Here is a 72,089-nt window from a genome sequence, read left to right as displayed (position 1 = left end):
AGCCCTAGCCTGACCTTTCCCATCATATCAGTCAATTACGCATTCCACTGCTACTCTGTGTTGACTCGTTCAGTGTTTCAGTCTGAGCTCCTTGGGGAAAAGACCTTGTCATTTCTACTTTCACTTTGCAAGGTACCACGTGTATTCCCAGCACTGTATAAATAATAAGATCAAGTTAAAGGTGATTCTCTATGTGTTCAAGTTACTAAATGAAAAATGGCACTTTCTGTTTCTGATCTTAATGCCCTCACCTACTAACACTCATTTTATTTTCATATTTGGTGAAGAAAAGAAACGTCTTATTTTAATTTAAATTTATGCTAATGATCTTTTGAAATGAGCGAGGGCTACACTTGAGTTTAAATTTAAATACAAGTTCATCATAAAAAATTTCAAAAGCCTATTTATCCCTCCAGTAACAATGTACTTTACACAGTATTTTCTTTACCAACATGTAATATGCATGCCTGCTAAGTTACTTCAGTCGTGTCCCACTCTTTGTGACCCTAGGGACTGTAGCCCACCAAGCTTCTCTGTCCATAGGATTCTCTAGGCAAGAATACTGGAGTGGGTTGTCACGCCTTCCTCCAGGGGAACTTTCCAACCCAAGGATCGAACCTGAGTCTCCCGTGTCTCCTGCATTGGCAGTTCGGTTCCTTATCACTAGTGCCACCTGGGAAGTCCAACATGTAATATAAATCTGATAAGATGTTTGTTGGACAAAAAAAACAAATGAGATTCAATGAAACTCACAAGATTAGGAGATAAGTTGGGTTGGTGATAATTTTCCCATCTTACCCATCTTACTACCAAAGAATTAGAAGTCTTAAAACTGGTAAGTATCACATTCATGATCTGAATCCAGGTCTCATGACTCTTAAGTCTTAGCCAGATTTATTTGATGATCATTTCTCTACATTATCATTTCTTAAGCTATAGTAATTTGCATATCACCAAGATTTTGCCATATCTACATACCATTTACTTTACATTTTTCCTTAAATTATTTCATTTTGATGTATATTACACAACTATATTTTTTAGTATTCACCCATGCATATGTTATATCAGTAGATAAATGTTGACACAGGGCCCCTGCCTAGCTCAGAACTTCCACCACTTCCTTCTACTCCACAAACACCAACTCCTCCAACATATTCATAACCTTCAGATTTAAAAGTGACAATATAAAGAACAGGTTTCCCTGGTGGCTCAGTGGTAAAGAATCTGCCTGCCAATGCAAGAGCCACGGGTTTGATTCCTAGGTCAGGAAGATTCCCTGAAGAAGGAAAATGCAACCCACTTCAGTACTCTTGCCTGAAGAATTGCATGGACAGAGGAACCTGGCAGGCTACAGTCCATGGGGTCGTAAAAGAGTTGGATACAACTTAACAACCAAACAACAACAACAATACAAGGAACAATTCTCTTTCATGCTGCCAAACAAGCACTGACTTCAGGTTCCCCTCATCGACTGAAATAAGGTAAAGTACAGCTTATATCCTCTATCACTGAATTTACCCAATTCACTTTTAATTATGATAATTTCAGATTTCGCTCAATTTTAACATGGATACTTTTCTAGAGAAACAGAAACAGCAAACTCTATCTATCTATCCATTCATCTAAATATCCATCTATCTATAAGAACTGGCTTATGAGATTGTGGCAGCTGGCAAGAGTGAAATTTGCAGTACTTATTAGTAGACTGGAAATTCTAGCAGGAGTCAGTGTTGTCTTGAACCTGATGGCAGTGTAGTGGTTGAATTCATTCTTCTTTGAGTGAACTCAGTCTTTGTTCTTAAGGTCTTCAACTAATAGGCTGAAATGCATCTACATTATGGAGAGAAATCTGCTTTACTCAAGTCTACTAAATGCAAATATTAATCACATATAAAAAATACAAGCAACATCTAGACTGGTGTTTGATCAAACAACCATAGCTTAGCCAAGTAATAGATAAAATTGGCCATTGCACCTTTATAAATGTATATAAATACAATTGTTTATAGTTAGGTAGATATAGATACGTATATAAATAAATGGATATGTTATATATAATGCCTTTCTGTTTAATTCTTCCAATTTCATTTTTAAATTTAAAGGCAGCATGACTTCAAGATCCCAAGAATTTAAGGAATGATTAGGATACTGAATTTGACTCCTTCTACTTGCTTCCAATCTGAGTTAACTTGGCCTGTCTAGACTCTATGAATATATAATTGATATGATAATGTGGTAAGTACAATAGTGGTCCCCAAAGATGTCCACATCCTAATCCTGAAACCTGTGAATATGTTACCTTACATGCAAAGGGGGAATTAAGGTTGCAGATGGAATTAAGGTTGTCTAAGTGAAGAGGAACCTAAAAGCCTCTTGATGAAAGTGAAAGTCGAGAGTGAAAAAGTTGGCCTAAAGCTCAACATTCAGAAAACGAAGATCATGGCATCCGGTCCCATCACTTCATGGGAAATAGATGGGCAAACAGTGGAAACAGTGTCAGACTTTATTTTTTTGGGCTCCAAAATCACTGCAGATGGTGATTGCAGCCATGAAATTAAAAGACGCTTACTCCTTGGAAGAAAAGTTATGAGCAACCTAGATAGTATATTCAAAAGCAGAAACATTACTTTGCTGACTAAGGTCCATCTAGTCAAGGCTATGGTTTTTCCTGTGGTCATGTACGGATGTGAGAGTTGGACTGTGAAGAAGGCTGAGCACCAAAGAATTGATGCTTTTGAACTGTGGTGTTGGAGAAGACTCTTGAGAGTCCCCTGGACTGCAAAGAGATCCAGCCAGTCCATTCTGAAGGAGATCAACCCTGGGATTTCTTTGGAAGGCATGATGCTAAAGCTGAAGCTCCAGTACTTTGGCCACCTCATGCGAAGAGCTGACTCATTGGAAAAGACTCTGATGCTGGGAGGGATTGAGGGCAGGAGGAGAAGGGGACGACAGAGGATGAGATGGCTGGATGGCATCACTGACTCGATGGACGTGAGTCTGAGTGAACTCCAGGAGTTGGCGATGGACAGGGAGGCCTGGCGTGCTGCAATTCATGGGGTTGCAAAGAGTCGGACACGACTGAGCGACTGAACTGAACTGAACTAATCAAGTGACCTTAAAATAAGGAGATTATCAGAAATCCAAGTGTGTCCACTGTAATCATATGGCCCTTAAATGTGGAAAAGAAGACAAAAGAGGAGGTCAGAGTGATGATGTACTGTGGACTGAATCACATACTCCAAAAATTCATGCTGACGTCCTAATCCCTAACATGATGGCATTTGGTGATAGGGTCTTTGGGAGGTAATTAGGTTTAGATGAGGTCATGAGGGTAGGCTTCCCCATAATGGAATTAGTGTCCTTATTTCTTATTAGAGACACCAGAGAGCTTGCTCTCCCTATCATATAACAGCACAGCAAGAACGTGGCCATCTGCAAAATCAAGAAAAGAGCTTTCACTTATCTGTGCTTGCACCCTAATCTTGGAATTTCCATCCTCCAGAACTGTTGAAAAATAAACGTGTGCTGTTTAAGCAACCCATCCTATAGTATTTTACTGTAGCAACCTGAGCTGACTAAGATGGGATGTGAGAGGGACTTGGTCCAACATTGCTGGCTTTGAAGACAAAGGAAGGGGATGGTGATTCAAGAAAAGCGGGTGGCCTCTAGAAACTGCAAAACGCAAGGAAACACATTCTCCACATATCCTACAGAAAGGAACTCAGCCTCCATAACACCTTGACTTTAGGCCTGTGATCTAGATCAGACCTCTGATCTATAGATGTGTAAGCTACTACATTTGTGTTGTTTTCAGCCACAAAGTTTGTTGTAATTTGACAAGACCAGGTATATTCAGAATGGTATGGCCATAGACTGTTTGTAGTAATTTGATACAGCAGCAAGAGAAAACTAATACAGATACTAAGAATCAGATGGGCAAGACTGAGCATGTAACATCTCAACAAATTTAAATATGTCATAGTACACTTGTTTCATGTCAATGTACGGCAAAAACTGCTACAATATTGTAAAGTAATTAGCCTCCAATTAAAATTAATTAATTAATTTAAAAAGTAAATGTGTCATAGTTCAGACTACAGTTATTAAAACTAGAGACAAAGATGCTTCAAAAAATCTGCTAGCACATGTCTTATACAAAGCATAAAGGACTCTAGTGATTTTGCTCTGTTGTTTGTATCACTTAAGGGCATATATTTCAAATATTATTAAGAGAATTTAATTGGTGCCTGTATTTTAGTATTATTAAATAATTTGTAAGGTTTACATCAAGATTTTATTTGCAACTAATTTCTACAGATTTCAAAGCAGTAAGCTGACTGCTGGGATATTGATATAATTAACTTTTAAAAGTCTTATCTCAGCCATAGCTCCTAAAAACAGAAAAAAAAAAATGATTGTATAAAATTCAATATTTGGTAAATTGTAATAGCCATGCTTACTTTATGCTAAGAACATATTTTTTTAGGAACATATCATTCTACTATAGTACCTGAAACTGACTAAAACAGACCTAAACTAGGAATTGGCAAACTTTTTTGTGAAGGGCCAGACAGTAAATATTTTAGGCTCTGTGGGCCACTGCTCACCAGTACATTGTAGCACAAAAGTAATCATGGCATTCTAATGAAATTTTATTTATAAGATTTAAATTGTATATAATTTCATCTATCAAACAATATTCTTCTTTTGATTTTTTTCAACCATTTAAAAATGTTTTAAAAAATCATTTTTAGCTCACAGGCAGCAGGCTAGATTTGTCCCAAGGGACAGTTCGCAGATGTCTTCCAAATTCAACAGATCTTGAGAATGATAAAGAAAAAAATGGTGAGCTATGTTCAGCAAAAGATATTCACCTTGTAAGTACAGAAATAGCAATTCTATGATAATGCATTCAGATTGTTTGAATTGTAGAAAAACTGGCTCTACGGAGTCAGATATATGCCAATATTTAAGTCACAAATTGAAAGTACTTCATTCATTCACCCATTCACTCATTTCTTCAACAAATATTTATTTAATGTCCACATGGTCCCAGACACTATACAATGTAAGTTGGATAAAAGAAAAAACATTCTATAAATTCATTCGCAGAACATTTTGTAAAAATTACTTCATAATATTGCTTTAACCTGCTTGGGATTTTAAATTTTTTAATTAAACTTTTTTAATTTACAGAAATATTTGTCTTTTATTTTTATTCATCCAGCTCAAGCTATGCAGAACTGCAGTCAATGGTTAACAAGAAGAGATGGTGTCAGCTCAAGTCAAAGGTATTATTGACTTAAGTAAAACAAAGAGCTGCTAAAATGAGTGACAATGAAACTTCATATTCAAATGAGATGAGAAGCCAGTACATGTCTTATCATGTGCATCAGTGATGGTTTAATTAGAAATAACTATAATAGTTTCAGCTGAGGAAAGGATACTTTATTTTACCTTCTCATCTCTAATAGTATGAAATTAATTTTTTGATATGGTGATTAAGTATAAGTTGCCATCTTTCAGGAAAATAATGGTCACAATGAAGTAATCTTTTGCAAATGCAAAAGAAACTAGACCATTGCAGTGACAGCCTAATTATCAAAGTGTATTTACTGACTGCCTCTTAATCAACTGACTAAGAAAACACTCAGAGTGATTTTGAATACATTTGTAAGCTTAGATATGACTTGACATCCTTCATCTTTAATTGTAATGAATTAGAAATAGCTTAAATGTCCATCAGGAAATGAATATATTTATGAAACAATGGAATATATACATATATACAGTGGAATACATATACAATGGAATATGACATACAAAAGATTATTCTAAATTAACAGTTTTTGTTGGAAAAGATGTCTACACTCTATTAAAGAGGTTTTGTTTTTTTTTTGAGGCAGTTTATAAACCAGCATTTATAGTTTGTTCTCATTTATTCAGGGTCATACAAATTAGGATACCAACCAAAATTTTTTGAATGACTATTTCTGGACAACCACAGTTTGAGTCATTTGATTTTTTGCTGTCTTTTCATTTAATCTATTGCTTGAATTTTTTTTTTTTTTTACAGTGGGAAAGTATTGGGTATTTGTTTGTGTGTTAGTGTGCATGCTAAGTTGCTCAGTCATGTCCAACTCTTTGCAACTTCATGTACTGTAGCCCACCAGGCTCGTCTGTCCATAGGATTCTCTAGGCAAGAATACTGGAGTGGGTTGCCATTTTCTTCCCCAGAGGGTCTTCCCAACCCAGGGATCGAACCTGTGTCTTTTCTATCTCCTGCATTGGCAAATGGGTTCTTTACCACTGCTGCTGCTGCTGCTGCTAAGTTGCTACAGTCATGTCTGACTCTGTGCAACCCCATAGACAGCAGCCCACCAGGCTCCCCCGTCCCTGGGATTCTCTAGGCAAGAACACTGGAGTGGGTTGCCATTTCCTTCTCACTAGCACCACCTGAAATAAATAAACAATAAAAATGAGCAAAAATATTATGATTAATGAATGATTTATGATATATAACTGATGATTTCTGTAGAAAAATTAATAACAAGTACATAGAACTTGTCTATGTTCTATGGATAGGAAGCTTTTACTCACACAGTGTGGATTAATTACAGCTATTGAAATTTACTGGTAACATGAACTTTCTGAGAATGCCAACCCATTCCCATTATCCTGCTTTCAGCAACACTCTTTCACTTGAAACCTTCGAAGAATATTATGAGCCTTGCCTTCCTTTCTATGCCTATTGCTTTCTAGAAGCTTGACATCCCAGTACTGGGAAATTTAGGGATGAAGTCCAGCTCACTCATCCTACAAATAAATGAAGGAACTAAGATAGGGAGGTGAAATGTCCTGCCCAATGCCCTACAACTAAATCTTGCCAACAGTATCTTGTCAGTCACAGAAAGTTGTGTACATTAAATATGTACAGCTTTTAAAAATATGCAATTATACACCAAGAAAGTGGTTAAAAAATAAACAAAGTCATCTTACTCCATCATCAAACTTCTTTGGTCTCCTGGAATTCCCACATGAACCCAAACTAAGCATGATCTGGGATGTGTTAGTGTCCTGCATGTATTCCTAGAGCTCTGGAGTGTTCAAGGCTATAGGGTCAGGAAATGGGAAGACCCAAGCAAGCAGCTATGATGATGATCTGGCAAAAGGAGTTGTGTTAACATGAGGACTCTTAGAGGGCAGAAAGTTTTAGGAGAAAGAAGTATTATGTGTTATCAGATACCCAGGCCTAGAAAACCTTGACAATTCTTACATTGTGCAGTCCAAGAAAGATTCAGGTATGACATTTGTAGCCTCCTATCACTGTATATGTCCTTTTCATTATAGGGGTCAGTTCAGTTCAGTCGCTCAGTCATGTCCGACTCTTTGCGACCCCACGAATCGCAGTACGCCAGGCCTCTCTGTCCATCGCCAACTCCCGGAGTTCACTCAGACTCACGGCCATCGAGTCGGTGATGCCATCCAGCCATCTCATCCTCTGTCGTCCCCTTCTCCTCCTGCCCCCAATTCCTCCCAGCATCAGAGTCTTTTCCAATGAGTCAACTCTTCCCATGAGGTGGACAAAATACTGGAGCTTCAGCTCTAGCATCATGCCTTCCAAAGAAATCCCAGGGTTGATCTCCTTCAGAATGGACTGATTGGATCTCCTTGCAGTCCAAGGGACTCTCAAGAGTCTTCTCCAACACCACAGTTCAAAAGCATCAATTCTTTGGCGCTCAGCCTTCTTCACAGTCCAACTCTCACATCCGTACATGACCACAGGAAAAATCATAGCCTTGACTAGACGGACCTTAGTTGGCAAAGTAATGTCTCTGCTTTTGAGTATACTATCTAGGTTGCTCATAACTTTCCTTCCAAGGAGTAAGCGTCTTTTAATTTCATGGCTGCAGTCACCATCTGCAGGGGACTGGAATGCAAAAGTAGGAAGTCAAGAAACACTTGGAGTAACAGGCAAATTTGGCCTTGGAGTACAGAATGAAGCAGGGCAAAGGCTAAAAGAGTTCTGCCAAGAGAATGCACTGGTCATAGCAAACACCCTCTTCCAACAACACAAGAGAAGACTCTACACATGGACATCACCAGATGGTCAACACCAAAATCAGATTGATTATATTCTTTGCAGCCAAAGATGGAGAAGCTCTATACAGTCAATAAAAAGACCAGGAGGTGACTGTGGCTCTGATTAAGAACTCCTTATTGCCAAATTCAGACTTAAATTGAAGAAAGTAGGGAAAACCACTAGACCGTTCAGGTATGATCTACATCAAATCCCTAATGATTATACAGTGGAAGTGAGAAATAGATTTAAGGGACTAGATCTGATAGTCCCATCAGAGTGCCTGATGAACTATGTATAGAGGTTTGTGACATTGTACAGGAGACAGGGAGCAAGACCATCCCCAAGAAAAAGAAATACAAAAAATAAAAATGGCTGTCTGAAGAGGCTTTACAAATAGCCGTGAAAAGAAGAGAAGCAAAGAGCAAAGGAGAAAGGGAAAGATATACCCATTTGATGGCAGAGTTCCAAAGAATAGCAAGGAGAGATAAGAAAGCCTTCTTCTGTGATCAATGCAAAGAAATAGAGGAAAACAATAGAATGGGAAAGACCAGAGACCTCTTCAAGAAAATTAGAGATATCAAGCAAACATTTCATGCAAAGATGGACTCAACAAAGGACAGAAATGGTATGGACATAACAGAAGCAGAAGATCTGAAGAAGAGGTGGCAAGAATACACAGAAGAACTGTACAGAAAAGATCTTCATGACCCAGATAACCATGATAGTGTGATTACTCACCTAGAGCCAGACATCCTGGAATGTGAAGTCAACTAGGCCTTAGGAAGCATCACTAGAAACAAAGCTAGTGGAGGTGATGGAATTCCAAGTTATTTCAAATCCTAAAAGATGCTGCTGTTAAAGTGCTGCACTCAATATGCTAGCAAATTTGGAAAACTCAACAGTGGCCACAGGACTCAAAAAGGTCAGTTTTCATTCCAATCCCTAAGAAAGGCAGTGCCAAAGATTGTTCAAACTACCACACAATTGCACTCATCTCACACACTAGTCAAGTAATGCTCAAAATTATCCAAGCCAGACTTCAACAATACATAAACTGTAAAATTCCAGATGTTCAAGGTGGTTTTAGAAAAGGCAGAGAAACCAGAGATCAAATTGCCAACATCCGATGGATCATTGAAAAAGCAAGAGAGTTCCAGAAAAACATCTATTTCTGCTTTATTGACTATTTCTGCCTTTGACTGGATCACAATAAACTGTGGAAAATTCTTCAAGAGATGGGAATATCAGACCATCTGACCTGCCTTTGGATAAACCTGTGTATGCAGGTCAGGAAGCAGTTAGAACAGTTAGAACTGGACATGGAACAACAGACTGGTTCCAAATAGGAAAAGGAGTATGTCAAGGCTGTATATTGTCACCCTGCTTATTTAACTTATATGCAGAGTACATCATGAGAAATGCTGGGCTGGAAGAAGCACAAGCTGGAATCAAGATTGCCAGGAGAAATATCAATAACCTCAGATATGCAGATGACACCACTCTTATGGCAGAAGGTGAAGAAGAACTAGAGCCTCTTGATAAAAGTGAAAGAGGAGAGTGAAAAAGTTGGCTTAAAACTCAGCATTCAGAAAACAAAGATCATGGCATCCAGTCCCATCATTTCATGGCAAATAGATGGGGAAACAATGGAAACAGTGTCAGACTTTATTTTGGGGGGCTCCAAAATCACTGCAGATAGTGATTGCAGCCATGAAATTAAAAGATGCTTACTCCTTGGAAGAGAAGTTATGACCAACCTAGAGAGCATAATTAAAAGCAAAGACATTACTTTGCCAACAAACGTCCATCTAGTCAAGGCTATGGTTTTTCCAGTAGTCATGTATGGATGTGAGAGTTGGACTATAAAGAAAGCTGAGCGCCAAAGAATTGATGCTTTTGAACTGTGGTGTTGGAGAAGACTCTTGAGAGTCCCTTGGACTGCAAGGAGATCAAACCAGTCTGTCCTGAAGGAAATTAGTTCTGAATGTTCACTGGAAGAACTGATGTTGAAGCTCAAACTCCAGTACTCTGGCCACTGGATGCGACAGCTGACTCATTGGAAAAGACCCTGATGCTGGGAAAGATTGAGGGTGGGAGGAGAAGGGGATGACAGAGGAAGAGATTGTTGGATGGCATCACTGACCTAATGGACATGATTCTGAGTGAACTCCGGGAGTTGGTGATGGACAGGGAGACCTGGCGTGCTGCTGTCGAAGGGGTTGCAAAGAGTCGGACACAACTGAGTGACTGAACTGAACTGAACTGATCACTGTAGAGGTTATGTTGGAAAATAAAGGTCTGAATTGAATTCCATACTGTATGATGAGGAAAGAACATAAACTTACAGAATGGGTAAAGGAAAACACTCAGTAAAAAGTAATTTAACAAACACTAATACTTATAATCTATTGAGAAGCTACCATGTACTTTACATAAACTATCACCCCAAACTTTCATAACAACCCACAACCTCAGCACTTCAGTTGATACTACACTGCCTCCCTGACAAGCCAGGTCGGAGCAGTAAGAGGAGGGCTTTGGGAATCACATCACAGAAGGTGATGGAAAAGAAAATAATAAAGGGCAACTTATTCCTGTCAAGTGGTGCTCTGGAGTTTAGGGGGATGAAGACTATGAAAAGCCACTGGACACGGTGTTTAAGGGATTCCCTCATGACTCAGTGGCAAAATATTTGCCTGCAGTGCAGGAGACACAGGAGATGCAGGTTCAACCCCTGGTAGGGAAAATTCCCTGGAAGAGGAAATGGCAACCCACTTCAGTATTCTTGCTGGAAATCATCCCAGTTCATGGGGTCAATAAGAGTCGGAACTGAGCAACCAAACACACATATACGGTGTTTAAAACGTTCTCAAAATCCTTTCAGAGTTGTATGCTCCCTCCTGTCATGCTACTGTAAAATCTGTACCCTACTTGGTTAACTGAATTTAATTACTAGGACTAAACTGAGTCTACAGTAACTGTACTATTTTCTGGAAGTAAATGATTCAGCTCTATGAGGTATAGGAAATTTTCCAGGAAGATGAGTTGCTACTTAACAAATGCCTGCAGCTTATCAGAGCAGTGATAATCATTTATTGACACATATTAACTCATACTGCAATGAGCCCAATTTATAAAGTATATAAATAAGCTTCATAAGCCATCCCTCATTCTTTTCCTCTCTCCCATCCCTACCCTCTTGCTTGAAGCTATTACAGAAAGCTATTAAGGTAGTCTACAGAAAGGTACAGGTAAAATAATCAACCACTGCAAACGGGATGTGATTCTGGCATGTTTCCCTGAAGTTAGACTAGCTCTGAACTGCTTTATGTCTTAAGGAAGTCTGTATTCGTGTACTTGTAAACCTGGTATTATTATTTACCTTCAAGGGTTTTGTTTTTGTTGTTGTTTAGTCGCTAAGTTATGTTCAACTCTTTTTGTGATCCCAGGTACTGTAGCTCATCAGGCTCCTCTATCCATGGGATTTCTCAGACAAGAATACTGGAGCAGGTTGCCATTTCCTTCTCCAGGGGATTTTCCCAACCCAGGGACTGAACCCATGTCTCCTTCTTGGCAGGCGAATTCTTTACCACTGAGCTACCTGGGAAGCGTTCCCATTTTCCTTCTTTTCTCTTGTCTATAATATATCTAAATTTCTGATGACACTCATTTTATTAGATGATTCTTAAAACTGTAACATCTTCCACATCTGTGTATAAGTTAATTACCACACTTTTTCTCAAAGTGTAATTCACTGACATTGTGTTCTAGATCAGCACTGGCCAATAGAAATAAAATGCAAACCACATATGCAATTTAAAATTTTCTAGTTACTGCACTAAAATGAAAAGAAAAAAGTAAAATAAATTTTCATAGTATATTTTATTTACCCACTATATCTAAAATACTGTCACTTTAACATTGAATCAATCTTTTTTGTAATGCTAAGGGAATATTTTATATTTCAAGTACTAAGTTTTCAAAATCCAGTGTGTATTTTATACTTAGAACATATTTTGTGAGGTCTATAGCCGCATGTGGCTAGAAGCCACCATATTGGGGAGCACAGCTCTAGATCCTGAATGAAGCTATTAAATGAGATGAGACTTTTAGCTGAGTCTTCTGTTAAGGTCCTCTCCCTCCTCTTTATCTCCTCACCACCACCACCACCCAATTTAGAAATACAGTTCTTTCTCAGGCCAATATTCCCAACTGATTAGGAGCTATGTCTTAAACACGTCTGCAATCTCTCTCCCACCTTCTACTCTCCATTATCTCGAAATCCTTCATTTCATACATGGGAAATGATGCCCAAGGAGGCTGTCAATTGGTTAAAGATCAAATGGTGGGTAGGATCAAATTCAGCATTATTGATGACAAGACTAGAGCTCTTCTGACTTCCTTAAGCATCCAACCATTTCCCTTCCCCTTATTTCTACTTTAGAACTCAGTCACTCTTCTTTTTAGACTCACCTAGAGAAGAGTTGATCTTACTTACCCTTCTTTTCAGACATTAAATTTAGAGACCAAAACTAAACTGATCCTTCAAGAACAACAGATGGATTTAGAGATTTCCCACTGGTACCTGAGAACTGGCAATTTCTGTTTCAGGTTCCTTAAACACAAACTCAATAAACTTTCCATCAAGGAAGGGAGGAATTGTTATTCACTAGCTAACTTTCTGACTAAGCATTCTACTACATGCATTCATTTTCACTCAGAAGACTAGATTAGATTCCAAAATGCTATTATGGTACTTCTCCCGGTGCCACTAGAAAATTGTTAATGTTGTTTATTTGTGGTTTGAGATTTTTCTGCAATGAATACATGCATTATTTTGTGTAAGCAAATGATATATGTTAATAACAGATGAATATCCCTAGTACCTTTTATAAAGAAATGGTCTGATCATGCAGTCTTGGTTTAATTTTCCCAGATCTATAAACAGAAGCTTTAAAAAAAAATCATTTTAGATTTCAGATAATCATCTAAATACTTTCCAAGGATATAAATGGAGACAGAATGCAGTTTGAGGCCCTACTGTATAAAAATCACTCATCAGTATAAAATGACTTAATATCCACTTAGATGTCTATCAGTGTAGAACATGACAACACTTGATCCCTTCAGCAATGCTCAGGGTAACCATTTTGTTGGCATCTCCTTCTCTCAGCCAACAAAAACAAAGAAAAAGCAAAACAAGATAGGTTACAGTCAACTCCTAATATAATATGGCCAAAAAATTGAAAAACAGCACATTTTATGCACTTTAAAAAAATATATTATTTTGTCTTAGGTAATTTTATTTTATTTTTTATTTTTTAAATCACCAACCCAAAGGCTGTATTTACTTTATTTTATTATTATATTTTTTACTTTATTTTTTAATATTTATTTATTTGGCTACACTGGGTCTTAGCAGCAGCATATGGGATCTAGTTCCCTGACCAGGAATTGAACCTGGACCCCTGCACTGAGAGCATGGAGTCTTAGCCACTGGACCACCAGGGAAGTCCCTGTCTTAGGTAATTTTAAAACCTTTTACTGATCATTTTCAATAGACAAAAATGTAAGATACCCACACATATCAATCTGTCTTGAATGATTTATACTTTTGCTTTCAACATACAGTGTGAAGATGGGGAAAGGAGAAAACCTTATATTTTCCTAAAATCTTCATATTCACATACCATGCTACAAGAAAATAAAGTCTGCATGTTTGTAGATAGTATATATAATTTGTCATTTTTTTGGTTCAGATGCACTGTTTGGTATAAATATGGTACAAAATGCACAGCTACATTATATGCATAGCTATGTTACTGTTTCAATTAAACTAAATTTCATAATATTTTAGGTTCACTGGTGGAGTTTACAATTAAAAGGAATAAAGGAGTAAACGTCTTTGCAAGTCAAGTTAAAAGACCAGGTTTTTAGTTTTGTATATTTAGATGTACATTTTATTTCTCCTACAATAGGGATAGACCTGTAGTTTAGAAGAGGCAAAAAAGATATCAAAAAAATCCTTACTAACAATGGAATCTAATTACCCTAATGGCAGAAAGCAAAGAGAAGCTGAAGAGCCTCTTGATGAGGGTGAAAGAGCAAAGTGAAAAAGCTGGTTTAAAGCTCAACATTCAAAAAACTAAGATCATGGCATCCAGTCCCATCATTTCATGGCAAATAGATAGGGAAAAAGTAGAAACAGTGACAGACTTTATTTTGGGGGTTTCCAAAATCACTGCAGATGGTGACTGCAGCCATGAAATTAAAAGATGCTTACTCCTTGGAAGGAAGGCTATGACCAACCTAGATAGCATATTAAAAAGCAGAGACCTCACTTTGCCAACAAAGGTCTGCATAGTTAAAGCTATGGTTTTTCCAGTGGTCATGTATGGATGTGAGAGTTAGACTATAAAGAAGGCTGAGCACCGATGAATTGATGTTTTCCAATTGTTGTGCTGGAGAAGACTTTTGAGAGTCCCTTGGATAACAAGGAGATCAAACCAGTCAATCCTAAAGGAAATCACCTCTGAATGTTCAATGGAAGGACTGATGCTGAAGCTGAAGCTCCGATACTTTGGCCACCTGATGCAAAGAGCTGACTCATTGGAAAAGACCCTGATACTGGGAAAGATTGAGGGCAGGAGGAAAATGGGGTGACAGAGGATGAGATGGTTTTTTGGTATCACCGACTCAATGGACGTGAGTTTGAGCAAATTCCAAGAGATAGTGAAGGACAGAGAAGCCAGGCATGCTGCAGTCAATGGGGCTGCCAAGAGTGGGACATGACTTAGTGACAGAACAACAATGTAATCAATCCCAGTTCTCAGTAAACTGGTGTTTACAGATACAGATTTTGATCTTTCTTGGGGGCGGAGGAGGGGGCTGGGGGAGCAGTGGAACTGAGGATTTGCAAATAAACTTAAGAAGTAAGTGTTTTTTAAAATAAACCTTGAGATCACCCAGTCCAACCTCCTTCTGGGTTCTTTACCACTAATGCCATCTGGGAAGCCCCCTTCATTCTAGAGGAGACAGTAAGCCTTTTGATTTCAGAGCAGAGTTCTTGCTATACCATACAGTATTCTCCACTTTGCTAAGAGGTGGAATGCCTAGAAGTCAATGTTTTTTGTGGAAACCTGTTAAAATGCTGATATAGTTATGTCTGCCCTGGGAAGCAAAACTTTGTTAGAAATGTAACTGTATTATATTTCTATGTTATATTCAACCTCAACTATGTCCAAGGGGGGAAACGTTAAACTATTGCCTACTCATTTGATTTCCTGCACTCAATGCAGCAAATAAGCAAAGGAAATAGCAACCCACTCCAGTGTTCTTGCCTGGAGAATCCCAGGGACGGGGGAGCCTGGTGGGCTGCCGTCTATGGATCGCACAGAGTTGGACACGACTGAAGCGACTTAGCAGCAGCAGCAACAACAGCAGCAGATGACAAATACTGAAGGAAAATTTAAAGAATATTAAATGCAGAATTCCAAGTTTATTATCCTTTTTTCTATAGCTGAGACCATACAAATATCTAATCACTACATTATGTACCTGAAACTAATATAACATGGCAATTAAATTCAAGTTAAAAAAAGAAGAAAAAGATGAGACCAACATCCTTTCATGTCAGCCATGGTGCATCTATACTCCCTTGGAGCTTATTTCAGTTTTTTGAAATTCTAAGCTGGTTCTTATTTGGTATAGAAGAGATAAAATATTTGAATGATCACTTTTCTTTTGTTTTCAATCCACTGTGTTAAAAGCATGTGGTTACGGTATGTTCCTTTTGTTCTTTAAAAGATTTTACATAAACATGTTTTGTGACTATAAGGAGTCTTTTAAAGTTTGGGGAAAATTACCACAATAAAACTAAATTTGAAAACTCCTCAATTAAAAGACATTTATAGTGGGAAGTGACTATTAAAAAGATTGAGTGAGTAGATCCTTTTGTAGTTCATAAGCGTGATGACTGGGTGTTCACGCTGCTGCGTGACATGTGCCTCCCCGCAAACCTTGTTACCACACTGGCACATTACCCGTCTGATGTTTAAAAAAAAAAAAAAGATTGAGTGGACATACTGACTCCTCTTGATTTCAAAAATATTCTGTATGTATGAGAATTGTCTATGATATAATCCTGAGTAGAAAAAACTGCTGATTTCATTTCACATGTAAAATATTTTTTAAAAAAGAAAGCAGTCTGGAACAAAATAAAAGTTAACACAATTTACTACAGGTGATAAAGAAAGAACTTTCAGTTTTTATTTTCTAGACTTCCATATTATTTAAGCATTTTGTGTGCCATGTAAAGTATAAAAACATTAGTTACAAATAAAAAATTACACCAAATCAGTAGAGTGAATAGTTGAAAAGCTGTTGTTTGGTATTCTACTCTTGGATTACTGTTCTTTCATAATCAAACCTTTGCTTTTTTTTTTTCAGGTTTTAAAACCTTTTATTTGCATATTAAAAAAATTGTGCATTCCAATAATTAAAATCATTTGAACAACAACAAAAAAAAATGGCACTCTGATTAAACTGCATTTTACAGCCCCCAGAACACCTTGGACCAGCTTTTTACTCTAGATTTCACTGTCGTCCCACCCAGCTTCCTCCTTCACCAACATGCAAGTTCTTTGCCTTCCCTGCTGGCCACACAGGCAGATGGGAGAGGCAGGCGCGGCCTACGTTGTCAGTAGTTCTCCATTCTTTGATGTGAAAAGGGGTAGCACAGTCATTTAAATTCGATCCAACCTCTTTGCATCTTAAAAGTTAAACAGCTAAAAGAAATAAAATAAGAAGGCAATGCTTGTGGAATGTACAGTACATACTGGCGGCGCACACTTCATTACGACTCGCCTGCTTGCTTCTCCTGTTCAACCGTTTCTTTCAAAGGCAGTGGATTTTTCTCTTGCGTTTCCATTTTCTTCAATTTCGACTTATCAAACTTGTCAATTTCAGCCATATCGGGTTTGTCAGACATGGTTGCAGAGGGCTTGGAGCGAACTGGGAGAGAGTGAAGTCGGGTCTGCGCTGTGCCCGCCGCCCAGTGCCAAACCTTTGCTTTTCACAGGGTAGATCCTCAGTAAGTACTTTCGAGATTGAACACTGGGTTGTCTTTTTTTTTTTTTTGCCTATAAAAATAGCAGTTTTAGATGGTCAACCTAATTGTAGCTGCTCAGCGAATAAATGGCAATGTTGAAAAGAACAATTTAAAATGTAGGACTCAGATTAGTGATGGCTCTGAATCCTAAAAGCATCACGTAAAATATCGAATGTCATAACTCAAAGTAAGGACAAATTTGTGAACAAGCTAGTGAAAGTGAAAGTGAAGTCTCTCAGTCGTGTCAGACTCTTTGCAACCCTATGGACGGTAGTCTACCAGGCTTCTCCATCCATGGGATTTCCAGGCAAGAGTACTGGAGTGGGTTGCCTTTTCCTTCTCCGGGAAGGAACAAGCTAGAGAGTATCTTAAAACTCCAGAGTATAAATTTCCAGTTGATCTCCTTAGTTTCCAAATTTATAAATGAAGAGATTTTCAAAGTCTCTCTCAGCCAAAGGATTCTAAATCTAGGCCAAAGAACTGATTACAACAAAAAGAGTGCCAGTTAAATACATTTTCTTTCCTTTTTTACTAAACAAGAGAACCTAGATAAATCTGTAATATTATAATTTTTTCAGAATGTGAAACCAATAATGTTCTTAAAGAACAGATATATTTTCAAAGCAAGTTGTGAATTCTCTTCCTTGTAGCCCTTCAGAAAGTAAGACAAAAGTGACTTTGTGTGGCTACATTGTTAGGGGAAGCACACTGATTGAAACCGCCCACCCTGGCCAGGCACCATAGTAACTATTTGCATGAGCTGTTTTATGACAGGAGATCCTGATAAGGAATACGGAACTAATAAGCCACCACCAACCAGAAGAGTTTGGAAAAGGTTGAAAGGAGACACCGCGTGTCGTGTCCGTCCACTTCCCAGAATCCCTCTCGCTAGCATCCATCTTGGCTGAGCGATGCGTGTGCCACCAGGAAAGACTCCGAATTGGAATGATTGGGCAAAGACCACCCGGAAACTAATCCCATCACCATAAAACCCGAGACTTCGAGCCACACGGCAGAGCAGTTTTCCTGGGTTCCCTTACCCTATTACTCTCCACCCGGCTGCCCTTTCCCAATAAAATCTCTTGCTTTGTCAGCACATGTGTCTCCTCAGACAATTCATTTCCTAGTGTTAGACAAAAGCCCAGTTTCGGGCCCTGGAAGGGGCCCGCCTTCCTGCAACAACATGACTTGGGTCCAGTTCTGTTTAGAAGTTAGTGGGAGAGCTAATTTGTACTCTGAGGCAATAGCTGCTTAATGTGCAGTAAGGAAATTCTTATGCATCCATGCTGGTTTTTCCCCTTACAAACCAGCATTTTTAAGTCAGAGTGTAAGGGTCAACTTGAGCCAGGCTACATGCAACCATTTCCATTATTATCAATCAGTTCAGCTCAGTCGCTCAGTCATGTGCAACTCTTTGCGACCCCATGAATCGCAGCATGCCAGGCCTCTCTGTCCATCACCAGCTCCTGGAGTTCACTCAGACTCGCATCCATCGAGTCAGTGATGCCATCCAGCCATCTCATCCTCTGTCATCCCCTTCTTCTCCTGCCCCCAATCCCTCCCAGCATCATAATTAAACTGGAAAGAACATTTCAGTAAAAATCTTTTAAAATAAATTAAAAATAATAAAACTTGGCTAATAAAAAAATGGAAGGAACACTGGAAATGTAACATCTCAAAGGCATTATGCAACTGGGTAGAGTAAAAGGTAAGAAGGGTTCCTTGGGAAACTTAAGAAGTGCTGGACTGGACTTCCCTGGCGGTCCAGTGGTTAAGACACTGTGCTTCCACTGCAGGAGCCATGGTTAGGGAACTAAGATCCCACATGCCACAAGGAGTAGCTAAAAAAAAAGTCCTGGACTTTTCTACCATTTCTGGTGTGTAAATATAGTACTAGGAAGAAGAAATATGAACACATAAGATATTCTAGTCCTGGTTTATTGATATAACAGGTTGACCTCTACAAAAATGTTCATTAGGAATGTCATAATAATAATCATGGACATAATAACTGTTCACAATTATAATTACAGGTTGGACCAATGCAACTTTCAGGCAAATAAAGATTTTGGAGGGGCATGATCCTCTCCACAAAGCTGATAGAATACGTATTTGTGTGTGTTCAATTGTTCAAATGGTTTAGGAACCTTGTTTTCAAAAGGCAATTTCAAGACCTAAAACTTTTACTCCATTAAAAAATATATATATGTTTGAGAGACTAACTAGAGAGTTACCCACTAATTCATGTAGCAAGTATTTCTCTAAGCATTTACTGAGTGCCTGGTACTGGGACAAGCATTGGGGCACAGAAATGGAAAAGCAAACATGGTTTGATGACTATACCAGTTAACATAGAAATATTCATTAATATAACACATTACCTATGGTGGATAAATAACATACTGTCAAAAGTAATTTTCTATAAAAAACAAAAAAAATGATTTTCTGCCTCTGTGTGCAAATGAAAATTCACAGTTCTGCGTGCAAATGAAAATTCACAGTTTCTTCCGTATGAGTGTGGAAATACACATATATTTTGGCCTTTGAGAGAGAGAAGTGTCATCATCATAATTTTTAACTACTGTTTATTGAGTACTATTATTGGACCTGTGTTTAATATTAACTCTGGATCTTCAAAACAACCCTGAAAGTAGGTATTATTTACATTTTATGGATGATTTATGTTGAGAATCCCCTCCCAAGATAAGCCCATGATATTTTGAACAATTTGCAGATCCAAGGCAGCAGCTGCAGCTCATTTAAAAAGATGAAACAACAGTGACCACTTACTGAACATTAACTCTCTCCTTGTACAGTTCCAGGTCCTTCAGATTTATTGGTTCATTTCATTCACAAGAATCCTTCAGGATACATCATAATGTCCCCATTTTATAGATGTAGCAACTGAGGCTCAGAGAGGCTCAGCAATGTGCCCTAAATCATAGAGTCAGCGAATGACCACCCAGCAAGGTTATCAAACCTGGGGCTTCTGACGTTCAAACACTGACTCTCTTCTCTCTAACATACCCCCACGCTCCACTGACATTCACTTCTCCAGGCCTCCTTACATGCTCTGCCCTCTCAGTGAAATGGCCTCCTCTACCTAACTCCCTCTCACTCTCCAAGGTCAAATGCAGACACTACCTTTTCAGTCCCAAACACCCCAGGCAAAATTTGTAATCACAGCACAGGTTTTTGTTACTAGTCTAGCACTTATCACATCTTATTGTAATTATTTGTATTTCTCTCTCAGGGAGGTTAAGAAGACCTTGAGGGCAAAAAATTGTTTATTATTCATTTTTGAGTTCCTAAAACATAGTAATCAGCTTGGCACATAGACTGACACCCTAAATTAATTGGCGGCAGGCCCAATAACTCATTCAAGCACACTGTCAATTAAAAGAACCTCTTAAAAAGTGACAAAAAACAATCCTCCTGTCTTTATAAACTATTTTTTTTTAATGTTTTTATTTGCTTGTTTAAAAGATCCTCAAAGGAGTAAATGCTACCACCTTCCAATCTCTATTTGTGATTCTCCTAACAGGTCATTCTAGCCCATTTCTGCATGTTTCTGTCCTCTGAGAAAATTGTGCCTTCTCCTAGTTCAGAAAATACAAAACAGAATTTTCACAAAATCTGTCTTAATTTTGCCTGTTTCTTGGATAACCAAGCTGTGCATGGCACAGAATTTCTCTCTGGATTCTCATCACAGTGATATGCTTTTTTCTTGCCAATGAGAAATATGATGACCACAAGGGAGTCTCTGGTGCCAGAAGGAAGGAGCACACTGAAAAATGGTGCATGGCTTAGCCCTTTAAACACAGCAAATGCATTTTTATTTACCAATGCTTTATTTCCCTGTAAGGAGAGAGTAAATGCTTTGATTCCTATTTAACAGATTGGAAACAAAGATATAGAAAGAGTAAATTATTTGGCCTAAATCCTATTGTTCTAGAGTTTGGAATTTAATCCAAAAGTTTTCACCTTCCAGCCTGCAATCAAACCCAAAGGGCAAATTTTCAGAAAAAGGATTGTAACTATGTTATTTTCTTTATCAAGACAATCAGGTCATCTCTTTAAATAACTCCTTTCTGCTTTAAAAGTGATATTAATATACAATTATCCTAAAAGCCTATTTGCAAAACAGGCTAACAAAAATATCTGGCTTTTTTAAAAGTCTATACTGAATAGAAATATCACAGATAATTGGCAGTGCTGTCTGGACAGAGAGTTGCAGCTTTGTGGTGTAAAAACATAGGCTGCATGTCTAAATTAGCTCAAGAAATTTCCCATTTCTGAGAGGGAGGGCGGGCTGGCTGCCAGTTCTCTAAAAGAAAAAAACACACCCTCCTAGAACATGAATCATTACATAGCACATAAAGCAAGTGTTCACACACAAATGCATACACACAGAGGCATTTTAGATAATTGTGTAAGACTTTGCCTTCACCACATATATCAACATTTTATCAACCAAGACCAGGTTGTCCTTTGCTCATCCATGCTGTCAGAAAGGGTAGGCTATTTATCAGCAGCGTTGCTACATGAGAAGGCTCAAGATGTGCTGTAAACAGGGGTGCCAAACACACAGGGCAGATGACTCAGAACTGATTTTAGAGTACATGCTGGTAGGTTGAACCTAGTGCTTACAGCTGGTTATTTCTCAACCCTGTTTTATAAACAGATTGGCTGACCTTTGTGCCTAGAACTAGTTACCTTCTAAATCTCATACTTTAAGTGCAACATTCTTAGAGAAAGAGTACCTAATCAGTGTTTTTAGCATAGGTGAACTAAGATTACCATTCTTCTTCAGAAATGTAGATTGAAATTTTGAACAACAACAGAGGTGAGTTCCCCAAGCTGAAACACAACACAAAACCAGAGGCAAAGTGACCTGCCAGAAACGAGAGTGGGCATTTGGATGGCTCCAGTCCATGTCATAAATGAGTACAGTGTGTGTCCTTATTCTTTTTACTGTAAATACTCAAAAGTACTGACACTTTACAATTAGCTGGATAGTTTACAATTGAAATGAGGCCAAAATAGTTCCAAAAATCTAAGACTAAAGAAGCCAGATGTCTCAACATGCATCCCTAAAAAGCAAGTGTAAAGCACATGATCAAATATAGAAGGAAAACTTACAAGAATAATTGTGCTTTTTAACTTCCTTGAGACAACATATTTCTCACAACAATAAGTTCTACATTAGTTGGCAAAAAAGAGTTACTTATTTGGCCCAAAAGTTTTTTTCCCTTCTATCAAAATTTCTAATTTCATCATAAATATTATGGTATCACTATTTAAAGGTCTCAGAACTTAATACATATTTTTAGAAAAATTAATAGAGCAGAATCTCAGCTTTCAAATTTCTTTTCTTTTAGTATTAGAAGAATATTTGTCCATCTTATACTTTTTAAAAACTTTTTTTTAATAAGGCATTTTTGGAAAGAATATTTTACACACTTTTTTCAAGCTAATTCTACTTCTTTGTAATAAAAACAAACCCACAAATGTAAGTGCAAACAAAGAATCAAAAAATAAATATGTTCCCTAAATTAAAAGCAAATTTTTTTCTTGCATGGTGCATCAGTAAGCTCAAAATACACTTAAACTGATAAATAAAATAATCTATAATGTCTTATCTTTAATATTACAAAGTTCTAGGATAAAACAATGAGAATGTCTGACACTAAAAGAGGTATATACTTCCAGCTAAATACACTGCAACAGCCATGAAGGGACAGGTAATGAGAACATTGTTCTTGTAGGATGCTTCTTAGAAGCATCCATAATGCTGCGTTTTTGAAGAGATACAGCAATTTTCTTCTGTGTTTCTGGTTGGTGATAGTGGTGATAGTTGCTTATGAAAGCCATCAAATATGGTTATTTATTAACACAAGAGCCTTTAAAATGTAATGAAGCAAGGAAAGATAAAAAGTCAACTTAAAATTATAATATATAAACTCTTCTATCACTGTCCTAAATAACTGTTGAAAAAGTGAGATTTGACTTTGAAAACAAAAATCCTTTTCTCATTATTTCTATCCTCTCAAAGTTCTCACAAGTTATATGGAAAGTTACACAGAGAAATTAGATTTTTGATAACCTGGAAGAATGTTGAACCTACCACACAATTGCACTCATCTCACACGCTAGCAAAGTAATGCTCAAAATTCTCCAAGCCAGGCTTCAACAGTACCTGAACCGTGAACTTCCAGATGTTCAAGCTGGATTTAGAAAAGGCAGGAGAACCAGAGATCAAATCGCCAACATCTGCTGGATCATCAAAAAAGCAAGAGAGTTCCAGAAAAACATCTACTTTTGCTTTATTGACTACACCAAAGCCTTTGACTGTGTGGATCACAATAAACTGTGGAAAATTCTTCAAAAGAGGAGAATACCAGACCACCTGACCTGCTTCCTGAGAAGTGTATGCATGTCAGGAAGCAACAGTTAGAAGTGGACATGAAACAACAGACAGGTTCCAAATCAGGAAAAGAGTATGTCAAGGCTGTATATTTTCATCCTGCTTATTTAACTTCTATGCAGAGTACATCAGGCAAAATGCCAGGCAGGATGAAGCACAAGCTGGAATCAAGATTGTTGGGAGAAATATCAATAACCTCAGATATACAGATGACACAACCCTTATGGCAGAAAGCAAAGAGGAACTAAAGAGCTCCTTGCTGAAAGTGAAAGAGGAAAGTGAAAAAGTTGGCTTAAAACTCAACATTCAGAAAATTAAGATCATGGCATCCAGTCCAATCACTTCATAGCAAATAGATGGGGAAACAATGGAAACAGTGACAGACTTTATTATCTTGGGATCCAAAATCACTGCCGATGATGACTGCAGCCATGAAATTAAAAGACACTCGCTCCTTGGAAGAAAAGCTATGACCAACCTAGACAGTATATTAAAAAGCAGAGACACTATTTTGCCAACAAAGTTCCATCTAGTCAAAGCTATAGTTTTTCCAGTAGTCATGTACGGATATGAGAGTTGAACTATAAAGAATGCTGAGCAGTGAAGAACTGATGCTTTTGAACTGTGGTGTTTGAGAAGACTCTTGAGAGTCCCTTGGACTGCAAGGAGATCCAACCAGTCCATCCTAAAAGTAATCAGTCCTGAATATTCGTTGGAAGGACTGATGCTGAAGCTGAAACTCCAATATTTAGGCCACCTGATGTGAAGAACTGACTCACTGGAAAAGACTCTGATGCTGGGAAAGATTGAAGGTGGGAAGAGAAGGGGACAACAGAGGATGAGATGATTCGATGGCACCATCGACATGATGGACATGAGTTTGAGTAAGCTCCAGGAGTTGCTGATGGACAGGGAAGCCTGGCGTGCTGAAGTCCATGGGGTCACAGAGAGTTGGACACGACTGAGCGACTGAACTGAACTGAAAATAACTCACTCAAAAATTTAAATTCTTCAAATTAAGTTAACTCAGCCAATAAATGTATTTGGTTATAGTCTGGTGTCCAATCATACAGGTGTTTTTAAAATACAGGAATGTAAATATAATGTGATAGATTTTCTTGGTTGTAAAATTAATAAGCTTACATTTATATATTATTTTTAAATGGAAAATACAAAACAAAAAGCAATATTTTTACAGTTTGTTTTGGTTCCTATTTCTAAATGATTCATTTATTAATTTGGAGATTTTCTTATTAATTTCCTTTAACTGCAGGGAAGATTTTAGCTCACTATAAGACTTCATACCTCTCATTTTTCAGCAATTATATCACTGTTTTTAGTTTCTCTGTTGGATCTCTTAAAATTTCATTTCATTATACTATGAATTCATTTTTACTTAAATATTTCCCCCATTTGGTTTCATGTATGTCACACATTCAGAAAGTATGTAAAGCATCGATGTATTCTGAAGCAAACACCCTCCATACATTTTATGTCATAGCTCACTTCCTTTTCCTTAAATGTAACTCTCTCCTGACTTGCTTTCCTCCTTTACATTTTTGCTAAGAATACATCACTCAATATTACAGTCTAACCTGTTTTTGAATTTTAAGTAAATAAAATCATGCATTATATATTTTTTGCATTAGCCTTTCAAGCTCAATATAATGTTTATAAGATTCATTTATACTGCAGCATTCACTTGTAGTTCAATTTCATTGCTATATAGTATTTTACTGTATACCACCATTTATTAATACATTCTCCTGTTAATGACATTTAGCTTGTTCCTATGTTGAAGCTTATGAATAAAGTTGTTGTAAACTTTCTTATACCTGTCTCCTGGCACAAATGGGCATAGACTTCTGTTGGACATATACACCTAAGAGAGGAATTGCTAGCTCACAAGCTGCTGTGTGCTCAGTTACATCCAGCTCTTTGTGATCCCCTGGACTATACCCCACCTGGCTTCTCTATCCATGGAATTTTCCAGGCAAGAATACTGGAGTGGGTTGCTAGTTGCTCTTTCAGGGGATCTTCCTGACCCATGGATCCAACCCACATCTCCTGTAGCTCCTGCATTGCAGGCTGATTCTTTACCCCTGAGTCATCAGCAAACTGCTTTCCAAATTGGTTAAACTAGTTTCCATTTCCACTGGCAACTGTATGAGAGTTCCAGGTACTCTACTTCCTTGGCAATCCTCATTATTTTGTCTGAATTTCAGCCATTCTGAGGCGTATGTGGGCTTCCCTGGTGGCTCAGATGGTAAAGAATCCACCTGCAGTGAGGGAGACCTGAGTTCAATCCCTGGGTTAGGAAAATCCCCTGGAAAAGGGAACAGCTATCCACTCCAATATTCTGGCCTGGAGAATTCCATGGACAGAGGAGCCTGAAAAGCTATAGTCCATGCGCTTGAAAAGAGTGAGGGACTGAGCAACCTTCACACACACAAATGTATATATATGCAAATGTAGGGGCAGGGACATCTCTTTGCATTTTTAATTTGCATTTCTATTTTGACTAATAAGATTGTCCACCTTATCATATGTTTGTTGACCAACTGGATATTCCTGTTTTAAAATGTTTATTGAGTCTATTTGCCCATTTTTTTATTAAATTGCATTTTCTTACTGAGTTGTATCAGTTCATATATTCTGGATACAGGCCCTTTGTTGAATTTATGTGTTCCAGATATCCTTTAATCTGTAGCTTGTTTTTACATGTCCAACTCTTTGTGACCCTGTGGACTATAACCCATCACACCCTCAGTTCATGGTATTTTCCAGGCAAGAATACCGGAGTGGGTTGCCATCTTCTTCTCCATGGGATCAAATCTGCATCTCCTGTATCTCCAGCATTGGCAGGCAGATTCTTCCCCACTGAGACACCTAAGAAGTCCCTTACTTAACATTCTTACTTTTGCCAAAGTCTTTGACTGTGTGGATCTCAACAAACTGGAAAATTCTTAAAGAGAGGGGAATACCAGAGCACTTTACCTGCCTCCTGAGAAATCTGTATGCAGGTCAAGAAGCAAGTTAGAACCGGACATGGAACAACAGACTGGTTCCAAATCGGGAAAGAAGTACATCAAGGCTGAATATTGTCACCCTGCTTATTTAACTTCTATGCAGAGTACATCATTTGAAATGTCGGGCTGGATGAAGCACAAGCTGGAATCAAGATTGCTGGGAGAAACATCAATAACCTCAGATATACAGACCCTTATGACAGAAAGCAAAGAGGAACTGAGGAACCTTTTAATGAAAGTGAAAGAGGAGAGTGAAAAAGCTGGCCTAAAACTCAACATTCAAAAGACAAAGATCATGGCATCTGGTTCCATCACTTCATGGCAAATAGATGGGGAAACAATGGAAACAGTGACAGACTTTATTTGCTTGAGCCCCAAAATCACTGCAGATGGTGACTGCAGCCATGAAATTAAAAGATGCTTACTCCTTGGAAGAAAAGCTATGACCATCCTAGAAAGCATTTTTAAAAAGCAGAGATATTACTTTGCCAACAAAGGTCCATCTAGTCAAAGCTATGGTTTTTCCAGTAGTCATGTATGGGTGTGGGAGTTGGACCATAAAGAAAGCTGAGCACCAAAGAATTGATGCTTTTGAACTATGGTGTTGGAGAAGACTCCGTGACTGCAAAGAGATCCAACCAGTCCATCCTAAAGGTAATCAGTCCTGAATATTCATTGGAAGGACTGATGCTGAAGTTGGAGCTCTAATATTTTGGCCACCTGATGGGAAGAACTTACTCATTGGAAAAGACCCTGATGCTGGGAAAGATTGAAGGCAGGAGGAGAAGGGGGTGACAGAGGATGAGATGGTTGGATGGTATCACCTATTCGACGGACATGAGTTTGAGTAAGCTCCAGGAGTTGGTGATGGACAGGGAAGCCAGGAGTGCTGCAGTCCATGGGGTCACAAAGAGTTGGACACAACTGAGCGACTGAACTGAACTAGGTTTGTCATAGCTTTTCTTCCAAAGAGCAAAAGTCCTTTAATTTCCTGGATGCAATCACCATCTACAGTGATTTTGGAGTTCAAGCAAATAAAATCTGTCACTGTTTCCACTTTTTCCTCATCTATTTGCCATGAAGTGATGGGACTGGATGCCATGATCTTAGTTTTTGAAATGGTGAGTTTTAAGCCAGCTTTTCCTCTTTCACCTTCATCAAGAGGCTCTTTAGTTCCTCTTTGCTTCCTGCCTGGAGTGGTATCATCTGCATAACTAAGGTTGTTGCTAAGTTTCCAGGCAATCTTAATTTCAGTTTGTGCTTCATCCAGGCCAGCATTTCACATGATGTCCTCTGCATTTAAGTTAAATAAGCAGGGTGACAATATTCAGCCTTGTATTCCTTTCCCAATTTTGAGCCAGTCCATTGTTCCTTGTCCGATTCTAACTATTGCTTCTTGAACTGCATATAAACTTCTCAGGAGACAGGCAAGGTGGTCTAGCATTCTCATCTCTTTAAGAATTTTCCAGCTTGTTGTGATCCACACAGTAAATGGCTCAGTCAATGAAGTAAAAGTAGATGTTTTTCTAGAATTCTCTTACTTTCTCTCTGATCCAAAGGATGTTGGCAATTTCGTCTCTGGGTCCTCTGCCTTTTCTAAATCCCAGCTTGTACATCTGAAAATTCTCAGTTCACATACTGTTAAAGCCTAGCTTGAAGGATTTTGAGCATTACCTTGCTAGCATGTGAAATGAATGAAATTGTAAGGTAGTTTGAACATTCTTTGGCATTGCTTCTTGGGGGGATTGAAATGAAAACTGACTTTTTCCAGTCCTGTGGCCACTGCTGAGATTTCCTAATTTGCTGGCATATTGAGTACAACACTGTAACAGCATCACCTTTTAGGATTTGAAATTGCTCAGCTGGAATTCCATCACCACCATCAGCTTTGTTCATAGTAATGTTTCCTAAGGCCCACTTGACTTCACATTCTTGGATGTCTGACTCTAGGTGAGTGACCACATCATATGATTAACTGGGCCTTTAAGAGCTTTTCTGTACAGTTCTTCTGTATTCATGCCACCTATTCTTAATCCCTTCTGCTTCTGTTAGGTGCTTGCCATTTCTGTCCTTTATTGTGCCCATCTTCGCACAATATTCCCTTGGTACCTCCAATTTTATTGAAGAGATCTCTAGTCTTTCCCATTCTATTGTTTTCCTTTATTTCTTTGCACTGTTCACTTAAGAGTCTCCATTACATAGGACATGATTTACTGACCCCAGGGCCAATTTTAATCCCCAGGCCCTCAAGGTGTGACTTAAAGCCTTGCCCTTAATCACACCTATTATAGTATTATAGTTTGACTGTCCTAAAACCCTCAGGAAGACAATAATACCTCATCAGGCAAGACATCCCAGGAGTTGAGGGATTATCTCCCAAAAGCTGATGGTAAAAGCTAGACCTCTTGTGGGGTAAAGTTAAATTATTTATTAAACAATCCTACATCTTCTCCCTTCTGGATTTTTATCATCTTTTTACTAGAGTACACGCTCAAGTAATGGTTCATAGATGTAAATTCCCACATTAAATCTTTAGTGTTCTGAGATTTCACAATGGTATCTCTAAATACAGGTCCTTTTAAAATTTATGTGATTTGTGTCTTATGAACTGTTTAATGTTTAAAATCTCCTTTTAGCTCTGAAGCAGTTATTTCTTTAGCAATTCCCTCCCTCTATTATGAGTACTTTGTCTTTCCAGAACATCTACTAGTTGGTTATTAGACATCTTGAACTGGTTCCAGTTCTGAGGCCAAAGCTTTGCTAGGGTTCCTCATGGAACTAAGTGACTTCCATCTTTGCAGTCCCCTCTCTCATATTCTAGGGTATTATTTTCTCCTCTTCCTCCTCTCTGCTCTGCCATAAACTTAATAAAGCATGTTTACCCTATCCTCATCTACCCATGACCACTTATATTTCTCTCCATCTTTGTGGACTATATATATTTTTTGTTCTTCTAGTATTATTTTAAGTTCTTTCTTTGAGAGAGGAATAAATAAGTGTGCTTCCTCTGATGTCAACAACCAGAAGCTGCCCTTGTGGACTGAAAAAGTATTTTAAAGACAGGCAGTTTTTATCTTCACAATATGCTTCCTGTGACTACGTCACTGGCAAGACACCCAACAATGAATGCAATCCCCGAACCTCGATTACACAAATTCAGGACAAGAGCATTTTAGGAGAGGTATACACATAGAGCCTTATATAATACTTATTTCTTTATCATATTATACATATAAAATATCATGTTGTATAACATATTAAAAGGAAAATATGACCTAAGTGACTTTATTTTTAAAATAAGATTTTCAAAGCTGGTCCTATCTAAAGAAAAACAACAGAAAAAAGTATAAAACTCTTACTAGGTTTCAGATGCCAGTTGTGGTGTACAAGAAAGAACGCCGGCTTTGGCATCAGAAGACCTGAGTTTGAGGCCTGGCTCTGCTTCTGTTGTCTCTGTAACTTTGATCAAGTTACTAAATTTTTCTGAGTCACAGGGCTTTCATCCAGAAGCAGAATGATAACACATGTGTCTCACCACTGTTATGAGGCTGAAAACAAACAACAGACAAGAAAGAACTTTATAAGGTGAAACATAAATAGAAAATAAAATACATTTGCCAAATTCTCTGGGGGGTTCAGAGAAAAAAAGTCTTCATCTCTCTGAACATCTTTTCTCAGACAAAGGAAAAAAAAAACACAACAGTCACCTGAATTTCCCATGGGTCCCACCAAATAGATAAACACACCCACTGGAAATGATCATAAACATAATTATAGACTCTAAAATGGTATATAAAAACAAGTTCCTAATTCTGAGCCTATTCATTTATCTCTCCTTCAGCAAACATACAATGAATACCAACAATTTTCCAAGCCCTTGAAACATTTTTTTAAAAAACATCAATTAGACAGTACTTTCAGTCATTCAGAAAGCTTCTTGCTTATAGGGGTAGGGTGCTCATGTATGTATCCTTATAGCCACAGTACAGTATTGGGTTTAACAAGTTACACATGCCTGATTCAAACTAATAAGACATGGTACTTGAGTTGAGCCTTAAAAAATTAGTAGGTGATATTTCATTTCCCACTAATGAGAATCACAAAATTCCAAAATGTGACAATAAACATTGCTGTAAACAATGTAGAGAAACACGCTGTCATAAATATTGCTGTTGAGAATGTAAGATGGTACAAACTTTATGGCAAAGAACTTGGCAATACAGACATATCTTTCCCTGTATTGCTGAGACTCAGCAGTCCCACCTCCTGGAATGTATGTAAGATATACCATCAAAAAATGAAAAGACATATGCCCAAGTCTATTCACTGCAGCCTTATGCATAATATCAAAACTGGAAAAAACCCAAAGTCCATCAACAGGAAACATGTTGAATAAAACAGGGTCCACTCAAAAAAAAAAATAGAATATCAGATGATCAATTAAAAGAAAGGGGGTGAGGAGGAAGGTCTCTAGCACATGATCTCCAGAATACATTGTTAAATGACAAAAGCTGGCTGAAGATATGCATTAGTATGTTACCATTTAGGAAAGGAGGTATATAAATTAACAAACATATTTGCTTATTTTTTAATGGAGCAGGAGTAAAAATGAAAGTAAAAGTGTTAGTTGATCAGTCGTGTCCAACTCTTTGTGACTCCACAGACTGTAGCCCACCATGCACGTGTCCCAGGAATTCCCCAGGCAAGAATACTGCAGTGGATTGCATTCCCTTATCCAGAGGAATCTTCCCAACTCAGGGACCAAACCCAGGTCTCCTGCACTGCAGGTGGATTCTTTACAGTCAGAGCTACCAGCGAAGCCTGGAGAAAGAATAGTCTTTTCAATAAATACCACTGGGAAAACTGTATACTTAACATCCAAAAGAATGGAGTTGACCTTTATTACACAATCTAGAAAAATTAAAATGGTTCAAAGACCTAAATATAAGACCTAAAACTACACATGTCTTAGAAGAAAACAGGAGAAAAGCTTCAGGAAAAGAAAAAAAAAAAATTTAAGAAAGAAAGAAAATTTTTTAAAAAAGGAACAGTAGGTTTTCAATTGGCTAAAATAAGTAGAAGACCATTCCAGGAAAAAGGAACTAAGTTCACAATGGTAACAGATATGGGAAAGTAAGGCTTTGTTCTGGGAAGTGAAAAGCCTGGATTACCTGAAGAATGGGTTATGTATAGAGGATATAAAGCATAGGCCGTAAAGGAGAGGGCTTCTTAAAAAAGGCTAATACATGTGGACATTATTCCATAGGCAATAAGAAACTCTGGAAGGTTTTCTTTATCAAAGAGGCATGTAATAAAATAGAACTTAATACCAATAATAGTTTGGTTTTGTATTGACCTTTACTCTTTTTATTTTTCCTTCTTTAAGCTGTGCTGCCTGGCATGTGGGATCATAGTTCCTCAATCAGGGATGAGCCCCATGTCCCCTGTAGTGGAAGTATAGTCTTAGTTAGTGAACCACCAGGGAAGTCTCTTGATCTTTACTCCTTACAAACTGCTTTTGTAGACACGTGATCTCATTTGATCCCTGCCACAACTCTGTGGTAGAGGTTTTGTTACTACTTGTCAGTGGAATAATCTTTAAGACATATCTTTAATAATCTTTAAGACAAATCATAAGACATACACCCACATCTTATGATTTCAAATTCAATCTGCTTCAAATCTACTTCCATTGTAGGAAGATCGAAGTGTTGAAGTTGTGTACAAAATACACTGAAAGGAGAAGACACTGAAGGCAACAGGGCAGCTCCTGAAGAACAAAGTAACTACTGAGACAGAGCTGGCGATTAGGAGCCAGTGTCTAGCCAAGCAATTCAAAACAAATGAGCAGGCCTCTTCTCTTCTAGTAAGTTTGACTCTGTTCTAAAGGTAGCAGGAACAGGATCATGGAGATGATCTCAAATTTCTTTAAAATTCCCCCACTGACCACTGTCCTAGGTATAAAGCATTGCCAAATGGGTGCCTGGAGCATTCATTCCTCTCAATGGGCACTAACATTGCATGCCAAGGACAGGGAGAACCTTGATCGCTACAGGGTTCTGAACTGTACTACATGCTTCCAATTGCTTAGTGAAGACCCAGATCACATCACCCCCACAGAATGAAATTAGATGCCTCTTCCAACGTGACAAAGATGTTTGTTTAAATGACAACTGTAGGATTCCCCCAAGGACATGTGGGCCATGTGAAAACTGGGAGTACAGAGCTCACAGCTGTTCATTTCAACAGTCAACGCTGGACAACTGGTAAGAATCTAAACAATTTTTTATTGTTTTAAGTCTTAGGTGCTGTTGTTTTTCTAATAGCTTCCCTGCTAATGATGCAAATTTGATCTCTCAAAATAAGGATTTTTCAGGAAAAATGTCTGGTGTATGTTAACAATGACTAGTGTTTGACTCAACTTTTCTAACACTGAAATATAAAGTGATTAAGATGAAAATTTCCTAACATCATATTACCTTTAAAGGCTATTCTCTAAGACAGTTAAAAGATTAAAGTCTAGATTTGTTTCAAGACCTCCCTCCCACCAGAGTCTGTGTTCTGAGCTTTCACAAGACTCTAAGCATAGACTCACTCACCTAGTTCAGATCCTTCCTCAGGTTCCTGAGAAATGCTGATAGAAGTGTTAAAGCAAAGGATTGACATCCCTCACCCAAATTCCCTAAAATAGTACTAATAGTTTTCTTTTTTTTCTGCTTTTTGTTTGCTCTGTGTATTTTAGCTCAAGAAACCCTATATTTATAAGGTATCTTTTGTTGAAGTCCACTATGTGCCGTGTGCTGTGCTTAGTTTTTTCAGTCATGTCCAACTCTTTTTGACCCCATGAACTGCATCTCACCAGGTTCCTCTGTCCATGGGATTCTCTGGGCAAGAATACTGGAGTGGGTTGTCATTTCCTTCTCCAGGGGATCTTCCCGACCCAAGGATCAAACCTGTATCTCCTGCATTGCTGGTGGACTCTTTACTACTGAGCCACAGGGGAAGCCCGCTGAAGTCCACTATACAAAACTGCTAAAAGCAGTTGTAGTTGATGGAAATAGGAAAAGAGGTGAGGGAGAAATAGAGAACTGATCATTCATCCTCCCTGTGCCCCAAATCTTTTGCTAGACAGAGTAAAACTGTTGACCTTGAAGATTTCTGAGGTAGCTTAGAATTTGATGCATGATCTTCAAGAGTTAGGAGCATGAAAACACTGAGTTAGACTGACCTCCTGGGTGTGAATAACAGAGCGGTCTACCTGACCTCTTCACTCGTTCATTCTTTCCACAGTTATTTGCTGGATATTTACGAAGTGCCAGACACTGTTCTTGGCACAACGAGTAGAGCAGGAAACAAAAGAGACTATTTTTCTCCTCTCACAGAGCTTACAAGATAGTGGGGGAAGACGTTTAATAAAGACATAAATAAATGTATATATGCTTTATGTGATAGGAAATGGATGTGAAGAAAGGTAAAATAGGGTAAGAGAATAATAGTAAGAGGGTATATATGAATGTGAGCGTGTGTGCTCTCTTATGTGGTAGGCAGGAAAGGATTCCCATGTGAGGGTGACTTTTAAATGGGGAATCAATAAAGTGAAACACTTGGAAAAAGAGCTATTCAGGTGGAAGAAACAGTAAGTAGGAAAGCACTGAAGCAAGAGAGCTTGGCATGTTTGAGGAAGAGTGAGGAAGTCAGAGAGGCAGGAGCCAAATAATGAAGAGTGAGAGAAGTAGATGAGGTCAGGAAGACATCAGCTCTTACGGGGAAGAGGCAAGGTCACCCTTGATGTTGCTCTGAAAGGGGCCAGCTGCAAGTTATGGAGTCCATGGTCAATAAACATGTGTTGAGGAGAATCAGAAAGTCCACTGTTTCAATAAAAAGAACAAGTTAAAGGTAATACATAACTTCTTAGTTCTTCCATGAGCAAGTCTGAGGTGGATATTTTGTAATATATTTGTCTGATTAGAGTTCAGAACATCTTCTCCCTCCCTAGTGACCCCTGTCTTGGGGACAAAGTGCCCTCAGTGTTTTCAGGGCCACAATCTCCCACCAGTCAGTTTCTGATGTTCTTATTGCTCAGATTACATAGGGTGGCATGTTGCAAGGAAAATGATGATTCTTGAAGGATAAACGCCATTAGTAGATTAGATCCCCTGGATGAAAATCACTTCTGTTTTAGATCAGTTGTTGCAAAAATCAATGGCTTTGCACTATAGCCCTGAGCTTTACTGTACTTCTGTCAAGCGTAGTTTTGGTCAACGATGTCACTCCCTCAGTCACTTAGTGCTGCATTAAGCACAATTCCAGAGCTCAACTGACATGAGGCAAAAACAGGTTGACTCTTTTACTTGAATTTCTGGGAACAGGCCACTTTTATCATGATTTCTTAGGTGAGGCAATTTTCAAATGAGGTTTTATGGCAAGCTTTATAAAATCTCACCAAACAAGCATATGTCTTGTGTTTCTTTTTGAAAGGAAAGCCATAGTTTCATTGTTCCCTCTCTTGGCATCCACTATCCAGCAAGAAACAGGAATGACTATTTTTCTGATCCCTTTGGCAATTTGTAAATAAGTTAACAACAAGAAAAGTCATTCTGTTTGTAACTCTAAATATATCAAGACTGCCAGACTATTCAAGAAAAAAAATGCAATCTTTGATTTTTACTTAAAGGGACATTTTATCTTTGTTGTAATGAGATTAATTCCAGATCACACACCCAAAAAAAGCCCTAAATCTGTGCAACATAGATAATGAAGTAACTTAGATTGTTGACTGCAGGTGAAACAAGGAAGAGTAGAATATTTTGTAGGCCTATTATGAGTAGAAACAGGACATTATATTTAAATTGCATGACATTAAAAGTCAAAAAGGATAAGAACTTTTGTAGTCAGAGAGTTTGGTTTGGTTCCTCATCAGCATCCTTTGTGCCCTGATATATCAGAATGCAACTCAAGTGGTAGGCCTCTTACTCTTTTTATCTTTCTCTGCCACACAGGGGGTACCCTACTGACCTGGTGGAGAGGGTAACTCAGCAGCCCTGATCTTACCTTACCATTTATACAGTTGGGTTTACAAAAAGATATTCACTGCTAGAGTTCACGATGAAAGTCCTGCCAAACTCCTTGATGACCATGAGGTAGCTCATTCACCCACCTGCTCCAGGTATGAACTCCCTCAACTTTCCTCACAAAAAATACTACTTAGACTAGAATGACCAACCAGCTAGGACTGCCCATGACTGAGGAACTGACTGAGATCTGGGACTTCCGGTGCTAAAATTGGGAAAGTCTCAGGCAAAGCTGAGGAAATGCTCACTCTAAGCTGGACCACCCGCCCTCCCCGCTGGAAATGTGAAGCAGCTCTTGACTGGGAGCTGTGGACATTGGGCCCTGGTGGGAGTTTTGCTTCTCCCTTTCACCATACTGGGGGTAACACCTCACTGTCCAGGCCTTTGAGAAGTCCTCTCGATTGTCCAGTACCAGGGTAACCTTTGACGATTTCCACACTGGCAAAATGGGGATAATAATTGTGCCTACTTTCTAATTCTTGAGGATTAATTAAGCTAATATTAACACGGATAAAGTGCTTACAGCAAAGCTTGGCACTTGATCAGTGCCTAACAAACATTACCTACTGTCACTATGGTCATTAGTTTCTGGATGGGAGAGGAATGATGCAGGACTTCACATTGTAGTTGACACTGTCCTAATGAACCTTAAGCATGTTATGCATATTATCTTTTCAAAAGTAAGAAAGAAAGAAAGCAGGAAGGGGAAAAAAGAAGGATGGTCAGTAAATCAGTAAGATTTATCTACTTTCTTAAAAAGTGCTCAGGCCCTAGATGTAAGGAATGCTACACTTAGAAGCTGCATAGAGAAGTCAGAACCAGCTAATGAAACTTAGGAGTCATCTTTTTAGGTTGGAAGAAATGATCTAATAAAAATTTCTATTAAGGTCGCAATTTTGGGTGAGATGAATGATATACAAGATATATAAGGGTGGTTCACATTATAATGGGAAACATAATTATGATGTGAATTAAAAAAGGAAATGCTTCTGGAGAGACAGCAGAATTAAAAAACCAAGGGACAGAAGGCTAGAGTTAAATTCCCAGCTCTGACTCTTACTAAATGAATGACATGGGACAGAACACATAATTTGCTCTGAGCTTCAGTCAATTCCCTTGCAAAAGCAGAGATATTAATATTGACCTACCTCAATGGGCTGTTGTGAGAATTTACTGAATCAATGCTCTCAAATATACACTGTAAATGAAAAATATTATACAAGCATAAGGCACTTGCCTTGGCTCTCTGCCTAGAATTTATATTCTTCCAGGACAAGGGCCTACCCTACCCATTTCTCTCTTACCAGGCTTCTGATTGAATTCTGCCTATCTGATGGTATCTACTCACATTCTGTTATCTTTTTATGTGGCCTGATAGCTAGGGCCTTAGAACCAATTGCCACTGCCAGAGCTTTATGCCATTCCAGTTGCTGTGGTGTACTTGCCAAATCACTGACCCCATTCTTGACTATCTTTCTGGCCGACCCAACACCCATAAGTCCAAGTTATGATATGCTCCAATATGTCATTTTAGAACTAGTCCCACATATAACTTACTGAGATTCAAAACATACAACATCCATACCTAGTTTGTTTGTTCAGTCACAAAGATTTATTTATTTATTTATTTTTGCATTCAGTCACAAAGATTTCTTAAAGATCTTGAGACCAAAGTACCTTGTATCTAAAAAAGGTGATATCCACAGCAATAGATATAAATATAAATGCATGTATATTCACCAATTTACTTCACCTTAAGTTTTTATCTCCATAAAAAATAAAGGCTTCTGTTCAATCAAATAGTCATAAAAATTGCTTATGGTTGTCTGAGGAAGCCTTACAAATAGCTGAGAAAAGGCAAAGCTAAAGGCAAAAAAAGAAAAGGAAAGCTATACCGACCGGTTTGAATGCAGAGTTCCAAAGAATAGCAAAGAGATGAGAAAGCCTTCCTAAGTGATCAATGCAAAGAAATAGAGGAAAACAATAAAATGGGAAAGACTAGAGATGTCTTCAACAAAATTAGAGATATTAAGGGAACATGTCATGCAAAGATGGGCACAATAAAGGACAGAAATGGTAGGGACCTAACAGAAACAGAAGATCTGAAGAAGACGTGGCAAGAATACACAGAAGAACTATACAAAAAAGATCTTCATGACCCAGATAACCACGATGGTGTGATCACTCACCTATAGCCAGACATCCTGGAGTCCAAAGTCAAGTGGGCCTTAGGAAACATCGCTATGAACAAAGGTGGTGGAGGTGATAGAATTCCAGTTGAGCTATTTCAAATCCTAAAAGATGATGCTGTGAAAGTGCTGCACTTAATATGCCAGCAAATTTAGAAAAGTTAGCAGTGGCCACAGGACTAGAAATGGTCAATTTTCATTCCAATCCCAAAGAAAAGCAATACCAAACAATGTTCACTCATTGTTGCACTCATCTCACACACTAGCAAAGTAATGTTCCAAATTCTCCAAGCCAGGCTTCAGCGGTATGTGAACCGAGAACTTTCAGATGTTCAAACTGGATTTAGAAAAGGCAGAGGAACCAGAGATCAAATTGCCAACATCTGCTGGATCATGGAAAAAGCAAGAGAGTTCCAGAAAAATATCTACTTTTGCTTTATTGACTAGGCCAAAGCCTTTGACTGTGTAGTTCACAGCCAACTGTGGAAAATGCTTCAAGAGGTGAGAATACCAGAACACCTTCTGTGCTTCCTGAGAAATCTGTATGCAGGTCAAGAAGTAACAGTTAGAACTGGACATGAAACAACAGACTAGCTCCAAATCGGGAAAGGAGTACGTCAAGGCTGAATATTGTCACCCTGCTAATTTAACTTATATGCAGAGTATATCATGTGAAATGCTGGGCTGGATGAAGCACAAGCTGGAATCAAGATTACCGGGAAAAATACCAATAACCTCAGATAGGCAGATGACACCACCATTATGGCAGAAAGCGAAGAGGAACTGAGGAACCCCTTAATAAAAGTGAAAGAGGAGAGTGAAAAAGCTGGCTTAAAACTCAACATTCAGAAAACTAAGCTCATGGCATCCAGTCCCATCACTTCATGGCAAATAGACTGGGAAACAATGGAAACAGCAACAGACTTTATTTGCTTGAGCTCCAAAGTCATTGCACATGGTGACTGCAGCCATGAAATTAAAAGGTACTTACTCCTTGGAAGAAAAGTTATGACCAACCTAGACAGCATATTAAAAAGCAGAGACATTACTTTGCCAACAAAGGTCCATCTGGTCAAAGCTATGGTTTTCCCAGTAGTCATGTATGGATGTGAGAGTTGCACTATAAAGAAAGCTGAGTGCCAAAGAACTGATGCTTTTGAACTGTGGTGTTGGAGAGGACTCTTGAGAGTCCCTTGGACTACAAGGAGATCCAACCAATCCATCCTAAAGGAGATCAGTCCTGACTATTCATTGGAAGGACTGATGCTGAAGCTGAAGCTCCAATTCTTTGGCCACCTGATGGAAAGAACTGACTCACTGGAAAAGACCCTGATGCTGGGAAAGATTGAAGGCAGGAGGAGAAGGGGATGATAGAGGATGAGATGGTTGGATGGCATTACCAACTCAATGGACATGAATTTGAGCAACCTCCAGGAGTTGGTGATGGACAGGGAAGTTTGGTGTGCTACAGTCCACGGGGTCCCAAAGAGCTGGACACGACTGAGTGACTGAACTGAACTGATGTTTACAGTTTCTGGATTGTGTCTAAAAGTCTTCTCTAATTAGATAAGCCATTCATGTTACTTTTTTGAAGATTCTTAGATCGAGTTTTTTTTCATTGTAAATAATTACAGCTTTAAAATTACCAAAAGGTCTATACAATAATTAAATTTCTATCTGCTGGATCATTTTCCTGGGGAAAAATATTCAGTCACTTGTTGAGCTAAGTCTGAAACCAATCCATTGGATTAACTGATATTTTAATTAATATTATAAAAGAGGAAAAATTTTAGTTAAATAACGGTATATTCTCTTAATATTTAATTCACAGCAAATCACTCTAAATACAAAACTAAATCCTTTTATCCTATTTGAGAATAATAAAAATACAATTTTAAAAATAATAAAAGTACAATTGAGTCTTGTTACCTTGATCCTTGAGATTTGGGAAAGGGCAAAGAAAGGAGACAGAAGGATACCATGTGAATATCAAATGACACCTAATGGTTTTTAAAATCCCAGCAAAGACTTTGTGCTTCACCAAGCTCTGCTCAGGCACAGAAGGAAAAAAAAAAAAATGTAATAGCCATGACAGAGTATTACAATTATGCCATAGAAGCAATTCTTATTCCAAAATGGAAAGCTACATATCAAACTAAAATAACTCCAGGTCTTTTACATTTCACACTGGACTAATAATTTTTATTGCTATTTTTAAAGGATGTCAGTTTCTACTTTCTAAAAAACTGAATTTAATTTGCTCTTCTCCAATTATTAATCCTCTTTTGGCTCATCCCTAGATTAGAAAGAAAAATATTAGTGAACTTATAATGACTTCACCTGAATTTTTAAGTAGAATACAAACTGTTTCAACTTTCTCATAGGACATGCCAGTTTGCTATAGGCAACTACATTAAGGAAGTACACCTCGTTCCATTGTGATTGGGGATGACTGGTGATGGGGATGATTGGCAATGGAACTCAGGTCTGGATGAGTTTCAGCATCCATTGTCATGGGTTATATGCTCCCATGTGTGTTAGTCGCTCAGTTGTGTTTGACTCTGTGACGCCATGAACTGTAGCCCACCAGGCTCCTCTGTCCATAGAATTCTCCTGGCAAGAATACTGGAGTGGGTTCCCATGCCCTTCTCTAGTATGCCCCAATAGCTTTCTGTATCTTTCTTTCAAAGAGTTTACCAGTTCATATTTATATGCGGCTGCTGCTAAATCACTTCAGTCATGTCTGACTCTGTGCAACCCATAGACAGCAGCCCACCAGGCTCCCTTGTCCCTGGGATTCTCCAGGCAAGAACACTGGAGTGGGTTACCATTTCCTTCTCCGATGCATGAAAGTGAAAAGTGAAAGTCAAGTTGCTCAGTAGTGTCCCACTCTTAGCAACCCATGGACTGCAGCCCACCAGGCTCCTCCATCCATAGGATTTTCCAGGCAAGAGTAGTGGAGTGGGGTGCCATAGCCTTCTCCTCATATTTATATATTTATGTGATAATATTGCTGATGTCTTTCTCCCTAATATGACAGAAAGATCCAGGACAAAAAGGGTAAGATCAATTTTTCCCACCAACGTATATTCCAGCACCCAGTTCAGTGGGTACCTAGAATGTAGTAAGTGTGCATAACATTTTATGAGAAAAAATGAATACAATATAATTCAGTGTTATTTTCAAGGAATATTTAAGAATGGAGAATTCTAGGGACAGAGGAGCCTGCTGGGCTACAGTCCACAGGGTCGGAGAGTCAGATATGACTGAGCGACTAACATACACACGGTACGAGTCACTTGGTATGTCACATGTAATAAAATTCTGCAAGAGGTATGTTTCAACAATCAATTAATAACACCACAATTAGAGCATGTCCCACTTTCCCTGTAATTTTTTGCAGAGGCTGGTTTCAACCTTCTCTAACAAGCATGGTGACAGCCCTTTTGCACACTATACGAAGAGCATTCTATCATATATTTGGTGTTCTACAGTTTGTCTTTACAGTCCAATAGAAAATTCAGAATTCCAAAAACAAAATACTCCTTAGAAGCATATCCCTTAATCTGTTACACTAGTAATAGTAATATGAGAAAAAAAAATTTTTTTCACTTTTTCCCTTCACGTGGTGTGAACATCTCAGAGATCTCCTATAGTATGGTGGGGTAATTCGTGGTTCTCAAACTTCAGCATGCATCAGAATCATATGGAGAACCTGTTTTAACAGGTTGGACAAAGTGATCTCACTCAGAGTTTGTGATTCCACAGGTCCGGTGTGGGGTCTGAGAAATTTTGTTTCTAACAAGTGCCCAGGTGGTACTGATGCGGCTGATCTGAGGACTATTGCTTTGAGAAGGACTAGTGTAGTTAAAAACTAGGCTCAATTCCAGGTATATTCCTGTTTGAAACAGTCTCATACAGAAAATCATAAATGCTGGTAGAAAAGACAAATTATCAGAGGGTGCTACATAACATATACTACACAATACATTATTAAATAGCCAGCTTGCCTTGGTTGTTTTTTTTTCTTTTTTTCAATAACACATCATCAGAGATTATCTTGTTTCACTTTTTAATAACTAAAATGGGGGAAGGGGGAAATCTCCAAGTTATTTTTGTCCTCAGTAAAAACCACCTCCCTTCAGTGCCTCAAGGGAGTCACTTATCCTCTTTAGGCATTATTCACTTATCTGTAAAAATGGATATATCAGTACCTATCCCAGTGAATTCCTGTAAGGATTAAATGAAATCCTAAATGGAAAATACTTAGCCCCCAAAATGGTCTGTAAATGGTAGCTGCTAAGTCTTTACTAATCTGTCTACTCAAGAAAGTCAATTCCAATGGTCCTGGGACCAGTGTCTGAAACTACTTCTATCTCTAATACATTAATTGCTTACAGCAATAACTTTAAAAGATGGAAGGCAGGAGGAGAAGGGGATGACACAGGATGAAATGGTTGGATGGCATCACCAATGTGATGGACATGAGTTTGAGTAGGTTCCAGGAGTTGGTGACGGACAGGGAAGCCTGGCATGCTGCAGCACATGGGGTCAGAAAGAGTCACGACTGAGCGACTGAACTGAACTGAAAAACTTTAAACTGTAACAAAAAACGTTCAGTTATGTTCTAGGTATTCTGCTTACTTTGGCAGAGAACTGTTTGATTTGGACATTTCAGCACAGGGCAACAAGACAGCATCCTCCCAAATATACAAAATTTAAAGAATCAGCTGGAGCACTACTTAAATATGCAAGTTTCTGAGCTCCACCCCAAACAACCAAAACTATCTACAAGGGAGCGGTGTAGCTAATTATTTAAAAGTAAACAGTTTCCCATTACTTCATGACAAATAGATGGGGAAACAGAGGAAACAGCGGCTGAATTTATTTTTTTGGGCTCCAAAATCACTGCAGATGGTGACTGCAGCCATGAAATTAAAAGACTCTTACTCCTTGGAAGAAAAGTTATGACCAACCTAGATAGCACATTAAAAAGCAGAGACATTACTTTGCCAACAAAGGTCCACTTAGTCAAAGCTTTGGTTTTTCCAATAGTCACCTATGGATGTGAGAGTTGGACTATAAAGAAAGCTGAGCACCAAAGAATTGATGCTTTTGAACTGTGGTGTTGGAGAAGACTCTTGAGAGTCCCTTGGACTGCAAAGAGATACAACCAGTCCATCCTAAAGGAGATCAGTCCTGAATATTCATTGGAAGGACTGATGCTGAAGCTGAAACTCCAATTCCTTGGCCACCTGATGAGAACTGACTCGTTTGAAAAGACCCTGATGCTGAGAATGATTGAAGGCAGGAGGAGAAAGGGACGACATTGGATGAGATGGTTGGATGGCATCACCGACTCAATGGACATGAGTTTGAGTAAGTTCCAGGAGTTGGTGATGGACAGGGAAGCCTGGCATGCTGCAGTCCATGGGGTTGCAAAGAGTTGGAAACGACTGAGAGACTTAACCAATTAATCCAGGTGATTTTTCTGATCAGCAAGCTTGGGAAACAGAAAGGGACCTCCCACTCCCCTCTAATGATGACTATTACACGCCCTAAACATCGTTTCTCGATAAGGCAATGGCACCCGACTCCAGTACTCTTGTCTGGAAAATCCTATGGATGGATGAGCCTGGTAGGCTGTCCATGGGGTCGCCAAGAGTCGGACACGACTGACTTCACTTTCACTTTTTACTTTCATCCATTGGAGAAGGAAATGGCAACCCACTCCAGTGTTCTTGCCTGGAGAATCCCAGGGACAGGGGAGCCTGGTGGGCTGCTGTCTATGGGGACGCACAGAGTCGGACACGACTGAAGCGACTTAGCAGCAGCAGCAGCAGCAGCAAACATCGTTTCTATTTCTTCATTCAGTTCAGCCGCTCAGTCGTGTCCGACTCTTTGCGATCCCACGAACCGCAGCATGCCAGGTCTCCCTGTCCATCACCCAACACCCAGAGTCCACCCAAACCCATGTCCATCGAGTTGGTGATGCCATCCAACCATCTCATCCTCTGTCTTCTCTTTCTCCTCCTGCCCTCAATTTTTCCCAGCATCAGCGTCTTTTCAAATGGGTCAGCTCTTCGCATCAGGTGGCCAAAGTACTGGAGTTTCAGCTTCAACATCAGTCCTTCCAATGAACACCCAGGACTGATCTCCTTTCGGATGGGCTGGTTGCATCTCCTTGCAGTCCAAGGGACTCTCAAGAGTCTTCAACAAACACAGTTCAAAAGCACTGATTCTTCGGTGCTCAGCCTTCTCTATAGTTCAACTCTCACATCCATACATGACTACTGGAAAAACCATAGCGTTGACTAGACGGACCTTTGTTGACAAATTAACGTCTCTGCTTTTTAACATGCTGTCTAGGTTGGTCATAACTTTCCTTCCAAGGAGTAAGCATCTTTTAATTTTATGGCTGCAATCACCATTAGGCTATTGTTTACCAGGAAATTTCATAAGTCCTTTCTGTCTTACTAAGTTTGTTTTTTGAGTTGAACAAAAGTCGCTTGGCGAGGCCAGCTGCAAATGGGGTATTTTTTTTTTGTTGGTGCTTTGAAAAGGTTCTCAGTGTTTTTGGTTAACTCGCCCTTTCAAACTAGTCGGAGCATGTGCCTCATTTCTGAATTGCCCCCTGTTGAACTTCCTCTTACAGCGTCTCCTTATTGATCTCTCCCTCAGGTCTAGCTTGTTTGTCCCTTAGCTTCATTTCTAGAGTAGAACATTTGGTGCTTTCCCAGTTCACGAGGCTTTGCTGGAATAGACGATTTCCAGGGATTTTACATGCTGGCCAAAACAGTTTGTTCAGAACCGTGACGCCAGGGCCGAGGGCTGGCAGCCAGTCCGGCGAGCCTTTCCTGACTCTGCACAACCACCCGTGACCTTGGGCGAGCGAGGAAGCGAGCGAGCGCCGCCTTGCCCCACTCCTTCCCGGTAGCATCAGGGCAATGGTCAGGTTGGACTTTAGAATCGAAAGGGGTGTGAGGGAACTGGACTTGGGAGCTTCATAAACAGGCGGGAAGCCCCAGAAGCAAAGAGCGGTTTATTTTCTCTTCTTGAAGCAAATCCTTCTAACTCGTTCTGGATGGGTGGGTGAGGAGGAAGAATAAGGAAAGGGAAATGTCTGCCAAAGACTCTAGACAAAGCCTAAGAACTCAGAAGGCGAAAAGCGGGCTTGACTGAGAAAATCGGAAGGCGAAAGGCTTAGGGCGGACAATCAGGCTAAAAATAGAAACGCACCCTCCACAAGACTATTTCTTTCCAGCTCCACCCTGGAGCCGGCAGCCGGACCAGTAACGAGGCTGCGCGCAACAGCAGCACGGTCAGGCTCAGCCCCGCCTCCCCGGCCGGGTGACTGAAGGCAGAGGCGCGGCGTCGGGCACGTGACGTCAAGGCGCTCCCCGCCGCCACCGCCGCCGTCGGGGTTTTCGCTGACGCACAGACCCCGCCCCCTCCCTCTTTCCATCGCGGGGCGGAGAGAACGCGTCAGTCGGCCGGAGCGCGGACCTGCCTGCATCACTGTTTGGGGCTCGTCGTTCTGGGAGCTGCACAGCTTCTCCGGCGGTAGCGAAGCAACAGAGAGCGCCATTCGCGGGCCCTTGCGGTCCCCGGGCTTAGCTGCGCGTGCCCCGCTCGTCCTCGGAGTCAGCCAAACTCGCGGCCGGTGGAGGTGTGAGGCGACGACGGGCGAGCGCAGCCAGCACCCTTAGCCGCTGCGGCCTTCTGTTCTACTCCCTCCGCCCCCTCCTCCTCCGCCGCTCCCCCCACCGCTGCCCTCCCCCCACTTCCCGAGCTCCGGCGTGTCCCGGCCACGCTCGGGGCTGCTGCGGGAACAAAGGAGGACCCCGCGGCGGCGGCGGCGCCACCTCCGCCTGCGGCTCCAGCCCGCGGCGGCGGCTCTAGGGCTTCCGGCTCGCCCCTCCCGGAGGGCTCGGCCCGGTCCCCACTTCGCCGGCGTCGTGCGCGAGCCCGGCTCCCGCGGTCGAAGAGTAAGTAGCACGGGGCTAGAGGAAGGCGCCCGGCTGCTCGTGCCGGGCCGCAGGTGGGAGTGGGGGACTAGGCGTCGAGCTGGCGAAGCCCGAGCGGCCCATGGATGGCGGCGTCAGGGGGAAGGGAGCCCGCCTACCAGCTCAGGAAGCACAAAGACGGAGGCGGCATCCTGTCGTCGTGACCGGAGGCCGGTTCCCTGTGCCCCGGACTCGCTCGCACACGCACGGTCGGAGAAAAAATGCCCGGCGTGCGGCTTCGGGCCTCGCTCAAATCCATCCCGGCCGCCTTCCGCGGTGGCGTCCCGCCTGGGCCGCCGAACCGGGAAAGACAAAGAGGCGGTGGCGACGGCCGCGCCCCCAACCCCTTGCCCGCCGCACCCCCCTTCTCCGCCTCCTCCTCCGAGCCTTTCGGGGTGGCGGGTCGGCGAGGGACCGGCAGGGTGAGGGGCCTGCTTGGCCTACGGAACTGCTGTTGTGCATGACTCAGTGGTTTTTGGAGAAGGCCCTGCTGGGCTTTCCTGAACGAAGCCTCTGCTTGGAAGGGCATGGGGGTAAGGGTGGAGGACCAGTGGGATTCGAACTTGTTCTAAAATTTCCTGGAACGGTGGGCGATAGGGACTTACCTGTGGTGGTTCAGTTTTACCGAGGTTGCTGCGTTTCTCGCCGGAGATCCTTTTCATGAAGGAAATGGAGCACCTTCCCCTTTGTTTCGTGCATTTAGGCTGATGAACGTGAAATTTTTTGCTTTCTTTGCACGCACTCCGTGGATCTGTGAAAGACCTGGGTTATCTTTATTGACTAAATGTTTCCTATTAATCTGGTCTAAGAACACAGTAGTAGTATTTAGGTCATAGAGCCGCTGTTGTTTAACTTGGCCTTTGGGTGATTTACAGACTTTTAAAAAATTAAATGGATCTTTATTTTACTCCTTATTTTTAAAGTAGGGATTCAGAACTGAATTGGTGAAAATACTGAAATTTTATTTTTTCAAGTTTTCTTCTAAAACTGTCCCCCTCGAGAGATGTTTTAATCTTCCCTATTTTCTCTCTCTCAGGCTCTGTATTAAGCCTGAAAAGGAGCCTTTAAAATCACAGTAATCTCCATTTGGCAAGAGGGAACGAAGATCTGGAGAGTAAGGGCTTGCCCAAGGTCACTGGCTTAGTTAGAGGTAGATTAGAGACTAGAACTCCAGTCTCAACTCCGGGTAAGGTGACCATTCTTAACGTCTTGTGCACCTGAGATAACTAAATTCACATAGTTGTAAAAGCCTTTTTTATTTATGTTTGAGGCTGGAGAATTTTTCAGTTACATGCTCCTGTCTTTTTGGGTTTTGTTTTTTAGCTATGAATTAGAGGAGGCCGCAAACTGTAAAGTATTTATACACACAGGTACAGTTCATCCTATATTTGATAGAGCTGACAACAATGAATGCTCAAGTTTCTAACAGCTTTATTAAAGATGCTAAGTAATAATGGTATTGTATTTTTTCTAAAATACAAATAGGCAAACTTATACAAATACAAATAGGGCAACTTATTCCCCACACCCACCTCAACATTGCCACTAAACAGGAGGGTTGTTTCTATCTTTGTGCTCTCTTCGTTGTGCTTGGGTTTTATAAAACAACTCTGACCGTTGTGTCTTTGAGTTTTTGGTGATACTTGCATTTCTGATTTGAGATTGTTCTCCTTCCCTACCTCAGAAAAAACTAACAACCTTAATGGCATCTTTTTGTTGTGTTTGCTTATATTAGATATACAAGTGCCGCATTTTTAGTTCTTGGGGTTGTGTAGGAGTTGGCAGCCTCTGAGATATAAATAGAAGCTGATTTCAGAGGCTCCTGTTGACTAGGCTTTATGTGAGAGCCTCCATCCAGCTCAGCCTGTCACATTGCAGCCTTGTGACAGGCTGAAGCGCCCGCCCATGTGATCTAAGCTTCTGAGAAATATTAAGGCAAGCTGTGCACTTGTGATGGCATTTAAAAGCTGCCTTTCTAGGGGGAGAAAAGTCTACAAGATGAGATGCCATGTGTAAGACTAATACCCTGTTATCTCCTGTGTCTCAGTTTGGAGGCTATTTATGGTAAATTGAAGGTAGATGTGTTTTTCTGAAGAAAGTTGGAATACTTTGCATGTGAAATCATTAGGTTAAGATCCCCACCCGCATTTATACAAACAAAAGATTTTTAGAATCAGGTTAATATTAATGTAAGTTGACTTTTAGGCCAGTTTACTCTTTAAGCCACTTGTCAGATGATAGCAAAATGTAGCAGGTAAGCTAAGCATAATTCTTAAGACGACTTCCAGGAGTGGCCCTCCTTTTTGCATAGGGCAAAGATTCACATATTTTGCATGGTGGGCATGCAAATAAATGCACAATGCATTTTTTTTTGCACATTATACTCAAACTCTTAAAACTCAGCTGAAAGTGTTTATCAATAAATTTCCTAAGTAATGTTGAAATGTTTACACTACCCTGCTCCAAAATGAGTCAGCTGAATTCCACTTACTATTTAAAGAGATAGTGTTAACTAAATTAGTACTGTTGTCTGAAGTAAGTTGCAAATATTGGTCAATTTCCATGCAAGCTTCATGGCTTGAAATATTTTCAAGCTTGAAATATATGTCTTTTTGCTAACAAAAGGAAAGATTACTATCATTTAAGTGGCTGGGAGAATAATTGTCAGGATTCAGGCCACATCAAATTTGGTTAGTCCTTTTCCTTTGTGTAATTTTGGTTAGTACTTGTTAATACTTTATAACTCCCTAAAGAGAGTATCCTAGTTTGTGCTGGTTGGAAAAAAGCAACATGAAATTCTAGGAAGTAACAAGCTCTAGTTGGAAGTACTTTCCTATATGCACCTGAAATGTTCATAACTTGTAAGTCACCTCTATTGTCAACATTTAGGTACAGGTAAATGACAATGACCAGAATTATTACACACAATCTCCCTTTGATAAAATGCCCAAATATGCTTTCTGTACATTCATACACAATTTTAGGTGACAAGGAAACCTTCCAGAGTTTTAAATTTTTTTTCTTAAATATTTATGTTCTGTTAACTCAGCAAATTTTACTAAATTTAGCAAAACATTACTGTATTTGTGTTAATTTTAAGAAGGCTTCTGGAATAGCAAGGTTATATGAAGTTCTTTCTGGTAACCTAGCATTGAATATTAACCATTATTAAAGATTGTGTATATTGCTTTACTTTGCTATCTTGAAATTGAGCTTGGAAAAGTTTCATTATTTTCTGGCATGAGGAAGACAAACGCTTGTTACAAGTTTTAATAGAGCTGTTGGTTAAGAAATCTGTGGCTGATAATTTGTGCTTTGCAGGTTTCTAGGCACTGGCTTTAAAGTATACTTAGACCCAGATTTCACATGTCAAATGTAGAACAAAAGAAATTTCCTAAGCAACTGATCTCTGAATTCTTTAAGAGCTTCACTTTTTGGTGCCAGGGCAACAGGAAGAGCTAGATGATCTACCAGCTCTCTTTTCAGTGTCCTATATGCTTCAGGTGTTGAAGCATTTTAAAAGTACCCATGCTCTGCCCTGCAGCAGAATTGAATTAATTACAAGGGCCCAGTATGTATGTTCAGGTGTTTTAAGAAACCTTTAGAGCTGCTTCCATATACTACTAGTTTAAAGAACCACTAGTAGCTATGAAGAGTCAGTTAATTTTGATGATTTGAAATGATCTGCCTGTAGCGTAGAAGAAAAAAAAGTGATACCAGTTAGAAAAATTGATTTTAAACGTAATTTTGTGTTTAAAGAATTAAACAATGGAAGGGTGACCTTTTCAGGAATTAAACAGTGACAGGTGAAATTTTAATGTTTAATGATAGAATTTGTTTGTCCTAAAAATGTCAAGTCATGATAGATGATTGTTTATCAAGCTAAAACCGTTCCTTTCACGTACTTTGTTTTATAAAGGCAACAAAACATTCATAATTTAGCCAATTTTAAAAATTAATAACAATTTAGGCCTTTGTTAGAGACAAATGCAGTGTTTAGAAATGACAAAGATAAATGATGACTATCGTACTAATTTAGTGATTGTGTGGGTTTTCTTTTCCTTTTTTTTTTTTTTTCACTAAATTCTGGTTTATAAAATTTTTATTTTGTTCTGTTTATAGCAGAAAAATGGCTCAGGAGACTAACCAGACCCCAGGGCCCATGCTGTGTAGTACAGGATGTGGCTTTTATGGAAATCCTAGGACAAATGGAATGTGTTCTGTTTGCTACAAAGAACATCTTCAGAGGCAGCAGAATAGTGGCAGAATGAGCCCAATGGGTAAGTTGTTTCCAAGAAATAACACATTTGAAGAACTGGTGGCTGCAAAATATACAACCAAGAATTGGGGCCTCAGACTGAGAATCATTGCTGAAAGTCCAAGGAGAGAAGACCTGAGAAAAGCTTGAAACTTAAAGCAACAACCAAGTACTTGGAATGACTGTATGAGGAATGAGTGACATCTACAAGCATCTTCTAGCTTTTTCTTTTCCCTTTTTGAGGTTTTATTGGCTATAACTTTTTTATTTATATTTTTTGTTGTTTGGATATCACTTAAGTGTAAGATTCTGTGGCACAGAAAAAGTGCTCAAGTCACTAACCTAATTAAATGCAAGTATTTGTTACTTATTAATAGTTTTGATAATGAGTGTTTCTACTGTTGCTTCATTTCTTACCAATCCTTTTTTTAAACAGGGACAGCTAGTGGTTCCAATAGTCCTACCTCAGATTCTGCATCTGTACAAAGAGCAGACGCTAGTTTAAACAACTGTGAAGGTGCTGCTGGCAGCACATCTGAAAAATCAAGGTACGATTAAACATTTCTGAGTATTTATAATAATGTGTGGAGGAAATAAAGATGACTGACATAATTATGAATGTTAATAAATAATAATAGTGTGTTACAACATATATATTACATTATAATAAGGATGTTAATATATTAGATACCTACATGTGTTGCACAATTGGGGATTCCAGTGTCCCTTAATATATGATCTTGTAGGTCATTGAGTAAAGATGTGTATAATAAAGCACTGCTGCTGAGTAGCCTCAAGGATACTGTGTTGAGAATGCTGTGCTTTTTCTTGTAATTGAGGTGTGAAGATTATAGAGAATGAGGCCCTACAGATTATTGTGCTGCTACATAAGGCATTCTGGCAAAGTTGTCCTTTTTGCCCTTAAATTACAGGCACAGCTAAATATTTCTAGTTGGCTCTGGTGGAACACTGTAACCTATACAAATATGCAGGCTTGAATTGATGAGCCATTTATCAGATCGCTCTCCTTATTCTCAGACATTTGTACTGGGCATCCTTTTTAGAGTATTTAGCTCCATTTGATCATGCTAGAAATTATATATATGTTGAACCTGCCAACTTACTATCTCACCAAGAAGTACCCTTAACATCTTAAAAAATGTTTGCTTGAACTCAAATAGAAATATGCCTGTCGCTGCCTTGCCTGTAACTCAGCAGATGACGGAAATGAGCATTTCAAGAGAGGACAAAGTAACCACCCCGAAAACGGAGGTGTCAGAGCCAGGTATGCTTCGTATCTGATTCTTTAACCTCTTCCCTGCCCATCCCCCGTTACCTTTGCACCTGTAAATCAGCAGACTTCATTATGTGAAGGCTGGGAATGTCAAGAATGTAATGAATTTAAAAGGTAGGTTACCACTACATTTTAGAAGTATCTAAACATTAAAGAAGGTATTGTTCGTAAACAGAAGAAATTTGAATTGCAAAGCCATGGAGAAAAAAATAATCAAAAGTGTTAACTCTTTAGTCTTGGATATTGTCAATACTGCAGGAAATACTCAAACGAAAGAACATATTGAACACTGAAGCTTTCAAGTTGAAGTGTGCGATCCCTATGGGAGTTTAAAACTCAGTGTGGAATGGCATTTTGGTTTTCATTAAATAGTGACTGAGTCTATGCTGAACTTAACATTAAAGAAAGCACTTCTGGTTGTGCTCTGTTGTCAGGTCGACTTTTTTTGCTTTTCATTGCTAGACCCTGGAACGGTGATTTGCATACTCTGTGGTGGTGCACACAGTTGATTTGATCAATTTATTATTTCCTGGTGTAGTGTTGACTGGGACACAGTGTTAAAACTTTTAGTGAGAAAATAGCATTGGATATGTAATCTGCTTTGGAAGCTTGTTTTTGCTAATGTTACATAGCCAAGCTTATGTGAACCATATAAGTCTTGATTGATAAAGCTAAGGTGAAAATTTTTATGTTCGGTGGCTGAATCCATATTTGGTATTTAAAGTTCCATCCTTACGATGAAAAACTGACCAAATTAGTGTCGTTCCGTTTCATTTGTTTTTGTTTTTTTAAAAAAAACAAAATCTTAAAACAGTACTCTTTTGGATTAGATCTGTAACTATTTCTGTGCATTTATTATTTCTTCACCTGAATGCACTTTGCTGCTCTGCCTTTTCTGTATCATTTTTCTTTTCTTAACTACTCACACCCCCACCAAAGTCTTGTGTATGTTTTAAGAACCACTGTCCAGTTTTCAGGTGTAGCCAAGGAAATGGCTGTCACCTCCCCTAGACTATTCCACAGACTGTCCTTCCATTATACTATCACAAAAATAAATTAGGGTTGCCATGGTAGATTGTTAGGAATAAGTAATAGCTAGAATATTACCAGTGGTCTAATATGATACTGTTGATTTCACTGGATGTATCACTAATGTAAATGAATTCTAAATTTGGAGAGAATTTCAGTAAGTTGTTATTAAACCAGTTGGTTTGCTATAGAGTTTGGATTTATGCTGATAGTATTAATGCTGGCCTATTCTTTAGGCACTAATTCTAGTATTGTATGCATCAATTTGCTGTCTAGTATTGTATGCATCAATTTGCTGTTCTTGGGATTTGGATTAATATTAATTCTATAAAGGTAGAATTAAATTTTGTTTTAAATAACCTGGAGGTAATATGAACTCACAGTTATCTGCAGTTTTATCTTTATATTGACAAATTCTGTTGGTGTCTTGAGTGAACTTAAAACTTAGATCCCTTTTACCTGGAGAAACGGACTTTTAAAATTAGGTCATATCTTTCATTAAGTATCACAAAGTAAAAGCTATGCTGTAAAAATCCTTGTTTTGCCTATGGAATCCTTAAGCTTCACAAGTATATTGTTCTTTTGCTAATCTTTTTTTTTTCTTTTTTTTTAAAGGCTTCCATGTTTTCTGCATAAAACAATATAAAGCACTTCTTAAAATGATACAGTAATTGTGAAATTTTAGAGTCTGAGTTAGAGGTTAATGATTTGGGTTTTACTTGTCAAAATTTACTGGGTTTATCTACAGTTTTTCTTTTAACTTTTCAGTATAAAAACAAAATGACTTTATAGCTAAGTACCTCAGAAGTTGGCAGCCTTATTTATTGAGTAGTAATGAATTTGAATCTGCCCTAATTAAGAAGATTGCATTTAGGTATTTGCAGTGTGGAAACTTAAGCAGATGACCACATCTCTCAGGTCTTTAAAACCTAGAATTAGCATTTTGTTTCCCAGTCCTAAAGTGAGTTTAATGGAATTTAAGTGGAGTGATAATAAAGTAAAAGATTCTATTTAAAATACATGTTATACACTCTCCGACACAAACTACAGCAGGATCCTCTGATCCACCTCCCAGAATTCTGGAAATAAAAGCAAAAATAAACAAATGGGACCTAGTTAAAATTAAAAGCTTCTGCACAACAAAGGAAAATATAAGCAAAGTGAAAAGATAGCCTTCCGAATGGAAGAAAATAATAGCAAACGAAGCAACTGACAACTAATCTCAAAAATATACAAGCAACTCCTGCAGCTCAATTCCAGAAAAATAAATGACCCAATCAAAAAATGGGCCAAAGAACTAAATAGACATTTCTCCAAAGAAGACATACGAATGGCTAACAAACACATGAAAAGATGCTCAACATCACTCATTATTAGAGAAATGCAAATCAAAACCACAATGAGGTACCACTTCACACCAGTCAGAATGTCTGCGATCCAAAAATTCGCAAGCAATAAATGCTGGAGAGGGTGTGGAGAGAAGGGAACCCTCCTACACTGTTGGTGGGAATGCAAACTAGTACAACCACTGTGGAGAACAGTGTGGAGATTCCTTAAAAAATTGCAAATAGAACTGCCTTATGACCCAGCAATCCCACTTCTGGGCATACACACTGAGGAAACCAGAATTGAAAGAGACACATGTACCCCAATGTTCATCGCAGCACTGTTTATAATAGCCAGGACATGGAAACAACCTAGATATCCATCAGCAGATGAATGGATAAGAAAGCTGTGGTACATATACATGATGGAGTACTACTCAGCTGTTAAAAAGAATACATTTGAATCAGTTCTGATGAGATGGATGAAACTGGAGCCGATTATACAGAGTGAAGTAAGCCAGAAAGAAAAACACCAATACAGTATACTAACACATATATATGGAATTTAGAAAGATGGCAATGATGACCCTGTATGCAGGACAGCAAAAAAGACACAGATGTGTATAGCGGACTTTTGGACTCAGAGGGAGAGGGTGAGATGATTTGGGAGAATGGCATTGAAACATGTATAATATCATGTAAGAATCGAATTGCCAGTGTATGTCCGATGCAGGATATGGCACGCTTGGGGCTGGTAAGCGGGGATGACCCAGAGAGATGCTGTGGGGAGGGTGGTTCATGTTTGGGAACGCATGTACACCCGTGGTGGATTCATATCAATGTATGGCAAAACCAATACAGAATTGTAAAGTAAAATAAAAAATAAATAAATTTTTTTTTTTTTTTTAAAGAAAAACCTTAAAAAAAAATAAAATACATGTTATATGTTTTCTTTCAAGACGGGCTTAAACATTTTCATGAAGAGTCTTACTGTTTAGTTTTTGACTTACTAGATAATTGTCAGCCAAACAGTTGACAAACTTCTAACTTTTACCCTTGTTTTTTCAGTTGTCACTCAGCCCAGTCCTTCAGTTTCTCAGCCCAGTACTTCTCAAAGTGAAGAAAAAGCTCCTGAGTTGCCCAAACCAAAGAAGAACAGGTGTTTCATGTGCAGAAAGAAAGTTGGCCTTACAGGTATTCAAGAGCTTCTGGTTACTCCCTATGGAATTCAGTTCAGTTCAGTCACTCAGTTGTGTCCGACTCTTTGCAACCCCATGAATCACAGCATGCCAGGCCTCCCTGTCCATCACCAACTCCCGGAGTTCACTCAAGACTCACGTCCATCGAGTCAGTGATGCCATCCAGCCATCTCATCCTCTGTCGTCCCCTTCTGCTCCTGCCCCCAATCCCTCCCAGCATCAGAGTCTTTTCCAATGAGTCAACTGTTCACATGAGGTGTCCAAAGTACTGGAGTTTGAGCTTTAGCATCATTCCTTCCAAAGAAATCCCAGGGCTGATCTTCAGAATGGACTGGTTGGATCTCCTTGCAGTCCAAGGGACTCTGAAGAGTCTTCTCCAACACCACAGTTCAAAATTAGTCTTAAACATAAAACACCCAACTTTCAAGAATAGGAAATTTCCACAGTAGACTGGAAAGGGGACAGTGAGAAGAAGTTGAGTTTGCTTTCCATTGGTCTCTAATCCTATGAAACCCTTTGCTGACTTCAGGCCTTCTGAATTATTTTCCTTTATAGGATTAGTAAAAATTTCATTTCTTTGGACTCCTTTGTTCTTCTAGGGGAGAGGTAGTTGAACTAAACAGTAATCACCTACTTTGAGTCAGACACAAAATGTTTTAGATACTTTTTAATTGTTTTCTTTAAATCTCAGAACTGTATGTGGTTTTCTTCTAGTTTTCACATGCAGAAACATTAGTCAGTATACAGTAGGACTAGAATTAAAATCCGATTCAGTCTGACTCCAGAGCTTTGTGATTTTTCTACTGTGTTTGATATCTACCAGAGTTTATGGAAGATGGTTACTTGTATTTCTTACCATGTCAGAAGAGGTTGAAAACACTTTTCACAATTTAAAATGACAATTGGTTTAATATTACAGAGAGTCATGAAAATCTGGTTCCTTTCCTATATTGATTTATGCTTTGTTTCTTCTAATTGCTTTAAGTTCCTAAATGACTCTACTTCCTTTTATATGTACAGGGTTTGACTGCCGATGTGGAAATTTATTTTGTGGACTTCACCGTTACTCTGACAAGCACAACTGTCCATATGATTACAAAGCAGAAGCTGCAGCAAAAATCAGAAAAGAGAATCCAGTTGTTGTGGCTGAAAAAATTCAGAGAATATAAATTACTACTTGTGAAGAGACTGATAATTTGTTTTTATTTTAATATACCGTAGGAAAACATTAAAGAGCAGATGCATGGCCATTTTCCTTTGATGTTCTCCAGAGTTTTACTTTACACTTGTCTGTCTTATAATTGATATTTTAGGATGTTTGGGTGTTTGTTACAGGCAGAATTGGATAGATACAGCCCTACAAAATGTATATGCCCTCCCCTGAATAAAATTGGATGAAAATCTGCACAGCAAATTGAAATACACAGATAATAAGGACAAAATTTAGTTCCTTCGTGCCAAACAAAATAAGTGAAATACCTTTCTGCATGTTTGCAGCATATCTGCCTTTGGAAATGTAATCAAGGTATAATCTTTGGCTAGTGTTATGTGCCTGTATTTTTTTAAAGAAATGGTACACCAGAAAAGGACTGGCAGTCTACTTCTACCATAGTTAAACTTCACCCTGTTAATTTCCACATGTTCCTTGGAAGCAGGAGGAAAGCTATAAAAAGAATCAGACCTTTCCATGAAACCAGTGTTTGGTGCCATATGTAAGCCTGGTTAATTGGTGTTCTAAAAACTGTCAAGACATTCTGTGAAAGGTACACATTGTTTAACTGGTTAAAGAGTAAAATGCATCAAGCCAACAGGGTCTTGAGCTATCTTTGAAGCTTATTACGCTGGCCTGCACCAGACAATGTCTGCATTACTCTCACTGCTAAAAATGTGTAGAACAAAACTGCACTAGGATTAATTTATTTACAAGAAGAAATTAAAACTACGTTTGGTTTTCACATACAGCAGCTCTATGGAGTAACATGCATCTGAATTTTAAGTTTGCAAAGGTATCTGAATAGTTAGTTTTTCATGTGCATATTTTGTTGAATGTTTTGGTTCAAGAAAGAATGTTTAAAGCTTTTTTAAAGACTTCAGTTCTTAATGTAACTGTACCCTTCTGCATGGAAAATCATAACCAACATGGCTGCAGTAGACTTCTTAGTGGTATCCAGCACCACTTGCAGAGGGCTGCTTTATATTAATTGTACTTGGGTGTAGGACTCTAGTGTTCTTGGGTGTATTGCATGGGCTGCATTATCTACAGCATTGTACAATAACAACTAGAAGAGGCAGTATACTTCACTGATGCTTGTCTGGTAATATCACTTCTGTGTTATAATGGAAGGTTTTTTGTGATGTATGAAACTTGTGTTTTTTATATATAAATGAGTATAGTTAGATTAGTGTCGTGGTAATGCCTGTTTTCATCTGTAAATAGTTTAGGTATGTACACGAGGCACTACTTCTGATTTACTGCAGTGTTCAGTCTTAGTTTTTACTTTTATTCTTAAAGCATTCAGTTTTGCTTTCAATTTTATGTACCTTAGTTCTAAAGTTAGATTTGCAGATGTGTACAGATAGTACATATTTATGTATTGCACATAATCATGCTATTCAGCATTGATGCTATATTGTATTATGTAAATAATAAAAGCCATGTACAGAGGGAGACTTTCCACTTGTTTATTGGGTGTTTAAGCCATAGTTAGATATTCTGAAGGGGGATAATTAGAAAATGTTTGATACTGAACTTTAGTCGTGTTTATAGACTTTGCATGGCTATATTATTTTTTTTCATTTCCATTCCTCAACATTCACATGAGAACCATGAGATGAGTGTTAAAGTATTACGAATCAGCACTTTAGGATCAAAACTTTATTCAGGTCAGTTATTCCATCCTATCTCCCTTTTCTCTTTTTTGCTTTATAAATGGCACTTTAGGCATTACAACTGGTTTATAGCAACTGGCATAGTTTTATTTGGGGTTTGATTCTAATGTTAAGATGGTCCCGTGGGCTTGGTCTTTGCAGGTGTCATGTGAGATAATAACGAGCTAACAGTGGCATGTTGACTTGGCCAATGCAATAGCTAAAGCCAAAAAGCAGAACCATTACATCTCGATGGAGTTGGAAATGGAAATAGTACTTCTTACCATGATGATTCGCTACCACCTGTCACAGTTCTTTGCTGCTACTTTTGCTTCAGGTGAGGGGATATGTATACTATTGAAGTATGAGGTAAGGGTAGTGTCTCAAATTATGAAGGATACTGAATCACAGTTGAGCTAAAAGTTGTGTTAGAAGGCAAACAATTTTTATTCAAAGTTTAAGACTTTGTTTTCCTTCAGTGTTACCTGTGTAAACATTTGCTTGATAAGTTTTTAAGTCTTCAGGTTTTGAAACCCAAGAGGGGTATGTTGGGGGCAAAGAAGACAGATGGGAAGATGATGGACTCTTGGGCTTCACTTGTCTGTAATGGTCTTTGAAATAAGTAGCATGAGATTATGTTAATGTTTCCATAATCATTTCTTATGCAAAATATTAATTTAGGACATAACCTGACTTAAGGATTTGTCAGGAGCATCAGTTGGGGAGAAGGGACCAAAGTGTGTAAGGCAACTAGGAAGATTCAAATGTACCAGGACTCCTGTATTCAAACCTGAAAGTTTCTCAGGCAAGATTATATATAAACGGGCTTTTAACTTTGAAATGCACACTAACATAAAGCGTTTCAAGACTAATACCACATTTCTCCTTGGACTTTGTACATCCCTACCTGAGACATGTTTTGACAGTGATGATATGAATTACCTATATGGCCTAGGCATAGTCTCTCTATCATAGCTCTTTTTCAGTGGGCTTTATCTGCAAAACTAAGGCCTATGGTTTGAGCAGAAGTGGTTTTTCCACAGCATGAAATTGCAAAGGAAAAAACTGCAATATAGGTGAAGTGACTTACAAGTTAAGATAATAGACCCTAAAACCAGGTTTCTTCATCTGTAAGTAATGATAAAAAATCCCTGGCACTTGATGTTACGTATTAAATTTTTTAAGGACTTAATTTTAGGTTCACAGCAAAGTTGAGAGAGAAGTGCAGAGATTTCCCATGCACCGTCTTCATCCACACCACATACGTTGCTGTATTACCAACATCGACCGCTAGAGTGATAACATTTTGTTAAAGTTGATGAACCTGTATTAACAAAGTCCATAAATTATAGTCAACCGTTGGTGTTTTCTATGAGTTTGCACAAATCTATAGTGACAAATCCATCATAATATACAACTGCCAACTACTGACCTTTTTACTGCTGCTATAATTTTTCCTTTTCCAAAATGTTACATGTGGAATTTGGCAGTACATATGCAACCTTCTCAGATTGGCTTCTTACACTTAGTAATCACTTAAGTTTTCTTCATGCCTTTTCATGGCTTGACAGCTCATTTTTTTTAGCCTTGAATAATCCATTTTCTGGATGTGCCACAGTTTATTCCATACACCTACTGAAGGATATCTTGGTTGCTTGCAAGTTTGGGTGGTTATGAATAAAGCTGTTAGAAACATTAGCAGATTTGTGTGGAATTAAGTTTTCAACTCTTGGGTAGGTAATAATGTAAGAATATATATTTGGTTTTGTAAGAAATAATCAAATTCATCCAAAATGGTGGTACAATTTTGCATTTTTACAGCATTGAAAGAGTTTCTTTTCCACATCTTCACCAGTATTTGATATCAGTGTTCCGGGTTTTGGCTGTTCAAATAGGCGTGCAGTTAAATCTCATCATGGTAACTTGATGAATACTAATTTGCAATCTGTATATCTTTGATGTGGTGTCTAATAAGCTCTTTGGCCCAGTAGTTTGTTTTCCTACTGAGTTTTATTTTTAAGAGTTCTTTCTGTATCTTGGATAACAATTCTTTATCAGATGTGTCTTGCAATCTGTAGTTTGTTCTCGGGTTATTACTAAGTTTAATATCCTAGCGTAATGATTTCTAGAACTTAGAAAATTTTTTGATAACAGGATTAGTTACAAAGTTGTATAATGAAAAGGTAAAGATCTGTAACTTTCAGTTTTAAGTGATTAGAATCATTCTTTTCAGTTGCATTAAATCAAATTCTTTGCCAAGAGTGGGCAAAAGTCTACTAAGTAATATAACAGCATATTAAGCGTATTAGTTATGATTGTATTTTTTGAATTGGTAATATATTCACAGGGTTTGAACTCATTGATAACACATTGAGAAGCAAAGCAGCTTTCATCTTGTTGCATATGCCCCGTTCCAAAGATAGTTTTACGTAACTGTCATAACTTGGAAAGTTTATCTCCTCTGTGTCATGTAAATGTTTGTGTACAGAGACTTAATTTGATTCATTTGCTTAAACATTTGAATGCAAAGTTACAGTGAATTTTGTTCATAAATTTAGCTTATAATTTTGGAGGGAATGATGGGTGTGGTTTCTGATTAGCAGTAAGATTATATAGCCTTAAACTACATAGAAAGGTTTCCATGGGCAAAGCAGTGTGTTGTTAACAAGTAATTTGAAATTTGATAAAACAGTTTCTTATGTTTGTCCAGTCTGCTTTAAAGAAAATGTGCATGTACAACAATACAGAAGTGCTGTTTAATGCTTATTACTATTTTCACACACAAGCTCTGGTTTTTAATTCATATGAAAGCAAAGAGCATTATTTTGTGTTTTTCCCTAGGGTGCATTTCTGTTCTAGAAGTAAAAGTTAAACCAGTTTGTGGCATTAATGTAAGACTCCATTTTGTTTACAACTAAGTACTCTTTCCTTTCTGGGATAGGTACTGACTTGTGATTGTACTTCACACGTGATACTTAAGTAAGCAGCAAGATGACAGAAGGTATATGTTACTTTCTAGTTTGTTAACAGTCTGTTTTGAGTATATTTTTTGCTGACAGTTTTGACTGAAATAGTCACCACATAACCTCAAATTACATATATCTGAAACCATCAATAACACACCAAGGCTGTTCAGGAATTCAGTTGAGTCGCTCAGTCATGTCCGACTCTTCGCAACACTAGACCACAGCACGCCAGGCCTCCCTGTCCATCCCAACTCCCAGAGTTGACTCAAATTCATCTCCATTGAGTGGGTGATGCCATCCAACCATCTCATCCTCTGTCATCTCCTTCTGCCCTCAAACTTTCCCAACATCAGGGTCTTCTCCGATGAGCCAGTTCTTCGCATCAGGTGTCCAAAGTACTGGAGCTTCAGCATCAGTTCACTTCAGTCACTCAGTCGTGCCCGACTCTGCGACCCCGTGAATCTCAGCACGCCAGGCCTCCCTGTCCATCACAAACTCCCAGAGTCCACCCAAACCCATGTCCGTTGAGTTGGTGATGCCATCCAACCATCTCATCCTCTGTTGTCCCCTTCTGCCTTCAATCTTTTCCAGTGAGTCAGTTCTTCGCATCAAGTGTCCAAAGTATTGGACTTTGAGCTTCAACAGCAGTCTTACCAACGAACACCAGGACTGATCTCCTTTAGGATGGACTGGTTGGATCTCCTTGCAGTCCAAGGGACTCTCAAGAGTCTTCCCCAAAACCACAGTTCAAAAGCATCAATTCTTTGGCGCTCAGCTTTCTTTATAGTCCAACTCTCACATCCATGCATGATGACTGGAAAAGCCAAAGCCTTGACTAGACGGACCTTTGTTAGCAAAGTAATGTCTTTGCTTTTAATTATGCTCTCTAGGTTGGTCATAACTTTCCTTCCAAGGAGTAAGCGTCTTTTAATTTCATGACTGCAGTCACCATCTGCAGCGATTTTGGAGCCCAGAAAAATAAAGTCAGCCAGTTTCCCCATATTTGCCGTGAAGTGATGGGACCAGATGCCATGATCTTAGTTTTCTGAATACTGAGCTTTAAGCCAAATTTTTCACTCTCCTCTTTCACTTTCATCAAGGGGCTCTTCAGTTCTTCACTTTCTGCCGTGAGGTTAGGGTCATCTGCATATCTGAGGTTATTGATATTTCTCCCAGCAATCTTGATTCCAGTTTGTGTTTCCTCCAACCCAGAATTTCTCATGATATATAGTTAAATAAGCTGCATATAAGTTAAATAAGCAGGGTGACAATATACAGCCTTGACATACTCCTTTTCCTATTTGAAACCAGTCTGTTCTTCCATGTCCAGTTCTAACTGTTCTAACTGCTTCCTGACCTGCATACACAGGTTTCTTCAAAGGCAGGTCAGGTGGTCTGGTATTCCCATCTCTTGAAGAATTTTCCACAGTTTATTGTGGTCCACACAGTCAGTGGGGCTTTGGCATAGTCAATAAAGCAGAAATAGATTGTTTTCTGGAACTCTTTTGCTTTTTTGATGATTCAGCAGATGTTGGCAATTTGATCTCTGGTTCCTCTGCCTTTTCTAAAACCAGCTTGAACATCAGGGAGTTCACAGTTCACGTATTGCTGAAGCCTGGCTTGGAGAATTTTGAGCATTACTTTACTAGCATGTGAAATGAGTGCAATTGTGCGGTAGTTTGAGCATTCTTCGGCATTGCCTTTCTTGGAATGAAAACTGATCTTTTCCAGTCCTGTGGCCACTGCTGAGTTTTCCAAATTTGCTGACATACTAAGTGCAGCACTTTCACAGCATCATCTTTAGGATTTGAAATAGCTCAACTGGAATTTCATCACCTCTATCTACTAGCTTTGTTCGTAGTGATGCTTCCTAAGGCCCACTTGATTTTTAACATTCCAAGATGTCTGGCTCTAGGTGAGTGATCACACCATCATGATTATCTGGGTCGTGAGGATCTTTTTTGTATAGTTCTGTGTATTCTTGCCACATCATCTTCAGATCTGTTTCTGTTAAGTCCATACCATTTCTGTCCTTTATCGAGCCCATCTTTGCATGAAATGTGCCTTGATATCTCTAATTTTCTTGAAGAGATCTCTAGTCTTTCCCATTCTGTTGTTTTCCTCTATTTCTTTGCATTGATCGCTGAGGAAGGTTTTCTTATCTCTCCTTGCTATTCTTTGGAACTCTGTATTCAGATGGTTATATCTTCCCTTTTCTCCTTTGCTTTTCGCTTCTCTCCTTTTCACAGCTATTTGTAAGGCCTCCCCAGACAGCCATTTTGCTTTTTTACATTTCTTTTTCTTGGGGATAGTCTTTTGTCTCCTGTACAGTGTCATGAACCTCCGTCCATAGTTCATCAGGCACTCTATCAGATCTAGGCCCTTAAATCTATTTATCACTTCCACTGTATAATCATCGGCCATTTGATGTAGGTCATACCTGAATGATGTAGTGGTTTTCCCTACTTTCTTCAATTTCAGTCTGAATTTGGCAATAAGGAGTTCATGATCTGAGCCACAGTCAGCTCATGATCTTGTTTTTGCTGACTGTATAGAGCTCCATGTTTGTCTGCAAAGAATATAATCAATCTGATTTCGGTATTGACCATCTGGTAATGTCCATGTGTAGTCTTCTCTTGTGTTATTGGAAGAGGGTATGTGGGAATTAGGGTAAAAGTCTACTCAGAAATGAATAAGAAATCTTTCTAACATATTTCTTAAAGTTTAGTTGAATGCAAAAACTGTTTACGAAACAGTAGTTACTTGAGCACTTATTCTTTTGGAGTTAGGAATCAGCCAGAAAAAATATAAACAAACTAGCCTAGATGAACTCACCTTAAACCCCAGCATCTTGAGTAATTTGTGTGTATGGTGATTTAGTCGCTAAGTCAAGTCCGACTCTTGGACTCCATGGATGTAGCCTGGCAGGCTCCTCTGTCCGTGGTATTCTCCAGGCAAGAATAATGGAGTGGGTTGCCATTTCCTTCTCTAGGGGATCTTTCTGACCCAGGAATCGAACCCAGGTCTCCTGAACTGCAGGCAGATTCTTTACTAACTGAGCTATGAAGGAAGCCCTAATTTGTGTGTATAACCCACAGCAAATTAAAAAATAATAGCTAATTTTACTATGTTAAAAGCTTCTGTTCTCTCGTCCCCTCCTCATTACTAAAAAAAAATGCATTCAAACATGCAAATTAGAATACCAATCAAATATGATTTAGAGTTTCTTTAAGCATTTCTTAAAAAAAAACAAAACTAACCCTGATGAGCTAGTTCCATGTCCAAACCTATGAGAAAAGTACTTCCTTACTAGAGTGATGTTTCTTAAGGTATTCCTCCCCTAGACATAGCTCATGTGCTTAGAAATAGCACATGTACTAAAAATAATTGGCTTCTAATATCTTGCACTTAATGCTGTCAATATAATTCTGTAAATTTTAAAATATGAATAGTTAGTATGCTTCCCTACCCATTAGCCTCTAGCATCTGTGTTATTTAAGTGGCCGCTAAAATTATCCATGTTTGAATACTTTTCATTACTAGCTATTCTGTGGTTTATTTGGTTAGCATGAAAATGAGATTGAATATTCAAGATAACCAGTTTTTTCGGTGGCTAGATTATGTATCAGGTAACAGAAACATGAGACTTCTGAAATTTATCAAAGTGATAACACCTGTTAAAATGCAGTCAACAGGCATCAAGATATGCATTCATATTCATGCATGGCCCTTTAGCAGTCAAGAGATGGGCCTGTTGGATTTTTGATTAAAAGAAGGTGAGGCTCTTAAAGTTGATGAAGAGTAGCACTTTTTAGTTGGTTAATAGGAACCAAGAATTTTCTAGACTCTTAAAGATATTTTTAAGGATCCTAGTATTACAGCTAACCAATGATCAAATCTGCCTTGTGATGTACAACCCTTGAAAAGACCCCATACTGTATTGAAAGTAATATTTAGTACTGAATCAAGCATTTCAAACTTGGCAGGAAAGTTACCTTGTTCAGTGTCAGGTATTGTGAAGCTTAAGGACCAATGGCTGCTTTTTTAATGAGCTGGATGTATGACATGTAGTAGAAACCAAATAAAACAGACCTATTAAAATTGTTACAAAAGGGTTCTCATAGGTTTTATCTGGGAAGCTGTGTCATCCTTTACTGAGAACTGAGAGGAGCCAATAAATTATGTTTGACATTGAGCTTCTCCTTATGTCTGAGACATGCTGTGCGAGCAGGAATAGTGAAGTGTACATCGTTTCTGCTTTCAAGAAGCTTATGATGTACTATATCAGGTAAGAATGATCTCAGTTACTGCATTGGCCATGTTGATTCTATAACTGAGAATGTATGCTTGAGTTTTAGAAGGATGAGTGGTTAGAATTAATGTTGGATATCATCCAATATCTGTCATTACTTGAAAATTTGTCACTGTTGTAAGTGGAAAGTAAATTTTTCATTCCAAGGTGGGAAAACTGGAGTAGGTGGTGGTTAGATAATAGCTTTAAAGTTAGTTCAGGTTTGTAACTGAAAAAGTGTGACTCTGGAAAAGTTACTTAATCTTGAGTAACTGAGTACCTTCACCTGTGCTATCTTTAAAGATTAAAATGAGATTGACTGTAACAGTAATGTCAAGTAATGTTAAGCACATTTTAAGTGCTTAATACAGATTCAGTGTTTCATAGCTATACTTACATAGCTATATTTGAGGCCAGATTCTGATCTTTGCAGTGTAACAGTTATTTTGCAATCAACTAAAATTCACTTGGTGGAATGGAAAGAAAACCCCATTGCTAGTTTCTCTCTGTAAGGCTGACATTTCTTAAGCTGGGATACACATGTCCCTGGAACTGCATGCAAAGTCTGGAGTCTGTGTTTCTTGGCAGAATTTTCAAATTGATCCATGACTCAAAGATGACTCAGGATCTAAACAGCTTTCCTAGGAAGAACCTTGGGTATTTTAAGAGGGAGCTAGCTGTTATACAAGCCAGAAATAACAAATCGTTCAGACAATATTAAAAGAAAAGCAGAACCTTTTCTCTTGTTAGAGGCAGTAGCAATGGCTCCATGGGCTAAAGGAGGAAATGAATTCAGTTCAGTCGCTCAGTCAGTATCTGACTCTGCGACCCCATGGACTGCAGCACACCAGACCTCCCTGTCCATTGCCAACTCCCGGAGTTTATTCAAACTCATGTGCATTGAGTCAGTGATGCCATCAAACCATCTCATCCTCTCTCGCCCCCTTCTCCTCCTACCTTCTATCTTTCCCAGCATCAAGATCTTTTCCAATGAGTCAGTTCTTGGCATCAGATGGCCAAAGTATTGGAGCTTCAGCATCAGTCTTTCCAGTGAATATTCAGGACTGGTTTCCTTTAGGATGGACTGGTTGGATCTCCTTGCAGTCCAAGGGACTCTCAAGAGTCTTCTCCAACACCACAGTTCAAAAGCATCAATTCTTTGGCGCTCAGCTTTCTTTATAGTCCAACTCTCATATCCATACACGAATTGGTGGGTCACAAACAGTTCTCCAGTCTTGTAAAAAATAATCTTTGCCATTTTAAATTTGCTTTTCCCTGATACCCCTGTCCTGCTCGTCCCAAAACCAGTCTAGGGCCTTATGACATCATGCTTTGCATGATACACATTCTTGCAAGCCAAGAAATGAGAGTTTCAAGCACGTTATCTTAACATAGTGATTGTCTTAACCTTATAAGTCCTACTGTCCTCTCACAGCATTGGCTGAAATTGTAATATGTGCTGGAGAGAAACTAAAGCATCTTTATGCTATTATTTTCCAGGCTAAAATAGTAGAGAAGTTGAAAGTTACTCAGGATAATAGCACTTTATTACTGAGTGATTCTTCCTCTTGTGTGTATTATCTCCCTGAACCGATATCCCAGCCTGTTATTGCTGGAAGAATGTCTTAGAATCAATCTTTGAAACTCTTCTAATGCTTCTTTCCCAGTCCATTGATTTAGACAGAGAAGATGGATGAGATTTGCCTAAATCATGCCTAAGAGTAGCAAGATGGCCTAAATCTTTTCCCACAGTTATTCCCAAACCTGTGGATCACCAAAATCAAAACAGCAACAGCAAAAACACATACTTGGGTCTCAATTTTTGGTAAATCAGAATATCTGGGAGAATCTGTATTTTTGACAGTTCTCCCCTACATGATTTTATTAAATCAGATTTGGAAAACACTGTTTAGAATATATGTCTCCTCTCACACAAAATAACCCATGATGTATAAATAGGGGTGAGCTTGAACAGTTCAGTGTCTCCATCACTGAACTACTACAACTGGAGCATTCTGTTTCTATTATCATCTCCACTTTAAAGCACTGGTACATGTGGCTTCTTTTAGAACTCTTGTATTTTCTACCCATGATTTCTAATACCATGTTAAAGAGTATTTGCAAAATACTAAGGTAAAAGCAGATCCGTTTTAGTTGTAATCCCATGGTTCCTTAATATGTGGCTCAGACATTTCACCTGGAAAATCCTTCCCGAGAGTAACAACTTAATCACATTGTCTTTGGAGTTCTGTGAAACTCAACAATAAAACTCAATAAATGCCTATGCTTTAAAGGCTTTGATGCCTGTCTACCAATCTCACTTTAAAATTCATTGGTGGCACTTGCTGGCTCTTCTACAACTTCTCTGCTTGGGTATGTGTGTGCTCAGTCGTGTCTGACTGTTTGTGACTCCATGGACTGTAGCCTGCCAGGCTTCTCTGTCCATGGGATTTTTCCAGGCAAGAATAATGGAGTGAGTTGCCATTTCCTACTCCAGGGGATCTTCCTGATCCAGGAATCAAACCAGTGTCTCCTCCATTGGTAGGTGGGTTCTTTACCATTGCACTGTCTGTACCCACCAGAGAAGTTGGCTTTTCTACAACTTCTCTGCCTGAGTACACCATCCTTTTTACCTGATATTTTACCTTACTTACTTACTTGTGCACTGATAACACTTTATTTGCCAACCAGCCTTGAAGGAAGGTATTTAAAGCTGTAGTTGAAAAAAAATAAGATGTAGTTGCACTTCCCCAGGTCTGGAGAAGAGTTAAGGAATGGCAGTGGGAATAAAAGTTTCATTAATATTTTTCCTCTTCATTGTGTGAATTCTTGAGAAAGGTTTAGCAAGATCCAAGACAAGGAAATCAGACAGCTCCCAGCATAGATACAGTCAGTGCTCCCTGGCACAACTTCAGAATCTTATCAAAAGCATATTCAGAACAGTAGATACCCATTTATGTAAGTATAACTACATAATCAAAAGGTAGATATGAATATGCAGTCATTACTAAGGTCTTGACTTCATCTCTCTAAATGCAATCCAGGGTCACATGAGCATAAACTAAGGGAATACAGAAGGGTTACTAGATTGAGTTTTTGGTCCCGAGAGAGATGGGACAGAGTCATTCAAAGAAGCGTGCCTCATGATCTCAGGAACAGAGGAAGGGCCCCTGGGCTGGAGTGAGGTAGAGGTGACTTTAACTGAAGAGGCTGGGCATCCTTAGATAATGTGTCTTAAAGAGGAACATAGTGGGAAAATATCAAGAACTTTGAAATTATACTCAACTCATTGCTTCAGTTCTTAACAGCAGTGTGGTTTGGAGCATATTACTTAACCCCTATCTTTCTTTCAATGGGAAAATGGGCCTAACAAGACAACTTTATGGGATTGTTATCCCAATTAAATGAAACAATCTAAAGAGGTGAGCACAACATTTAGCACGGAACTGATGCTGATGCTTAAAAATATTTGCACCCTTTCTTTGCCATTGCACCTTCACTCTGCCTTCCCTCATCAACCCGAATTATCTCAACCAAGTTAAGATCAGAGGTGGAAAGGAGTGGAGGAGATATCAATGTTAAGCTCTCAATGATTATTATAAAAGCAGAATGGTTTATCTCCCTCCTGTGGAAGAGAAAGTGCTATTAATACAACAGTTGAGATGAATTCTGGTAGTGAAACCCCTCAGATTGGTATTTGTCTAAGTCAGGTTACCTATGTTGCAAGAATATGTCATCAGCTGTAGCCCAAGATGGATGGATTTATGGGGGTCTGGGGAAGATATAAGGTATCTTCTGCAAGGTATTTAGAAGGATTCTGAGGCCCCTCCTGCAAAGAGCAGCAGACTTAAGAAGTGGTTTACATAGTGGCAATTGCAGACAGAGTAGGCGGAATGACCATATAGGAGCCAACAGAGTTCTCCTTGAGATGAGAAGTATAATGACTTTGGGGACCTCCTGAGAGAAGGTAGAGATGAGCTAATAGGCAGTTTTGTTTTCTTGGTATTTTTTGACCTAAGTGTCTGCTATGTGCTAGGCCATCTTGTAATTTAGGTTTACAGCACTTCCTTGGTGACCTGTGATACCTGGACTGCAAATGAACTTCATTGTAACCTGTTGTAAATTATCTGTAGCTGACTGGTATATATACCAGTATATGCTATACTCCCATGAATTGAGTTGAACTAGATTTGACTTTACGTGCCAAACCAGAGCTGACTTGTTTAAAAATTCCTCTTTTATCTTTTCTTGCTTTGAGAACTGTATGACAGTGCATAAATATTTGAACACGACAAATTTAATATGACATTTTCTACCTGTACTGTCAAAATTGAGCCAATGAGATTCATTGAGTTCATTTTATTTGGTCCATTAGAGAATCCTAGGATTTGAAAACAGTAGTTAATCACTTCTGTAGCAAAGTTAGGTCAATAATAAAACCGTAAAAAGCCAAGAGTAACACATTCATGGAGTCAGGACCCCATTATAGTATCACATTGGTTCTTCAGTAATGAACTGACAATGATTTGGTCTCACATTTTAGCAGATATAATATGAAGGGTAATTCCAAAAGCAATCAAATAACTATCAGCACCAGTATCTATATGAAGGAAGAATAAGAAGTGACAGTGTAAAACATAATTTTTGATATTTTTCTTTCTTTAGCTGAAGATTCTGAATTATAAAAATGTTTCCCACAGTTGAATTCAAATGTCTATTTACATGTTTTTCACTGCCACTAATTTGTAAGTTCCTTATACCCCCCTTTGTATTACCAATGTCTAAGTGCCTGTACACAGTAGGAGCCCAAAGATGGTACATCTCTCCTAAAGATCAATTTCTTTGCAAATCAAGTGTACCAAGTTTCCTACGGCTTCCATAACAAATTACTACAAATTTGGTGCCTTCAAACAATAGAAATTTATGCTGTCACAGTTCTTGAGGCTACAAGTCTGAAACTGAGTTGTCAGCAAGATTGGTTCCTGATGGAGGCTCTGAGGGAGAATCCAACCTATGCCTCTCTCCTGGCTTCTGATAGTTGGCAATCCTTGACATTCCCTGACTTGAATCACTCTAGTCTCTGACTCTTGACTTCACATGGCCTTCTTTCTTGTTATGTGTCCAAATTTCTCTTTCCTTTCTCTAATAAAGATGACAGTCATTGATGTAGAGACCATCCTAACCCAGTATGACATTTTTTTATCTTGATCTTCCGAATAAGATCACATTAACAGGTTCCAGGGATTAGGACATAAATGTGTCTTTTTGGGAGACACAATTCAACCCACTCCATAAAAGACATGACTAAGGATTAGAATAAATTTTCAAGGATTAGAATAACTTTCCAAGGAGTCTTGCTTTATCTATTATGATGCAGAAAAAACAATTATGTTGACTATGATCCAGATATGATTTTTACATGAATATTAGTTATCAAGACTTTATTAACAATCTTCCCACAGATAAAAATTATATTAATACAGTTTCCTTGACATGACAGATTCATAAAGAAACCAATATCTCTCTTTGAGATTATCATGATGATTCTAAAAATTTTCATTTCCTTCTGGTTGTGGAAAACATTGGCATTTATTTTCAATGTTGACACATATTTTGAAGGATTCAGAAGAAAATGATCTCTGGCTACATGGCAGCAAAAGTGCTGCCTGCTCACCATCCCAGTTCCTCTTCCCCAGCACATGGGAAGACAGTTCTTCTCAGGGTTCCTTGCAGTTAGACATGTGTCACAGTCTGACTAACAAACTAGGCAGAACTGCAGTAAGCCACTTCTAAATTTAGCCCTTGAAACATTCTGCTTAAGCCTCCTTCCTCGCCTTTCCCTGTTAGGATGACTTTGGGCCACATTTTCCAGTAGCACAGTTACCAGATGAAGGAGGGCTACCTGGACTTATCCCAGTGGGACAAGAGTAATGAATGAAGTTGTACTAGTGCCTCATGGCCTAGCTCGCTAAGGCAACGCTGGCTCATGCAAGTATATAACATCATCTAACTCGGAGAAAACAGGGTGATGCATTTAAAGCTCTTTGAATACAAGGACCGACTGAGATGAATTTATACTTCTAGCATTGTTCATTGTGATGTTTGTTTTTCTTTATAGCAGGAATCAATCTTCAAGAGCTAGTATGTATAATTTTTTCCAGCTATCATGCTATTTGTAATGAAAATTCATTGTTTGGCATCTTATAATCTTTAATTACTTAAAAGGAACAGAAAAATAAGCAGCAACAACAAATGCAGAAAACAGTGAGTGCCTCCCATGTCATGCTCTCTCTCATTAAATAGGTAATAGAACATATTTGTTTTATTTTTGGATGTGCTGGGTCTTTGTTCCTGTCTGCAGACTTTCTCTATTCTTCCTTGCAATGCACAGGCTTCTCATTATAGTAGCTTCTCTTGTTGTGGAACACAGGCCCTAGGCGCATGGACTTAAATAGTTGCAGCATGCAGGCTCAGTAGTTGTAGCACACAGGATTTAGTTGCTCTGAGGCATCTGGAATATTCCCAGACCAGAGATCAAACCCATGGCCCCTGCATTAGCACCAGGGAAGTCATGGAACATAATTACTTTAGAGGACAAGATAGTGATAGTGCTCTCTAGGTTTTGGAAACTAAGTTATAAAGTTCCCAAAACACCCTGCAATATCCACCAGGGAGTAATTGGTTATTTTATATATGAAAAGGTTCAGTGCAATTCAGTCGCTCAGTCATGTCCGACTCTGCAACTCCATAGACTATGGCACGCCAGGCTTTCCCTGTCCATCATCAACTCCCAGAGCCTACTCAAACTCATGTCCATCGCATTGGTGATGCAACCTAACCATATCATCCTCTCTTCCCAAGTTGAATCTTTACCAGCATGAAGGTCTTTTCTAGTGAGTTGGTTCTTCTCATTAGATGGCCAAAGTATTGGAGTTTCAGCTT

General features: G+C 38.9%; 2 protein-coding genes and 1 non-coding gene across 7 annotated transcripts; 2 read left to right on the top strand and 1 right to left on the bottom strand.

The window, feature by feature from the left end:
- Positions 1 to 16,033: 16,033 nt before the first annotated feature.
- LOC120867862 lies at positions 16,034 to 16,138 on the top strand. Its single transcript, XR_005722048.1, has one exon. It is a non-coding gene; the product is annotated as a small nucleolar RNA U13 (small nucleolar RNA).
- Positions 16,139 to 16,574: 436 nt separating this feature from the next.
- Positions 16,575 to 17,472, bottom strand: LOC120872966 (thymosin beta-4-like). Its single transcript, XM_040253742.1, has one exon. The coding sequence runs from the start codon at positions 17,073 to 17,075 to the stop codon at positions 16,941 to 16,943; it is 135 nt and encodes a 44-aa protein (XP_040109676.1). The 5' UTR covers positions 17,076 to 17,472; the 3' UTR covers positions 16,575 to 16,940.
- A 15,362-nt stretch (positions 17,473 to 32,834) lies between these two features.
- Positions 32,835 to 57,692, top strand: ZFAND5 (zinc finger AN1-type containing 5). 5 transcript variants are annotated; one of them, XM_040253477.1, is made up of 6 exons: positions 32,835 to 32,917; positions 50,040 to 50,197; positions 50,612 to 50,723; positions 51,357 to 51,460; positions 54,892 to 55,017; positions 56,043 to 57,687. In XM_040253477.1, exons 2-6 carry the CDS (start codon positions 50,047 to 50,049, stop codon positions 56,189 to 56,191), a joined length of 642 nt encoding a protein of 213 aa, XP_040109411.1. In that variant the 5' UTR covers positions 32,835 to 32,917; positions 50,040 to 50,046; the 3' UTR covers positions 56,192 to 57,687. The 5 variants fall into 5 exon arrangements, with proteins under 5 accessions (XP_040109411.1, XP_040109486.1, XP_040109334.1 ...); XM_040253552.1 differs by lacking the exon at positions 32,835 to 32,917 and adding an exon at positions 35,799 to 35,817; XM_040253400.1 differs by lacking the exon at positions 32,835 to 32,917 and adding an exon at positions 44,979 to 45,899 and having other exon boundaries at positions 56,043 to 57,692.
- Positions 57,693 to 72,089: the final 14,397 nt, after the last annotated feature.

Source organism: Oryx dammah, unplaced genomic scaffold (genome assembly GCF_014754425.2).
Source record: "Oryx dammah isolate SB20612 unplaced genomic scaffold, SCBI_Odam_1.1 HiC_scaffold_1, whole genome shotgun sequence".
NCBI lineage: Eukaryota > Metazoa > Chordata > Mammalia > Artiodactyla > Bovidae > Oryx > Oryx dammah.
Note: the sequence above shows the minus strand (reverse complement) of the source record. Positions and strands in the feature narration are given on the sequence as shown.

Excerpts from the sequence above, each read along its gene's own strand:
- LOC120872966 (XM_040253742.1), bottom strand. The coding sequence starts at position 17,075 with ATGTCTGACAAACCCGATATGGCTGAAATTGACAAGTTTGATAAGTCG.
- ZFAND5 (XM_040253319.1), top strand. The coding sequence starts at position 47,926 with ATGTGTAAGACTAATACCCTGTTATCTCCTGTGTCTCAGTTTGGAGGC. Across the intron at positions 47,982-50,039 it reads CAGTTTGGAGGCTATTTATG|CAGAAAAATGGCTCAGGAGA; the intron begins GTAAATTGAAGG and ends TTCTGTTTATAG. Across the intron at positions 50,724-51,356 it reads AGCACATCTGAAAAATCAAG|AAATATGCCTGTCGCTGCCT; the intron begins GTACGATTAAAC and ends GAACTCAAATAG.